The sequence below is a fragment of the Rhinoderma darwinii genome, chromosome 3 (genome assembly GCF_050947455.1).
Source record: "Rhinoderma darwinii isolate aRhiDar2 chromosome 3, aRhiDar2.hap1, whole genome shotgun sequence".
NCBI lineage: Eukaryota > Metazoa > Chordata > Amphibia > Anura > Rhinodermatidae > Rhinoderma > Rhinoderma darwinii.
Genome location: NC_134689.1, coordinates 380,902,694 through 380,974,782, shown reverse-complemented (window position 1 = coordinate 380,974,782; position 72,089 = coordinate 380,902,694). Strand labels below are relative to the sequence as shown.

The following is a 72,089-nucleotide window of genomic DNA, read 5'->3' as shown; positions in this document are numbered from 1 at the left end:
TACTCTGCTGTGTGGCAATTTTTCTGTACCTTCCCGGAGGACGAAAACATGGCACAGTGCCGTATCTGCAAGCAGAAAGTAAGGCATGGACAGGGCAGCAATGTAGGAACTACCGCTCTACGTAAACACATGGAGCGGCATCACAAGGCCATGTGGGACAATCGACATGCCCCACCATCATGTTGTACATCTAATGAAGACCCCTCTGCCGCTGCTGCTGCTGCTGCTCCGAGTCCCTGTCATCTAAGTTGTAGCCAGGACTTATCCACCATGTCGTTGTCATCATAATCATCACTGTCATCTAGTGCTCCTCCTACGTCCCGTCAGTTATCCATTACGGAATCGTTGTCCAATAAGCAACAATATATACCCAGTCATCCACTTGTCGTGCGGCTTAATTCACACCTGGCTAAGTTGTTGGTGGTGCAGTCGCTGCCGTACCACCTGGTCGACTCCGCAATTGATGGTGTGCGCTCAGCCTAGGTGGCGAATACCTAGCCGCCATTACTTCTCCAAAACAGCTTTCCCTGCCTTGCACAAGCACGTGGAGGAAAAGGTGGGCCAGTCCTTGCAATTATCCGTGTGCAGCAGGGTACATGCCACCGTTGACACGTGGAGCAGCAACTATGGGCAAGGACAGTACATGTCTTTCACGGCCCAATGGGTCAATATTTTGCAGTCCGATGCACCACCGCAGCAATGCCAGGCATTACCACCTCCACGCTTGTATCTTTCTGGTTCAACTCCGGACACCAGGCGCCTACCATCCTCCTCCTACTCCTCCTCCTCTTCCTCCTTGCCCTCCTCAATGGAGGTCTTCCCGTCCCCGACAGGACACAGCGTATCTTCCACTCCTCCTCCCTCCTCTTTTCATAGGTGCAAGGTGAAGCGCCACTATGCTGTCTTACACCTGCTGAGCCTGGGCGAGAAATGCCACACAGGGCAGGAGCTGTTGCTGTGCATCAAGGAGGAAATCGCACGCTGGCTGTCTCCTCTGAAACTCACACTGGGCAATAACACCGAAAAAGGCCATACTTACAAATGGACACAGCCAGGTCAGAAACGCTGATGAAGGAGTGAGCAGGTGCTTTAAATAATAATAGCCACTCCCACTAGTCTTGAGGGGAGTGGTGTGTGTGGTGCATGGGATGTGTAGTAAGAAATAATAAATGAATAGTGTGTGTGCAAGTGTAATACTATAAGTGAAATATAGGGGGCAGTAATGAGTGAAGTTCCTCAATAGAAATAAGTGGATAATGGAGTGCAAGTGTGTCAAACATGGAGGGATAGTGTGTACGTCATGAGGCACAACGTGTATAGCCAGGTAGAAGCCTATTTGTGACGCCTTGATAGTTCATAGAGCGGGCTACCCTGCTTGCTATGCCAAACAACAACACACCATGTTCTCCCAGCATCAAAGACCCGGCTGTGTCCAAGAGAAGCGAATATACGTAATAATGAAAAATACCTGGGGTATTAGTGATCATTTTGGCCAAAAGGACGCAAGCTCGCAATCCACAACAAGGATCCCCAGACTTGCGAGTCCCTAACTCCTTAACTGGAACAGAATGTTCCTGATGCACAGACAGAACCGATAAAAACAAGGGGACATATACAAAAACACCGAAAAAGGCCATACTTACAAATGGACACAGCCAGGTCAGAAACGCTGATGAAGGAGTGAGCAGGTGCTTTAAATAATAATAGCCACTCCCACTAGTCTTGAGGGGAGTGGTGTGTGATTTAATCTGAAACCAATGGGAGCCAGTCACGGAAAAAAGAAAAAGCAGCACGTCCTTTCTTGCCGCTGTTCCGCCTCTGACCTCCTATCGAAATCAATGGGAGGCAGAAAATGCATTTTTTCGCTGCGTTTTTTGCCTGCTGTCCTCAATCGCCGCGGGCAAAAAACGCAGCAAAAAACACGGCAAGATAGTGTGGGCAGGTCAAAATCTGCCTCAAAATTTGGTGCGCGGTTCCAGGCGGTCGCGGGTGCGTGGGCGGTTGCAGGTGCGTGCGTGCGGTCGCGGGTGCGCCCTCGCGAGTGTGCGGGAGTTTGCGGGTGCGCGCGATCGGTCGCACGGGCGGCGGTGTTTGACGGCCCCCATGACGACCCCCATGCTACCCAGGCCCGCCATCAAGGGGGGTATTAGGGGTACTGATGTGAGAGGCCCGGCCAAACCTAATTGAAAGGGGGGCCCGCAGCTCACGACATTCTTTTGGTGTGAAAAACGGGCCCCATTGCAGGGGACTGTATTTTTCTACCAAAGGCAAGTCGCGGCAGTTGCCGGGCCCCCCTTTCAATTAGGTTTGGCCGGGCCTCTCACATCAGTACCCCTAATACCCCCCCTGATGGCGGCCCTGGGTAGCATGATATAGTGCTGGACGGAGTACCGTTAACAGGTGGTGCCACGGTAGGGGGCCCAGAAAATTTAGCTGTATGGGGCCCTGAAATTCCTGATGTATGGATAAACCCCTGCAGGCATCTGCCACCATAAAGGGTACATTTTTTGAGGGCTTGTCAAAAGCCATTGCTTCTTCTTTTACCACCTTATATGTATGAACCCTGGCAGGCATCTGCCGCCAAAAATGGTTAATTTTTGTACCTTTTTTAACAATGCATTAAGCATACAACATGCACAAGTGCAGTGCTTTCTGTTAGTTATCACTGTGTCCCATCCGTTTTCCTATAGCCATACATGTTGGCGTAACTTTGACACTAACTTTGCCTTAAAGACAGCTCAAAAGTACTTGGATACACTCATGGGTGACCTAAGAGTGTTTATACAGGGCTTCTAGGGCTTTTAAACAGTGTTATATACGATTTTTAGGGGCTTTCTTGTATTACAGGTTCGGTCAGAACTAGTTCGGTCCGAATCAAACTTTTTCTTGAAATTCGGCGAACCAGCCGAACCGAACGTTTCATAAGTACGCTCATCTCTAATTATTTGCTTAAAAACCTCAATTTATATATCGTAAGAGTAAGGGTATGTGCACACGTAGTGACCAAAAACGTCTGAAAATACAGAGCTGTTTTCAAGGGAAAACAGCCCCTGATTTTCAGACGTTTTTTGAGCAACTCGCATTTTTCGCGGCGTTTTTCACGCCATTTTCGCAGCGTTTTTTACGTCCGTTTTTGGAGCTGTTTTCATTGAAGTCTATGAGAAAACAGCTCCAAAAACGTCCAAAGAAGTGTCCTGCACTTCTTTTGACGAGGCTGTATTTTTACGCGTCGTCGTTTGACAGCTGTCAAACGACGACGCGTAAATGACAGGTCGTCTGCACAGTACGTCGGCAAACCGATTCAAATGAATGGTCAGATGTTTGCCGACGTATTGTAGCCCTATTTTCAGACGTAAAACGAGGCATAATACGCCTCGTTTACATCTGAAAATAGGTTGTGTGAACCCAGCCTTAATCTATTTTAAACCAACTTATAAGAGCAGATATTAAAGAGAAAGCTCTATCCAAACAAACATTTCTTAATACACCAAAAAATTTCCATGCCTTTCCTGCCAAAACTGTAAAGGCGACCCCATTTGCCATCCAACCAAAGGCCATCCAATTAAGATTAAAATGTAATTTATATTCTAAAAGGTCCCTCCGGTAAAGTATACATAGGTCAGACCTTGCGACTTATAAAAATACTCATAAACGAACATCATTTCGAAAAACTTTGGGGAAAAAAAATAAAGATCAAAGTATCTCCACTACAAGAGTAAAAAGAAAACATGGAGAAACCACAGTTGCAAAACATTACACTTTATTACACTTACCTTAGTCGATCACCATTTAAATGACCACTGAACGTACGACAGGTATGCTTGAGAAAGGGTGCGGTCCCCCGAAACATCGTACAGGTGTTATTAGATGCCGACCCTCCACACGTATTGTCTCTGCTATCGGCAAAAGCCCTGGATTTAACTGGGCAGACTTAGATGGAATTCTAACCAGGACACTTTCAGGACTCTAACCTTCTAAGTGGGTGAAAAAATCTTTTGTACACATTTGGCAATTGTTATGCCTTTGTTTTCTGTCAATTGACATACAAACATATTTAACCCCTTTAGGACACAGCCTGTTTTGGCCTTGTGGACACAGCCTATTTTTTCAAATCTGACATGTGTCACTTTATGTGGTAATAACTCCGGAATGCTTTTACCTATCCAAGCGATTCTGAGATTGTTTTCTCGTGACATATTGTACTTTATGTTAGTGAAAAAATTTGGTCGATAAATTCAATATTTATTTGTGAAAAACTTCAAATTTTAGCAAAAATTTGCAAAAATTAGCATTTTTCTAAATTTAAATGTATTTGCTTGTGAAACAGATAGTAATACCACACAAAATAGTTACTAGTTAACATCCCCTATATGTCTACTTTATGTTTGCATCATTTTTTTTCACGTACTTTTATTTTTCTAGGACTTTACGAGGCTTAGAACTTTAGCAGCAATTTCTCATATTTTCAATAAAATTTCAAAAGGCTATTTTTTCAGGGACCAGTTCAGTTCTGAAGTGGCTTTGAGGGCCTTATATATTAGAAAGTCCCCATAAATCACCCCATTTTGAAAACTGCACCCCTCAAGGTATTCAAAACCACATTCAGAAAATATTTTAACCCTTTAGGCGTTTCACAGGAATTAAGGCAAAGTAGAGGTGAAATTTACAAATTTCATTTTTTTTGCCGAAATTCATTTGTAATAAAAAAAAATCTGTAACACAGAAGGTTTTACCAGGGAAACGCAACTCAATATTTATTGCCCAGATTCTGCAGATTTTAGAAATATCCAACATGTGGCCCTAGTGTCCTAATGGACTGAAACACAGGCCTCAGAAGCAAAGGAGCAGCTAGTGGATTTCGGGGCCTCCTTTTTTTAGGAATATATTTTAGGCACCATGTCAGGTTTGAGGCGGTCTTGTGGTACCTAAACAGCCGAAACCCCTCCAAAGTGACCCGATTTTGGAAACTACACCCCTCAAGGCATTTTTCTAGGGGTATAGATAGCATATTGACCCCACAGTTTTTTTGCAGAATTTAGTGGAATTAGTCTGTGAAGATGAAAATCACCTATTTTTCTGTGGAAACATAGAATTTTTTCATTTTTACAAGGAATAAAGGAGAAAAAGCACCTAAAAATTTGTAAAGCAATTTCTCCCGATTACGGCAATACCCCATATGTGGTCGTAAACTGATGTTTGGACCCACAGCAGGGCTCAGAAGGAAGGGAGCGCCTTTTGGATTTTGGAGTGCAGATTTTGCTGGATTGGTTTTCAGTGCCATGTCGGGTGCCATGTCGGGTTTGCAACGCCCCGGAGGGACCAAAACAGTGGAAACCCGCCAAAAGTGACCCCATTTTGGAATCTACACCCCTCAAGGAATTTTTCTAGTGGTATAGTGAGCATTTTGGCCCCTCAGGATCTTTTTTAGAGCTAGGGTGACCAAAAAACAGCGATTTTGGCGCTTTAAATTCTTTATTTATTACAGCGTTCACCGTGCGCAATAAATTACGTTTTAATTTATTCTGCCGGTCGGTACGATTACGCCGATACCATATGTGTATAGTTTTTTTTAAGTTTTGCAGCGTTTGCACAATAAAATTAAGTATCTATAAAATAATTTATTTTCTGGGACACGCTATTCTGAGCCGTAACTTTTTTATTTTTTCGTCAAAAAAGCTGTCGGCGACAGCTGACCTCCTAGTTCCCGGTGCACACTGTCGCCGACAGTGTGCACCGGGATTAACTCAGTAACTGTACGTCCTCGTGCGGGAAGTAACTTCCCGCAACGACGGACAGTTACGTCCTGGTGCGGGTAGGGGTTAATATAGTTTTCTACATTTTTACACTTATGTCTGAATTAGTGCTTATTTTCTATACCTTACTATATGTTTTACAAGCAGATATGTTTAAATTTAGAAAAATGCAAATTTTTGCGCATTTTCTCTAAATTATGGTGTTTTTCAGAAATAAATACTGAATTCATCGACCAAATTTTTTCACTAACATAAAGTTCAATGTGTCATGAGAAAAAAATCTCAGAATCGCTTGGATAGGTAAAAGCATTCCAAAGTTATTACCACATAAAGCGACACGTCAGATTTGAAACAAACGGCTGTGTCCTGAAGGGGTTAAGGTTTAAAATACCTTTGGTATTAGGGGTTAAAAGAAAAGAGGTTCCCCATTGGTAAACTGCACAATCACCCACCAATAGGGATTCACCTCACAACCCCAAGTGAGGAGTTAAGTATTAACCACAAGTAGCGCAGTACAAACAACATGGACAAACTCCATTGGTCCAATTTAGAATACTACAGGGGTATTGGTTCCTACCTGTCGGTGTAGGTGCTAATGTCACAGTGTCGTTTGACTATGCCATTAGTACGTACCCATTGTAAAACCTTGGAGTATAGGACGTGCTCACAGAGCCATCCCAAAACAAAAGTTAATGGCTGCCCTTTAGCAGATTTGCACAGGCGCACAGTGTGCGTTCCACATTCAATGCTGTGCGTTTCGCATTCTAGGCCATACCTCTATTACAAGTCTGGATCAAGGATATTACTAGGCAACAATTCAAGCACAGATGGGAACACGTACCTGTCCTGATTGTTTGTATGGTGACTCAAAGCTTTCCATGTCTCAATGTAGTAAACCCCCTATCCCGGGAAGTTTAAAATGAAAACATGACATTCTGAGTCAAGTTCCTAGGAAATGGTTCAACCTTCAGTCAGAATCATGCACAAGGTGGTCAATATGCAACAGCATATCTGTATCCATATAGTTGTGGTCAATGATTCTTACTCTGAATGGTCCCCGGTTATAAGTGGTGTACCCCAGGGTTCAGTGCTGGGACCACTATTATTCAACTTATTTATTAATGATATAGAGGATGGGATTAATAGCACTATTTCTATTTTTGAAGATGGCACCAAGCTATGTAATATATTTCAGTCTATGGAAGATATTCATAAATTACAAGACATTGCACCCCTTGTGATTTGCACAAAAGATAAACAGCGTGCAGTGATTTGTTTTTTGTGGTCTGAGGGTGTGTCTGGTGCTGATATTTATCGAAGACTTTGTGGACACTATGAAGAAAATGTTTTGTCGTGAAGAAGTGTGCTTGAATGGATAGAAAAGTTTAGGGAGGGTCGCAAAAGTGTCAGCCATGACAAGGAGCCGAACGCCCGACAACATGGAGCGTGCTCATGAACTGATTGTATTGGATAGACGAGTATCAGTGAACTATCACCTGTTTGGTCCCCTGAAAAAGCCCTACGAGGACGAAGATTCATGTCTGATGAAGAGGTGAAGACAGCGGTGCATTCGTGCCTCGCAGCTCAGCCTAAAACATTTTTTAATATGGAAATACAAAAGCTTGTTGACTGATGGGCAAAGTGTATTGAATATCAGGGAGATTATGTAGAAAAATTTACGTATTTGTCTTTTCTGAGAGTTGATTCAAATAAATTTTACAGCCAGAGTGCAGATTATTTTTGACTCCACAATCTTCATCACATCATTCACAAATCTACTTCAATAATATTAATCCTGGTGCTGATAGCGTGCTGTTAATGCTGATACAGACATCATGGATGTGGCACCACTCATTGTTTTGCAAATATACAATAGTACCACAAAAAATTGTTGTATTGTTTTGCATCTGTTTATACAGAGCCGTTATACTTCAGTACTTCAGTCTGTATCCAAGTACAATTTTTATAAAAATAAATAGATTTCAACTTAAATGTAATTCCTGGTACTCATAGTGTGCCACTGCAAGTTGACACAGACGTCACAGACGTGATAGCACTCATTGTTTTGCATTTACAGATGTAACCGTCTTTGTCTTGACATTTAACGCATTAAATACACAGTGGCAAGAAACTTTAACTCGTAATTTTCTATGGCTTTTCAATGTTTTTTGTTGTGTGATATCACATTGCAACCGGTTATCAGAGTAAAGATAAACTTGGCTACTTCTGTATCTAAAAGTGCCATCACAACTTAGCAGGCAATAACAGCAGCACTAAGCAACAATAGAGTGCACTTTTAGTACATAGACTGTGTGACTTCTGAAGTTTTACCTTCATAACTATAGGCCTTGTGGTCAGAATAACCAGTCCAGGTGCCTTATTTAAAAATAAAACGCCTCGAAATACGCCTGAAAAAACGGTAGCTAAACGGCTACAAACATCTGCCAAATGAGTTCAATGGGAAAAATAGCGTTCAGTTCAGATGGTTTGTTTAAAAAAACGCTACCTAAAAAGAAGGAGCATGTCACATCTTGAGCCAATTTTGAAACAGTTTTTCATTGTGCCAAAAAAAGTCTAGAAAAAAACTCCTCAAAAAACGTTTTCAGCTTCAAAAACGGCGGAAATAGCTCCGTAATTTTCAGTCATTTTTACTTGTGCATATGAACATACCCCTAGACATATGGCCCCAGCAGATAGACTTAGATACGATACAGGGTCCCAGGAGTAAGTATCCTTGTGCTAGTATATGTCCACCCCCCAAAGAAAATAATGGTGCATATATATATACACTACCGTTCAAAAGTTTGGGGTCACCCAGACAATTTTGTGTTTTTCATGAAAACTCACACTTATATTTATCAAATGAGTTGCAAAAGGACTAGAAAATATAGTCAAGACATTGACAAGGGTAGAAATAATGATTTTTATTTGAAATAATAATTTTCTCCTTCAAACTTTGCTTTCGTCAAAGAATGCTCCATTTGCAGCAATTACAGCATTGCCGACCTTTGGCATTCTAGCTGTTAATTTGCTGAGGTAATCGGGAGAAATTTCACCCCATGCTTCCAGAAGCCCCTCCCACAAGTTGGATTGGCTTGATGGGCACTTCTTGCGTACCATACGGTCAAGCTGCTCCCACAACAGCTCTATGGGGTTGAGATCTGGTGACTGCGCTGGCCACTCCATTACAGATAGAATACCAGCTGCCTGATTTTTCCCTAAATAGTTCTTGCATAATTTGGAGGTGTGCTTTGGGTCATTGTCCTGTTGTAGGATGAAATTGGCTCCAATCAAGCGCTGTCCACAGGGTATGGCATGGCGTTGCAAAATGGAGTGATAGCCTTCCTTATTCAAAATACCTTTTACCTTGTACAAATCTCCCACTTTACCAGCACCAAAGCAACCCCAGACCATCACATTACCTCCACCATGCTTGACAGATGGCGTCAGGCACTCTTCCAGCATCTTTTCAGTTGTTCTGCGTCTCACAAATGTTCTTCTGTGTGATCCAAACACCTCAAACTTCGATTCGTCTGTCCATAACACTTTTTTCCAACCTTCCTCTATCCAATGTCTGTGTGCTTTTGCCCATATTAAACTTTTCCTTTTATTAGCCAGTCTCAGATATGGCTTTTTCTTTGCCACTCTGCCCTGAAGGCCAGCATCCCGGAGTCGCCTCTTCACTGTAGACGTTGACACTGGCGTTTTGCGGGTACTATTTAATGAAGCTGCCAGTTTAGAACCTGTGAGGCGTCTATTTCTCAAACTAGAGACTCTAATGTACTTGTCTTGTTGCTCAGTTGTGCAGTGGGGCCTCCCACTTCTCTTTCTACTCTGGTTAGAGCCTGTTTGTGCTGTCCTCTGAAGGGAGTAGTACACACCGTTGTAGGAAATCTTCAGTTTCTTGGCAATTTCCCGCATGGAATAGCCTTCATTTCTAAAAACAAGAATAGACTGTCAAGTTTCACATGAAAGCTCTCCTTTTCTAGCCATTTTGAGAGTTTAATAGAACCCACAAATGTAATGCTCCAGATTCTCAACTAGCTCAATGGAAGGCCAGTTTTATAGCTCCTCTAAACAGCAAAACTCTTTACAGCGGTGCTAACATAATTGTACAAGGGTTTTCAAGTGTTTTCTAATCATCCATTAGCCTTCTAACACAATTAGCAAACACAATGTACCATTAGAACACTGGAGTGATGGTTGCTGGAAATGGGCCTCTATACACCTATGTAGATATTGCATTAACCGCTTCCCGACCGCCCACAGTAAATTCACGTCGGCACTTGCTGGGCTCTGTGCAGTGCCGACGTGAATTCACGGTGGATGTTAAAAGCGAGATCTGGGTGTCTCAGAATAGCGCTGACACCCGGATCTCGCTGCTGTCACCTGCCTCTGGTCCCAGAGACATGATCGGGACCTGATTTATTCAGGTCCCGAACATGTGATGGTCATGATAATCAATCATGACCATCGCAGGGAAAGTTTGTTGTATCAACAAACTTTCCGTCGTAACCTACACTGTCTCCCCTCTGCTGTTCTATCAGAGAGCAAACAGAGGAGAGACAGTGCCTCTAGTCCCAGAGACATGATCGGGACCTGATTGGTTCAGGTCCCGTTCATGTGATGGTCATGATAACCAATCATGGCCATCGCAGGGAAAGTTTGTTGTAGCAACAAACTTTCCCACGTAACTTACACTGTCTCCCCTCTGCTGTTCTATCAGAGAGCAAACAGAGGAGAGACAGTGCCTCTGCTCCTGTAAACATGATCGGGACCTGATAGGTTCAGGTCCTGGTCATGGTAACAAATCATGGCCATCGCAGGGAAAGTTTGTTGTAGCAACAAACTTTCCCTGTAACCTACACTGTCTCCCCTCTGCTGTTCCGTCAGAGAGCATACAGAGGAGAGACAGTGCTTCTGCTCCTGGAGACATGATCGGGACCTGATTGGTTCAGGTCCTGGTCATGGTAACAAATCATGGCCATCGCAGGGAAAGTTTGTTGCAGCAACAAACTTTCCCTGGGACCAAGTATATATAAACACTGTCTCTCCCCTGCTGCTCTGTCAGAGAGCAAACAGAGGAGAGACAGTGTCAGATCTGTGAATATCACAGTATAAGACACAGTGAAAAAACACACCACATAACAATTTCCCCCAATCCCATTAATCTGCCTTGTTAGGTAGGATATAGGGTTAGGGTATAGTGCTAGGTTTTAGTATTAGGGTAGTTAGTAATAATAATTATTACGGTATAGTTAGTAATAATTTAGGGTGACGGTTAGGGTAGTATAAGTTATATTCGTAATCAATTTGATAGGAAGTGCTGTGCCAGTCAATTAATTTGTTCTAATTAAATTAACGAACTTCATACCATTTACGTTTATATACCTTTACGTATAAAAATATAAACGTAACAAAATGGCCCGTCAATTTTATTCTGCAGAGGAGGCGTATGCCCTTTTATGCTCTGACAGTGAAGATGGTGCCTTGTCAGATGGCGAAGACTATTTTGAGGGTTTTGCTGTTAGCGAAAGTGACAGCTCTGAGTCTAGCAGTCATTCAGGTTCATCGCCAAAAAATACAAGGACCAGTACAGGACAGATAGAGAGGGCTGTTGGAGAAACATCTCCAAATCAGGGCACGATGCCCAGTACAAGTGACATGCCTCATTTTAGCGAAGAAGCGCATGCCAACCTACAAGAGAGTTTGCCACTAGATGTAGCATTTACTAGATGGGAGGCTTCAAATTCTGGTGCGCCATTCATCCCTGACTTTAATGCCACCCCAGGTACAAATGTGGAGGTGGAAGGTTTTGGTCTAATTAATTTTTTTTTACTTATTTCTAACAAATGATTTGCTGGAACATATTGTTTTCCAAACTAATTTATATGCTTCCCAATTCATCTCTCATATTATGCCAGGCAAAATTCATGGAGGCCAACAGATATTGATGAAATGAAGAAATTTATAGGCCTCACATTTGCGATGGGGCTTGTTAAAAAACCGAGCATTCGATCTTACTGGTCCACCCGTCCCATTCTAACCACCCCTGCCTTTTCTGCCATTCTTCCTAGAGCCCGTTATGAAACGCTCATGAGATTTTGGCATTTCAACGATAACTGTCAGTGCCTCCCTAGAAGTGCCCCAGATTATGACCGACTCTACAAAATCAGGCCCATCATCAAAGCGTTGTGAGACACATTTTTATTAATTTACACCCCCACGCAAAACATTTCCATTGATGAGTCCCTAGTAAAATTCAAAGGGAGACTGCACTTCAAACAATTCATTCCATCTAAAAGAGCAAGATTTGTAATAAAGCTCTATAAAATGTGCGAGAGTTCAACAGGGTATACATCAGCTTTTCGCATTTATGAGGGAAAAGATAGCCAACTAAACCCACCAGGATGCCCCCCCTATCTAGGGACAAGTGGAAAAATTGTTTGGGAGCTTATTACCCCATTTCTAGAAAAGGGCCATAACCTGTATGTGGACAACTACTACACAAGCATACCCCTTTTTAAAAGTTTGGTCGAACAGAACACAGGGGCTTGTGGGACCATTCGTAAAAACCGCCAGGGGTTTCCACAATCATTGGGAATGAAAAGTACAAAAAGGGGCAGTCAGGCGGTGTTCGCAGCGGAGAGCTGCTTGCCCTAAAATACAAAGACAAAAAGGATATTTTTATCCTCAGCTCGATCCACACTGATGCAACAATGGATGTTGTAGAACGAGGTTCTACTACCCAAAAGCAAAAGCCTGTGTCAATCATTGATTACAACAAATACATGGGGGGAGTAGACCTTGCTGATCAGGTTCTACAGCCATACCAGGTATCAAGAAAATCCTATACCTGGTACAAAAAATTAGTTATTTACCTATTTCAGGCTGCCACATACAACTCGTTTGTGTTATACAAAAAGGCAGGAAATTCAAATACTTTTCTAGATTACCAGGAAATGGTCATTGAAGATCTTGTTTTAGCAAATGTTGGCCCCTCTCATCCATTAGAAACTGAATCCGTCAAAAGACTCACTGAGCGACATTTTATTGCTGTAATTCCCTCAACTGAATCAAGAAAGTACCCCCAAAGAAGATGTCGTGTATGTACCAAGAAAGGAATGAGGTGTGATACCCGTTATTATTGCCCAGATTGCCCATCACTCCCAGCCTTGTGTCTCATTGACTGCTTTAAAATTTTCCACACAGAGCCACGTTTTTAAACTCTTTATTAATTTGTCCCATTTTAGACATTCAAGAATATAATTTAGTTTATCTTTAGTGTGCCCAAATTTTCTTGGATATTTTTGTTCCTGCCATTCTTGTCAAAAACCCATCTTCATAAATGAACCACCAGCCAAAGTATACCCAAAAATAAAAATGTACCTAAAGGGGTTGTCCGATGAAAAGAAAAACTATTTAGCATTTTGCTTTTGTGAAATAAATAAACTTTCTAATATACTCTATTTTTAAAACCTGCACGGGTTGCAGGTTTTAGTCCCCATTGTGTGGACCCAGAAGTGTGGAGCTGCGATTCTTGCTGGGATGCGTCAACACAATCTCCGGGAGAAGGAGCATCCCCCTCCTCTCTGTGTGTTGATAATGCGGATGAAGGGGCTGGCTGCCTGGCTCAATTTATCAGCTATCCAGCCCCTTCCCTGATGAATTGAGCCAGGCAGCCAGCCCTTTTATACGTGTCATCGACAAACAGAGAGGAGAGGAACTCCTATAGTCTGTGCCGAAGCGTGGCAGCAAGAACGGCCGGGTCTATGCAATGGGGAATGAAAACCTGCAATCCATGCAGGTTTTAAAAATTAAGTATATTAGAAAGTTTCTTTATTTCAAAAAAGCAAAGTAATATATTGTTAAAATGCAAGCTGAAAGACAAAATGCACACAGTCCACTCGAGGCCCTGAAAAATGTCCAAGCAGTCGGTAATTTAAACATATAAGGTAACTACACATTCCTTGAGGGTAAACTTTCCAAAATATGGTTGCTTTCGGGGAGTTTCCACTGGGGCTAAGGGGCTTTGCAAATGCGACATGGCCTATGCACACCATTCCAGATAAATTGGAGCTTCAAAAGCCAGATGATGCTCCTTCCCTTTTGGGCCCTGCCGTGTGTCCAAACAGCAGTAAATGACTGCATATGGGGTTTAACTATACTCAGAAGATATTTCTTTACAAATATTGGAGTGCTTTTTCTCCTTTAGTCCCTATGGAAATTTAAAAAAATGTTCAAAACCTATATTTTATCGAAAAAAAATTCGATTTTCATTTTCACTAATTCCAATAATTTATGCAAAAAAATTCTAGGGTCTAAATGCTCACTATACCCCTAGATAAATTTCTTGAGAGGTGTAGTTTCCCAAATAGGGTCATTTTTTAGCGTTTTCCACTGTTTTGGCCCCTCAATGGTTTTGCAAATGCGACATGGCCTCAGCAAACAATTCCAGCTAAATTTGAGCTCCAAAAGCCAAATGGTGCTCCTTCTAAGCCCTGGTGTGGGTTCAAAGAGCTGTTTCTGACCACATATGGGGTATTTCTGTGTTCAGCAGAGTTTGCTTTACAAATGTTTGGGTGCTTTTTCTCCTTTATCTATTGTGAATATGGAATAATCTGAGGTAAAACTTAATTTTACTTGAAAAAAAACTTAGATTTTCATTTCCATGACCTAATTACACTAAATTCAGCAAAAATCTGTACCGACCGGCAGAATAAATTAAAACGTAATTTATTGCGCACGGTGAACGCTGTAATAAATAAAGAATTTAAAGCGCCAAAATCGCTGTTTTTTGGTCACCCTAGCTCTAAAAAAGATCCTGAGGGGCCAAAATGCTCACTATACCACTCAATATATTCCTTGAGGGGTGCAGTTTCCAAAATGGGGTCACGTTTGGGGGGTTTCCACTGTTTTGGTCCCTCCAGTCCGTTACAAACGCGACATGGCACTGAAAACCATTCCAGCAAAATCTGCGCTCCAAAATCCAAATGGTGCTCCTACCCTTCTGAGACCTGCCGTGGGTCTATACAGCAGTTTATTACCTCATATGGGGTATTGCCGTAATCAGGGGAAATTGCTTTATAAATATTGGGGTGTTTTTCTCCTTTATTCCTTGTAAAAATTAGAAAATTCTATGTTTTTTCAGGAAAAAAAATAATTTTAATTTTTACAGACTAATTCAAATAAATTTAGCAAAAAAACTGTGGGGTCAAAATGCTAACTATAGCCCTAGATACATTCCTTGAGGGGTGTAGTTTCCAAAATGGGGTCACTTTTGGGGGGTTTCAACTGTTTTGGTCCCTCCAGTCCGTTACAAACGCGACATGGCACTGAAAACCATTCCAGCAAAATCTGTGCTCCAAAATCCAAATGGTGCTCCTACCCTTCTGAGACCTGCCGTGGGTCTATACAGCAGTTTATTACCACATATGGGGTATTGCCGTAATCAGGGGAAATTGCTTTATAAATGTTGTGGTGCTTTTTCTCATTTCTTCCTTGTAAAAAATTGAAAATTCTATGGCTTTTCAGGAAAAAAAAAATTTTCATTTTTACAGGCTAATTCAAATAAATTTAGCAAAAAAACTGTGGGGTCAAAATGCTAACTATAGCTCTAGATACATTCCTTGAGGTATGTAGTTTCCAAAATGGGGTCACTTTTGGGGGATTTCCACTGTTTTGGCACCACAAGACCTCTTTACACCTGATATGGTACCTAAAATATATTCTAATAAAAAGGAGGCCCCAAAATCCTCTAGCTGCTCCTTTGCTTCTGAGGTTTGTGTTTCAGTCCATTACCACACTAGGACCACATGTGGGATATTTCTAAAAACTGCAGAACCTGGGCAATAAATATTGAGTTGCGTTTCTCTGGTAAAACTTTCTGTGTTACAGAAAAAAATGTATTTCAAATGAATTTCATCAAAAAAAATAAAATTTGTAAATTTCACCTTTACATTGCTTTAATTCCTGTGAAACGCCTGAAAGGTTAAAACACTTTCTGAATGCTGTTTTAAATACTTCGAGGGGTGCAGTTTTTAAAACAAAGTGTTTTTTAAGGTTTTCAAATATATGGGCCCCTCAAAACCACTTCAGAATTGAACTGGTCCCTGAAAAAAAAGCCTTTTGACATTTTATTGAAAATGTGAGAAATTGCTGCTAAAATTCTAAGCCTTGTAACGTCCTCGAAAAAAAAAAGGACGTTCAAAAAACAATGCAAACATAAAGTAGACATATGGCAAATGTTAAATAGTAACTATTTTGGGTGGTATTACTATCTGTTTTACAAGCAGATACATTTACATTTAGAAAAATCATATTTTTTGCAAATTTTCGCCAAATTTTGGCATTTTTCACAAATAAATATTAAATTTATCGACCAATTTTTTTCACTAACATAAAGTACAACATGTCACGAGAAAACAATCTCGGAATCGCTTGGATAGGTATAAGCATTCCAGAGTTATTACCACATAAAGTGACACATGTCAGATTTGATAAAATAGGGCTGGTCCTGAAGGCCAAAATGAGCTTGGTCCTGAAAGGGTTAAAAACCAGACGTTTGCAGCTAGAATAGTCATTTAGCACATTAACAATGTATAGAGTGTATTTCTGATTCATTTAATGTTATCTTCATTGAAAAAAAAACTGCTTTTATTTAAAAAATAAGGACATTTCTAAGTGACCCTAAATTTTTGAACGGTAGTGTATATATATAAAGAAGAAAGCAGCAGCACTCACAATGAACCAGTGTGCGGGTCCCAAACAAGTAGTCCCGATCCTTAACTAAATCATGTATACAGAAAAAGATCTTGCAGCACTCCAGTAGAAGGTAGAGATACTGTGATTTATTCAGTCAACATCAGTGCAACGTTTCCGTCTTACAATAGGAGCTTTCTCAAGCATGGTGATGCACAGGTTCATAGTGCTTTAAATAATCAATGTCTAATTAACATAAATCAATCTCATTTAAATATACATAAAAGTGCAAAATGCAATAAATAGTGATCAAAACCAGATATAAGGTATCAAAAAATATAAACTTGATACAAAAAGTGAATGTGACTACCTAGTACATAATGAATAAAAATACATACTGTATATAAAACTATTGTATAAAGTGCATGATTAAAAATTCTGGGGTTGGAGCTGCAGGCCACTCACCAGTCAAGAATACAAGTCTTCCTACAGATTTAAATTCAGTTTGATTTAAATTTTTGGGAGCGATCGTCACACGCTCCATTTGGCGTTCACCCATCTCTATTGCGCATGCGTAAGACATCGAGACCGGAAGTATCATGCTGCTAAGCAACAGGAAGACCCGGAAGCATGATGTCATCACACCAATCCCAGATGCCCATGTCTGAAGAGTCTCTAGTGTTGTCAAGCAACCGGTCCAAATAACAAACACATCATCCCATGTTTTGATGTCTTGCGTGGTTCAAATGGGACGTAAAGACAGGAATAATAACTCCATTGTATAAATGTTCAAAAAGAGGCCAGTGGCGGAGACATATATAGATATTCAATACGTTTGTCAATTGTTATAATAGATTATGTTTATACATTGATGCACCAGTAGGCTAACATTATGGTCTACACGTGGGCATAAAGAACCATGTACACCCTGACGTGGTCAAATATATATGAGACAGCATATATCTGTTGCACTCTGACCCTATGGCTATGGATAGGATTAGATACAGTGGCTCAGCAGACAGTATCACACATTATAGGATTAGATACAGTGGTTCAGCAGACAGTATCACACATGATAGGATTAGATATAGGGCCCAGCTCGTTGACATTGCGGCTCCAGCGCTGGACCCAGGAAAGGTAAGTATAAGAATTGCTTTGCTTTTTTATGTGTTACAAATTTTTTGGGTGTGTTTGTGTTTTTCTACAGGTTCGAATGTTGGAACAGATTCGAGGACTATTTTGATGACAGCTTTTTTTTATTCTCAATAAAATGGTTAACGAGGATTGTGGGGGGGGGGGTTATTTCAATAAAATATTTTTTCTATTTCCTTGTATTTTTTGAAACGTTATTACTACCGCTTTAGTAATGGCCGGTGGCTGATTGACAGCGTCCATTACTAAGGCATGGCTTAATGTTAGCCGGTAAAACCCTAACACTAACCCCCAATATTACCCCCGGTACCCATTACCACTAGGGTTGCCTGGAAGAGCCGGGTACGATCCAGTACCGGACTATCTGTAGTGATGGTCGGGCACTGGGGCGGCTGCAGGCTGGTATTATTAGGCTCGGAAAGCCAAAAAACCGTGGCCCTTCCCACCCTGGTAATGCTAGCCTGCTGCTGCTATGTTGTATCTAGCTCATTATGAAAAATGGGGGGGGGGGGGGGACACACCGCGTAGTTTTCTCCAATTGTTATTATTATTTTTCTTAAAACAAAGTGGGCAATACATAAGGGACAAGAGAGACATGTATACACGTTTTGTTTCACTTTCCTGAAATGTACTGATCAAATTCTCTTGTCTCTTATGTGTTATATATGTTGGGTTAGTGACTGCCTCCATTTTTTGTTCTTGCACTTCTCCCATTCTACCCTGGGGGATTTTAATTAGTTTAATGCTGGTTCCTACCATCCCCAAGTATATGTAGGCTTAGTCCCAGTTCTGGGTGTATGTGCAGCGTAGGGACCCACGTTATAGAGGATGCCTTGCAGTGGCAGGTGGGCTCACACAATTTGATCAAAATGTGCGCTAAGTACCTCACTATTGTAAGTAGATTCAGCACTAATGCATATTTATTGCCCTTGATGATTTAAGACCTTAGAAACTCCCCTGGGTGCTAGTGCTGCATCGGTGGGTCACTTAGGAGACCCAGCGAACCAGCTGAAATCTGAGGGCTGTTGGCCATGAAGAGAAGATAGGTGGGCCCAAGAAGGACTTTTTCCCTGGGGCATATGAGCCTTTAGCTATGCCCTTGTATGAGTCCCTATACACTCTGATGTTGTCAGCACTGATTGGACAGTATCAGTGTATAGGGACACATCCCATTGACAAGAGAAATGGTAATACCCAATTGTCAATTTATTCATACATTTCCAGGAGGAATAACAGAGGAACATGACAACTCAGAGTTCTAAGAAAAGATGTTCCAGAATTATTTTTGGGTGAATACAAGCATTTACTAAAACAGACATGTCAAGAGAGGTGACAGGTCTAGCAATTTGAAAAATGGTGCATAAAAATGTGGCTAGGGCCCAGGTATTGAATCCAGTTAGGACTTTGTATAATATTACTGTGAGAAGCCAAAATATAAAATTCTCCAGCATTTTGTTACATTTCACAAATTTTGTCTGCCTTATGGACAATTGCAAAGTGGAAGTTTTTGTCCATTTGTAATGTAAATTTGAATCAAATTTCGATATAAAATAATTCTTTACAAAATATTTCAGTCAGCTAATGAATTTCATTTGCTTTATTCATTAAAATTACATAAATGAAAAGTTAATACAGCAGTTATAAAGTATAAGGGAAAAGTATGAAATTTGCCAGCAATGCGTTTCCTTTACAATGTTTTAATCATACATTTATATTTGTTCATTTACAATACAGACATGCAGGGTTGAACTGGCCCACCAGAGGATTATCTGTTGGGCCCAGGTTCTGACACAATAATGAGCAACTACAGAGAGCGTCTCTTACTCTGATGTACTTGTACTGTACTGGATTACACACACAACCCATTGATTTGAATTGGAAATATGTATTGCTTAATTTCTCCAGTGGTGGCGCTGCAGGAAAATTGAGTTCTTGCTGCCAGGTTTCCCCACAGATTACAGCTGAACCTTGGGGGTCCCAGCAGGGGGACACTTTGTAATCAGCTTATTGTCAAGGTACCCTTCTAACAAATAGTGATTGTCCAAAGTGGAGCATCCCTTTAAGAATGTTTTTGAATCAGATCTAAAAGAAATAATTTTTTCATAGCACTTTTAACTTCTGTGCTTTTAAAACTGTATATAAGAGGGTTTAATAATGGGGGAGTCACAGTGTAAAATATTGAGAAGACCTTGCCAATATTATCTGCATTCAAACCCATGCTCGGTCTAAAATAATTTCCGAGGGCAGTGGTGTAGAAAGTAATCACAATGGTAAGGTGGGAACCACAGGTTGAAAAGGCTTTGGACCTGCCGCCTTTTGAGTGAATTCCTAGGATGGTATGTAATATATATATATAAGACAGCAATATTACGAGAAAACACACAGTCCCTATTGCACGGGTCATTGCAATGACAACATATTTTCTGATTTGAGAGTGGCCACATGTAAGTTTCAGAAGTGGGGGGATATCACAATAAAAATGATTGATGATTGTATTAGAACCACAAAGAGGGAATACAAGTAGAGTGATAGTAATAGATGCAATAAAACTACAAACATAGGCTCCTAATGCCAAGGCCCAACACAGAGTCCTGTTCATAACACTGTGATAGACCAGAGGTCGACATATTGCAACGTAACGGTCGTACGCCATTGCTGACACCAAAAGACTCTCTGAGGCCGCGAAGAGGGAAAAACAAAACCTTTGAGTACCACAAGCTATGGAAGGAATAGACTTTGTCTTTGATGTAAAATCTGCCAGCATCCTGGGTGTAATACTTGAAGAAAAACATAAGTCTACAAAAGATAAATGACTAAGGAAAAAATACATGGGTAAATGAAGATGGTGTGCCATCCTTATAATAAACATCATACAAAGGTTGCAGACAAAGGAACACACATAAATAATCAAAAATAGTACAAACAGTAATAATTGAATAAAGTGGTCAGAATTTAACCCCGTCATGTAAAATTTTACAATTGTGGTCTGATTCATGATTTCAACCTCCATATTGGCTCTGAAAAAGAATGGTAAAAATAAACAATTAGTGTATTCTTTGGTTTACTGGTAAAATGGGCATTCACATAAACATCTCTGATATCTCATCATGAAGGAGAAAAATAAAAAACCTATTGGACATGCAATTCATAGCCTATATATAAAAAGCGTTGTCTTACCAACAGTGTTCTGTAGTCAAGAGTGGTGCAAAATAGGATGCACTGCAGGGGCGTTCCTATGGTGTCAAAAGATCTGGGGAACAAGCCCAAAGATGCATATCCTCCCCCAAAAAAAAAATGATGGCTGTAAAACAACTTTTTGACACAGTGACAGGCTTACGTACACCATCTCAGCAGTACACTATCTCTGGATATGGCTTTATAATGTGAATCAGCACTGATGGCCCTGGAGACTGTATCGATAGAGGCATCAGCCCGGCCCACAAAATATTTGTTATATTTGTTACATGATATACAGTATAACTACCATATAGACCAATAATATCAGCACACAGTGGTCAAATAGTGGTGAGATACCAGTTCTGCACAAGCGACCTACAGTATAATCACGCTGTATAGAACAGTTAAATCCAGTGACTCACAGGCGATGTCTTTTCTTTCCAATTTCTCTCCCCTCGACTTAAACCGCCATGATGATCACAACACGTCTTTTCACCATTCTGCCACATCCTCAACCTCTCTACAAATTTCACTTCAAACCGCCCCGTGTAACATTGCCCACTTGGTGCTGCAAAAATAGTGCCACACAGCTATAACCATAAATAACAGTGGCAAAAAGATAGTAGCCTAGATTAAAATAATACCTCACTTAGTGCTCTCCTAAATCCCCTTCAGAATATTAATGCCGCCCACACAGTAATAGTGCCTCTTTAGTGCCCCCACACTTGAATAGTGTCTCCACACTGTAATATTTTCCCCCTACACTGTAATAGTGACCCCTTTCCCCAACACAGTAATAGTGCCCCTACACTGTACTATTGCTTCTCGCACTGTAATAGTGCCCCACACTGTAACAATGCCCCCCCCCACACTTTAATATTGCACCACGCTGTAATAGTGCCTCCTTAGCCCCACACACAGAGAAATAGTGTCTCTTTTGTGACATACACAGTAATAATGCCCTTTTAAGCCCCCAACTGCCTCCGTAGTAAACACACATAGCAATGAAATCTCTAGTTCCTGCTATACAATAATGATCACCTCTTAGTGTCCCTGACAGTATTGGTGCCCCCTCACAGTATAGCTGTCTTCTAAGTCCCCCGACTTTGGCCCCATTATTATTTTTGAATCTGGAGAAGATCCACTGGTCCTTTGAAGCTCCAGACCAACCCTGAATATATAATATTCAACCCAAAAAATAATAAATTATTTTTTTTATTCATCTAGATATTTTTGTTAACATTTCGCTGATGCAATATTAGCACCCCTACAATTAGTGCATTGATACAAAGCTTACGTAATCGTCTTGGTTGGTTTCTCTCTTTAATAGACATTCATACTGAATAACACTTTAAGGAGAGATGAAGAGGATTTGTCATTAAGGAATTTTTTATCTTTTTGTGAGCAAAAAAATGTCTCTAAGAAAAAAACTAAAAAAAATATGCTGTGTTCGGAAGATAATAAAAAACATTGGAAAACTGTATGTTCAACTGCTATGCAAAAATTAAAGCTTGCACTATCATTGGTTGCTATGGGCAACAAGATCAGTTTTTCCTGTTAGGTTAGATAAATGAGGCCCATTATATATGTTTTTTATCCTAAGAAACATAATGTTTTAAATTTTTTATTTTCTGTGCAAACATAACAAAAAGTAGAACAAACACACGATCTAACAAAATTCTAAAAATTATATTTACAATATATTTTATTTTCAAACCCTAAACTTACTAGACATTCAATTTAAAGCAAAGGTTTTTTAAATTAATCAGAAAAAAATGTACTTGCCATTTATCCTCTAGCTTTTTGCTTTGCTTGTTCTTTTTTTCTACAATATATACATATCTTCGTATCACATTTTTACTCACTATATAACCAATATGAAAATACCCTTGAGAAGTCTGTGTTCTGGAGATTAATTATTATTATACAAATTTTAAAAAGCCATGTCTCTTAAGATTAGGATGAATAAATAAATAAATTAATTAAATAAAGCAAATTTATTAAAACATGTATCTATTTTTAAAAAGCTGTGAGGTTCACCAAATAGTAGAACATCAATTCATAGCAATAGACATTGTACAATCTAGGTTAGGGGTCTCAAGCACGAGGCCCGCGGGCCGCATGCGGCCCCTGGGGCTGTCATCTGCGGCCCGCGGGACACAGAGCCGCTAGTATCGGCTCTGCTCCGAGACTCTGGAATTCCTTGACATCGCTGTCCACATATGAACAGCGTTGTCTGGGGCTTCACCAGAGCCGGAGTCCTGTGCAGAGCGCTAGTATCGGCTCTGCTCCGGGACTCTGTGGAATTCCCTGACATCGCTGTCCATATATGGACAGTGTGTCAGGGTCTTCCCCAGAGCAGAGTCCCGAGCAGAGCGCTAGTACAGGCTCTGCTCCGGGACTCTGTCGAATTCCCTGACATCGGTGTCCATGTTTGGACACGCGATGTCTGGGGCTTCCCCAGAGCCGGAGTCCAGTGCAGAGCTCTAGTACAGGCTCTGCTCCGGGAGTCTGTGGAAATCCCTGACATCGCTGTCCATATATGGACAGTGTGCAGGGTCTTCCCCAGAGCGGAGTCCCGGGCAGAGCGCTAGTATAGGCTCTGCTCCGGGACTCTGTGGAATACCCTGACATCACTGTCCATACATCGACAATGATGTCAGGGGATTCCCCAGAGCAGGAGTCCCAGTGATGTCAGGACCACAGCTGGAGTCCCAGGAAGAGCCTACTAGCGCTCTGCCAGGGACTCCTACTCTGGGGTTGCCCCTGACATCTCTGTCCATATATGGACAGAGATGTCAGGAGCAGAGCTGGAATCCCAGGCAGAGTGCTAGAAGCGGCTCTTCTCTGGGACTCCAGCTCTGGGCAAGCCTCTGACATCACTGTGGCAGCATCTGCGGAGGGCACTGTGGCAGCATCTACGGAGGGCACTGTGGCAGCATCTACGGAGGGCACTGTGGCAGCATCTACGGAGGGCACTGTGGCAGCATCTACAGAGGGCACTGCGGCAGCATCTACGGAGGGCACTGCGGCAGCATCTACAGAGGGCACTGCGGCAGCATCTACAGAGGGAACTGCGTCAGCATCTACAGAGGGAACTGCGGCAGCAACTACAGAGGGCTCTGCGGCAGCATCTACAGAGGGCTCTGCGACAGCATCCACAGAGGGCACTGCGGCAGCATCCACAGAGGGCACTGCGGCAGCATCCACAGAGGGCACTGCGGCAGCATCCACAGAGGGCACTGCGGCGGCATTCACAGAGGGCACTGCGGCGGCATCCACAGAGTGCACTGTGGTGGCATCCACAGAGGGCACTGCGGCGGCATCCACAGAGGGCACTGTGGCGGCATCTACAGAGGGCACTGCGGCAGAATCTACAGAGAGCACTGCGGCAGCATCTACAGACACTTAAACTGGAAAACTGAATTGTTGAAATAAGCACATGGAGAAATATCTCACATTTTAAACCTAGCGGTATTATTATAGTAATGTGGTATTAATTTTATAGTAATGTAGTATTATTATTATAGTAATATAGTGTTATAGTAGTTCAGATAAAGTAATTTATTAACAATAATTTTGTATTGTATCAAATTTGAAAGTAATGCGGCCCGTCAACTTCCCATTTTTTCTATATGCGGCCCACTTACCATGCCGAGTTTGAGACCCTTGATCTAGGTCATAAATAGATAATTGTCACTGTGTACGATAATGTGAGGTTAAAGCTCAATATTATTAATATCATAAATATTGTTACGACCAGCAGGTTTGTGGATCTACTAAGCTACTCCACTGGTTTGGCTTAGGGCCACCTCTAAGGGCGTTATCTAAGTAGCCTTCCGGGTCTTCACCCTTTAACCCCTATACAGGGATCTTGTCTTTGCTGCAGGGAGGCTACCAGGTCGCTACCCCTTGAGGTGATCCTGGCGGAGTAGGTGCTTACCAAACAGACAGGCACTGGCAGATGGTACTTTGAAGGATGGAAGCAGACAGCAGATCACTTGTCACAGGTGGATAGCTGGACACTGCTAGGTAGGTGGTAGCTGGACACAGGCAAGTAGCAGGTAGGTGATCACAAGCTCGTAGCGGGTAGCTTGTCACAAAAAGGTAGTAGGTAGCTGGAGACGGGCAGGTAGCTGGAGACAGGCAGGTAGCAGGTAGCTGGACACAGGCAGGTATCTGGACACAGGCAGATAACAGATAGCAACTGCTGAAAGGATACAGGCTGGTGCAGCCTGACCACAGAAAATGACAGCAGACTAGACGCAGGCTGGCAACAGACAACTGTATACAGCAGGGGTGGGGAAACTTTTTTCTGCCAAGGACCATTTGGATATTTATAACATCAATCGCGGGGCAAACAAAATTATCAACTTAAAAATGAGCCGGCTATATATGGTCAAACATTTAATTAACTCACCCCTGATGTGATGGCTGTACCTGCTTCTCTGTGGTGAGGCGCGTGATGTTAGCGGGTATTAATGATGTTGCTCCTGTGTCGGTCAGTCTGGAGCAGTCGATTTTTTGGTAAGATTTGAAAAGAATATCCAGTGGATAAATGTCCATGATTTAAAAAACAACCCTTTAAGTCACCTGGACCTCTCTTCAAGTAAGAAGGTTGGGTGGACAGAGCCAAGGAGGGAATGACACGGTGGCAGTGGCGATCAGAGTGAGGTCGGGGCGTGCTGTTGCGGGAGTGGACCAGTCCAGTCACCTGACCTTAATAGGGAAATCCCTAGGGGTTAATAGAGAAATCCCTTGCAGTCTAGGGGAGAGAAAGGATTCATAGAAACATCCAGAAATACCTGGTGTCCAGGTGTTACTCACCTCTCCAGGCTCCAGCACTGTCTTGTGCAGCTTTATGATGGTTGGGCAGAGCAGTCTAACAGGTGACTACTACTGCTGAGAAAAAAAATGTCTGTTCCATTATCTGGTTGCTGCTGGTCGTTCTGTGCTCAGGAGCCCCCTAGGAAACAGGGGGCCCAAGCAACTGCTCACTTTGCCTCTCCACCCCTGACGTGAGGTCAGGTGAGTGGAATGTGCCAGCACGGGAATGGACCAGTGCGGTCACCTGACCTCACATCACTGATTCAGGTCAGGTGACCGGACTGGTCCACTCTTGGGCCGGCACGCACCAGCCTCACTAAGACCGCTGCCGCCATACTTGGCTACGTCACTGATGTGATGTCAGATGACTTTACTGTGCCGGTCTTCCAGTGGACCAGTTCGGTCACCTTACCTCATGGTAGGTGACCGGACTGGTCCACACTTGGGCCGGCACAGTCCAGTCACCTGACCTCACATCACTGACCCAGGTCAGGTAACCAGACGTATCCACTCTTGGGCCGACACGCACCGACCTCACTCAAACCGCCGCTGCAAATGCAATGCTTAGCTCCCCCCCAGCAATTCTCCTGCTCCTAAATGTGAGTGAGTAGGGCAGAGGGAGCCAAGTAGCGAATGACGTGGTGGCAGAGCGGTCTGTGTGAGGCTGGACCAGACCAAATGATCCCGCGCGCCTTATACGGCCCACAGGCCGGATGTTCCCCACTCCTGGTAAACCGATAACAACAGCAGACTGGATACAGGCTGATAACTGGTAGCAATATCAGACTGAATACAGGATAGTAATGGACAGCTGGATACAGGCTGATAACTGTAGCAATAGAAGACTGGATACAGGCTGGTAAATGACAACTGGATACAGGCTGATCACTTATAGCAATGAACTAGAATAGAATAAAACAGACACGGCGCCACATAGTGCAGATAAAAACGATATAGAACAAGGGAGCAATTGATCGACAAGAAAATTGCTCACCTTAGATTGTGGACACCATTAGGTGGAAAAAAAGGGACCAGCGGTGCTGCTATAGTAACGATGTCACAGTTGCATAAACATGAAATGAAAGTATTTATTTGCAGATATCAGGGCTTCGCGTTTCAACGCCGGACCGGCGTCTTCATCAGGCCAATACAGACAGTGCGATACACGCACGTTTAAATACATACAGGAAGTGAAAGTCAATTAGCTTGCAACACAAAAGAACCGCCAACATGGGCGGGTCAAAGGTCAACAGAAGCATATAATGTAAACGTTTCTTTGATTAAATGCCACAACATGATTAATACGATGATTAATACAATACAAAATATATTACTACTTCTTTAGCTAAAAAAACACAGCAATAAATGTTAAATTACAATTTTAAGATGATAAAAAAAAATGTTTTTTTAAAAATATATCTTAGTGCAAAAACAATTTTGTTTATAAATATAAAACAAAAAATTATATATACAACATGAAAAACGATTTGCATAAAAACCATAATAGGGAGAATAAATAAATACTCACATTTTGCATGATGACAGAGAGAGATGAACAATTCCCCCATGATAGAAGATTCATTGCAAAAAATTTTAAGCAACGTCAATGAAGTAACAAGAAAGCGTCCCTAAGTAACTAGGTAACGCAGAGTGGACGGTGACCGGTTTGAGGCAAAATAGGACAATGAGCCGCATAGTGGAACGCAAGCTTGCAAAACTACATCGCTTGGATCATGAGCCGCAAGATGGAACGCAAAGCTTACAGGATAACAGGAGCAACATCACCCAAGGGGGGTGGCGCTATGGAAAGGAAGTACAACAAACCGTAAGTAAGAAAAAATGTATAAATAATTGCATACTATTTACGGGAATAGAGTAAAGTATAAATATGGTCACATTTATACAAAATATTATGATGTTCGTTGTAGAATATTTATACAAACTCAGAAACGTTTTTGCGAGTAACATTGCCAAGAGTATTAGGCTATGTTCACACGGAGTATTTTGGGGGAGGAATATCAGCCTCAAAATTCCGTTTGGAACTTTGAGGCAGATTTTCCTCTCCCTGCACGCTGTTTTTTGCGGCGATTTTCGCGCCGTTTTTCGCCCGCGGGCATAAAACAGCGCGAAATACGCTTTCTCTGCCTCCCATTGAAGTCAATGGGAGGTCAGAGGCGGAAGCGCCCGAAGATAGGGCATGTCGCTTTTTTTTCCCACGAGGCAGTTTTACTGCTCGCGGGAAAAAGACGCCGACGCCTCCCATTGAAATCAATGGGAGGCGTTCTCGGGCCGTTTTTGCCGAGTTTTGTGACGCGGTTTCCGCGTCCAAAAACTCGGTAAAATACTCAGTGTGAACATAGCCTTAATATGAAGGATAGTAACTATAGATAGTAGTTTTATTATTTATATATTATACATTAAAATTACTCGTCCAAAGAAATATGCTTGTAACTCATATTATTCTAATGACGTTTCCGTGAGGTCATTCAGGCCGTTGGGATGTAAGGTCTCAAGTTTAAAAATCCAAAAATTCTCTCTTTGTTTAAGCCTGATAAACCTATTAGGTATATCCAATGGGATCTGTTCAATCGGGGTCACAACTATATTCTCAAACTTACACTCGTGTTTTAGTGCACAGTGACGTGACACACTCTGCTTTAGGAAACCCTGCCTGACATTAGATCTATGTTTGTTAACACGGTTCCGTAAGGTTTGGGTTGACATTATGCTCTCTATGTTTGGCTTTTCTATTGTTAACCGGAATTATTGTTTGGATGCATTCAGTTTGAGTCATGCCCCTGGCTCTCAGTTCCGCACCCTTAATTAAACTCCTAGGGAAACCTTTTTCCACAAACCTCTTATTAAGAATCGCACATTCTTTATTAAGGATAAGATTATCGGAACAATTTTTCCTTATCCTACGGTAATTGACCAAAAGGGACATTTTTCAACCATGGGGAATAATGCGCACTTTTAAAATCCAAATAACTGTTTACATCAACACTTTTAAAATGAGTGCTAGTGGAGAACTGACTTCCATTTTTCTTTATTGTTAAATCTAAAAAATCAATTGTAGTGACTGAAAATGTGTGCGTAAATGTGATGCCAAAGGTATTATTATTTAAGAATTCTATAAAAGCATTGGCAATAGATAAATCCCCCCTCCAAATAAAAAGCAAATCGTCAATGTAGCGTTTATAAAAGACAATATTGTTTGTAAAATTGTGTTCATTTAAAATATAGGATTCCTCAAATAACCCCATATAAAGGTTTGCATAGGAGGGTGCAAACCTCGACCCCATTGCACATCCCTTAATCTGTCTATAGAAGTTACCCTCAAACGTAAAAGCATTATGTGTTAAAATGAAGCCAATACAATCAATAAGAAAAAGTTTCTAATGCCGGACCACGATGGTGGAGAGGGTAAAAACAAGACTTAGGCTGAACATTAGTCCTCACAGGCATAGGGGTATCCAATAAAGACAGGACCGGCGGGGCCACTGGGGGGAGATGGCAAAATGGCGCAGTAAGGTCAACTTGCGCAAGAATTTGTTGAGATCCATGAATAGTTCAAACCCGTCAGGAGACGAGGTGGGACAAAAGGATAGCCTTTTAGAGAGCAAGCTTAAGTCATTGGCATTAAGGATATATTTTGACAAATTAAATTTTTTTAGTGTGTCAGCCTGTATTTTTTCTTTGGTGATAGGGGTAGGGTCCTTGTGATGACTTCTACCCCCTCTACAACCTCTAAATCTATTTCTAGTTTTCTTTTTGACGATAACTTCTGTATTTTTGGGAAGTAAGTAGTGATGGTCTGTGATTTTGAGCTTTTTAGAGTTGGTAAAATGACATCCCGAGAATGGGTGGTTTGGGTGCTGGGGGGCCCTGTGAGTTGGGCGGAAAGGCCTAAAAAAGGACTAGTAGGAATAGTATGATCGGGAATAGGAACCAAATCTTCAAAATTGGGAGCAGTTTGGGAAAGGGCATGTACAGTAGAATCAGTAAAATGGGGAGTTAATTCAAATGAACTGGACGGTATTATGGAGCAAACCGTAAGATCTATAGAATCGTTAAAAATAGAGGAATCAGATAAAAGGCCAGGGGGTGTATCAGGGATAAGTTTAAAAAGTCTAAGATGTGCATCTAGGTCTATAGATTTGAACGCATATTGAGGGATTTTGCCTAAAGGCATTAGACGAGATGTACAATTGGCATGGGTGGCAGGGGCAATGGAGCTTGGAGTCAATACAGTATTTTTGGAAAGAACACTATTATTTAGAATTTACCCTCCTTCCTTAAGGACTCTACACAGCTCATTAGGGAATTATTTGAGTTGCAATCTACATGTAATATATCTGATTTTAGTTTTCTTACTGCCGATGTGTCCTCTTTATATACGAATATTCCGCATGTACAGGGTTTGGAGGCTATCTCTTCTTTTCTTTCACTAGACTCGGTTTTCAAATAAGCAGCTCAATTTTATTATTGATTGTATTGACTTCATTTGAACACATAATGCTTTTACGTTTGAGGGTAACTTCTATAGACAGATTAAGGGATGTGCAATGGGGTCACGGTTTGCACCCTCCTATGCAAACCTTTATATGGGGTTATTTGAGGAATCCTATATTTTAAATTAACACAATTTTACAAACAATATTGTCTTTTATAAACGCTACATTGACGATTTGTTTTTTATTTGGAGGGGGGATTTATCTATTGCCAATGCTTTTATAGAATTCTTGAATAATAATACCTTTGGCCTCACATTTACGCACACATTTTCGGTCACTACAATTGATTTTTTAGATTTAACAATAAAGAAAAATGGCAGTCAGTTCTCCACTAGCACTCATTTTAAAAGTGTTGATGTAAACAGTTATTTGGATTTTAAAAGTGCGCATTATTCCCCATGGTTGAAAAATGTCCCTTTTGGTCAATACCGTAGGATAAGGAAAAATTGTTCCGATAATCTTAGATTTAATAAAGAATGTGCGATTCTTAATAAGAGGTTTGTGGAAAAAGGTTTCCCTAGGAGTTTAATTAAGGGTGCTGAACTGAGAGCCAGGGGCATGACTCAAACTGAATGCATCCAAACAATAATACCAGTTAACAATAACAATAGAAAAGCCAAACATAGAGAGCATAATGTAAATTTTATTACCTCTTTTAATAAAGGTAGTAAACATATTACGTCCATCCTTAAGAAACACTGGCATATCCTAACAAGTGACCCGTTTTTAAAACTAATACTCCCTGTAAGGCTATGTTCACACGGAGTATTTTGGGGGAGGAATATCTGCCTCAAAATTCCGTTTGGAACTTTGAGGCAGATATTCCTCTCCCTGCACGCCGATTTTCGCGGCGATTATCGCGCCGTTTTTCGCCCGCGGCCATTGAGCGCCGCGGGCATAAAACAGCGAGAAATACCCTTTCTCCTGCCTCCCATTGAAGTCAATGGGAGGTCAGAGGCGGAAGCGTCCGAAGATAGGGCATGTCGCTTCTTTTTCCCGCGAGGCAGTTTTACTGCTCGCGGGAAAAAGACGCCGACGCCTCCCATTGAAATCAATGGGAGGCGTTCTCGGGCCGTTTTTGCCGAGTTTTGCGACGCGGTTTCCGCGTCAAAAAACTCGGCAAAATACCCCGTGTGAACATAGCCTAAAACCGCTAATCACTTTCAGAAGAGCTAAAACACTGAGGAACTTAATAGCTCCCAGTAAATTACATACTAATAAAAAGAAGGTTCCGGATTTACTGACAGATAAAAATGGTTCATTCACTTGTGGTCATAATAGGTGCCTATGCTGTGACAATATTTCTAATAATTGTATGGAATTCTCCTCAATAAAAACTAGTGAAAAATTTCCTATAAAAAGTCATCTTAATTGTGGCAGTACCTATGTGGTTTATTTACTACATTGTACATGTAACCTACAATATGTGGGCCGTACCACCCAAACCTTACGGAACCGTGTTAACAAACATAGATCTAATGTCAGGCAGGGTTTCCTAAAGCAGAGTGTGTCACGTCACTGTGCACTAAAACATGAGTGTAAGTTTGAGAATATAGTTGTGACCCCGATTGAACAGATCCCATTGGATATACCTAATAGGTTTATCAGGCTTAAACAAAGAGAGAATTTTTGGATTTTTAAACTTGAGACCTTACATCCCAACGGCCTGAATGACCTCACGGAAACGTCATTAGAATAATATGAGTTACAAGCATATTTCTTTGGACGAGTAATTTTAATGTATAATATATAAATAATAAAACTACTATCTATAGTTACTATCCTTCATATTAATACTCTTGGCAATGTTACTCGCAAAAACGTTTCTGAGTTTGTATAAATATTCTACAACGAACATCATAATATTTTGTATAAATGTGACCATATTTATACTTTACTCTATTCCCGTAAATAGTATGCAATTATTTATACATTTTTTCTTACTTACGGTTTGTTGTACTTCCTTTCCATAGCGCCACCCCCCTTGGGTGATGTTGCTCCTGTTATCTTGTAAGCTTTGCGTTCCATCTTGCGGCTCATGATCCAAGCGATGTCGTTTTGCAAGCTTGCGTTCCACTATGCGGCTCATTGTCCTATTTTGCCTCAAATCGGTCACCGTCCACTCTGCGTTACCTAGTTACTTAGGGACGCTTTCTTGTTACTCCATTGACGTTGCTTAAAATTTTTTGCAATGGATCTTCTATCATGGGGAAATTGTTCATCTCTCTCTGTCATCATGCAATATGTGAGTATTTATTTATTCTCCCTATTATGGTTTTTATGCAAATCGTTTTTCATGTTGTATATATAATTTTTTGTTTTATATTTATAAACAAAATTCTTTTTGCACTAAGATATATTTTTAAATATTTTTTTTTTTATCATCTTAAAATTGTAATTTAACATTTATTGCTGTGTTTTTTTAGCTAAAGAAGTAGTAATATATTTTGTATTGTATTAATCATCGTATTAATCATGTTGTGGCATTTAATCAAAGAAACGTTTACATTATATGCTTCTGTTGACCTTTGACCCGCCCATGTTGGCGGTTCTTTTGTGTTGCAAGCTAATTGACTTTCACTTCCTGTATATATTTAAACGTGCGTTTATCGCACTGTCTGTATTGGCCTGATGAAGACGCCGGTCCGGCGTTGAAACGCATAGCCCTGATATCTGCAAATAAATACTTTCATTTCATGTTTATGCAACTGTGACATCGTTACGATAGCAGCGCCGCTGGTCCCTTTTTTTCCACTTTTCTTTAGCTCTTTAACTTATAGCAATAGCAGACTGGATACACGTGCATACAGGAACCTTCACTGGATAACACTAGGTTGTTCCAATATTGCTCAGGCACCTGATGTATAGTGAAGGTGCCTTAAATAGTCCTGGGGGCCAACAGAGATTGGTGGAGCCGGACAAGGTTTAAGACCCGGCGGCAGGAACCACCGGGAGGAGCGGGACCCGCCACCGGCTTAACAAAAATTAAGACACTTAAAGAGGTATTTTTATCTTAGATAATAGGATGTGTCATGAATGACTGATTGATGCAAGTCCCAACTCCGAGAGCTGCACTTACTAAATATCAGTGGTCCCTCAACATCGTCTCCACCTGGTGAGATGGTCGCTGGCCGTCGCAACGAGACGGGGAATTGGTGCAGAGGTGGTTGTGGTTTCTAAGACAGCCGAGCTTGCTGAGCTACACCTATTCTGTAACATTCATAAAAGTGAATAGGAGGTATGAAAACAGCATAGAACAGTGAGCTACGTTGTTTCCGTCACTTGGGAAGGGGCACAAGATAGGTGCAGGTTTCTGTCTTGGAAGCTACATATATTATTCTGACATGGGAATACCCCTTTAAAGTGATGGCATAGAAATCCCTCATCTCTTAACTCAACATATCCTAACATGTGTGGGGCAAGATGTTAAACAAACATGTAAAAAACATATACCTCCAACCGATGCCTCCAGTGGGTGGATACATCTGTATTGCTAACATATGCCATCACTTTATAAACAGTGGGGGACCGACCTCTGGGACCTCCACAGCAGCTTTCCTGGCCACAGGTTGTCCAGGGAGCTGCAGCATGGCCCTATTCACATGACTGGGACTATTTTGCACCTTCACAGTGGGTGGTCGGGAATTAATTTTTTTTAAGGAGATGCAGTCACCAGGATTGGTGTAGTCGACTGGTGTGACCATAACAAGGGGACGCCACGACTCTCCTCTGCTTGTGCTGTGTGGCACCAGCCGCAGGATCAGGACCCGGCGCAGTGCATGACGTCACCGTCATGGAACATAAAGTTGAATTGCTCCATTGTTTCAGTGCTTGGTGTGACGTTTCTTCCTGTTGTTCCCTGTAATTTTGCCCCGGCTTTTCTTCTTGAATCCACTTGATGTGACTTTTAGGTGTACCAACCTTCGGCCTCAACCTGACCTTGCCTCCTAATTCTGATTACTGGACCGGATTTTACCCGCCTGTCACTGATCCAGATCCAGGATTAAATATTTAGGATGCAAAACCATAGTGGTGGCACGTATGCTAGCCACTGCAAATTTAGCATTCTTTGCTTTCTTTCCCTGCTACTCCCTTAAATATGTAAACCCCACCATCAACACAAATAGGAAAAGTGGGGCATTGCAACACCTGATCATATGTTCAAGGACAAACCTACACTCGCTTTTTCAGTCAGGGACAAATTTACCCTATACATTACCACTATACAAACACCAATAAAACCGCCATACATTAACCATATAATGGTCAGATACCTGTTTGATACAGGGACTCTGAAGAGTATTATAAAACTGCAGGCTATACAATAGAATACAGTACTGATCAGAAATGGTCACTAGCAGAATACATAACAAGTAAAGAGAACCTATCACCACTCTTAACATAGTAAACTGCACTATAGGCTATACAGTGCCAGAGTAGAAGAGGAAGGACAGGCTCTGGAGCAGGGAGGGGCTGAAGCATGGCAGACAGGGTAGGTACACCACTGACGGAGACCGCTGGCATGCACAGAAGGCAAGGCCTGGTGCCATAGCATATGGTCCAAATTTTCCAAACATTTTGGAATTGCGGCGCATGAATCGCAGCAAAATGGTGGCTAACAAAACGTACTGGCCACCATTTTAGAGATTAGATAAAGGATTACATGACCTCAGATGGGCTTCCCCATAATGTCTTGCGGGAAACCTTCCCAAATGCACCGCGATTATCTCTCTCTCTCTCAGACCCAATCATGAGGGGTATAGGTGGATGACTTATATCCACAGTAAAAAGACCAACCAGGATATGGTGCTTATTGGATATAGTCCTGGAAGACATCAGAGAAGTAGATACAAGTTTTCAGGGCAATCAAAGCACTTGACATTTCCAGCTAATTTATTCGTACCAAGTCAAATTGGTCACTTCGATTGAATTGGAGTCAAAATTAATTTTGGGAAATTCACTTATCTCTAGTACTGACAATGGAAGGCATCAGGACCCAGAGCTGTAGACGAGCCCAGGAGCATGAAAGGTAAGTATAATTGGAATTTTACGCTATCTATTGCATAAATCATATAGATGGTGGACCATTAAAAAAAGAGCTCAGCGGTCTGGATGTGAGCTGCTCAATGCTCAGGCTCATAGAGAGGGCTCTGGGCGTGAATACTACCCCCTTTAAGAAACCTCTTTGTTATAAGCACAACTCAGTGGCATCAGTATCTCTCATGATCTGTGGGTATGTGGACCCACTAGGCCGCACCCTCGTAGTGGAGTAGCAGCTGGCCAAACAACAGTCTATACAAAGTCGTAGTACAAGAGTACCTGTAATAGTCCAGACAGTAGCAGAGGCTAATGCACAGGTAAAACTTGAATATAGATGATGCCACACGTGGCAGATGATATCAGGCGTGGCACATGACACCAGACGTGGTTATGACAGCAGGTGTGACAGGTGGCACAACATGATTCCAACACTCGATAAGGCTCAGGAACAAACACAGCACGATACAGTATACAGGTAGTAGGGCACGGGAACACTGAGAACAGGATAACACTAAGGGACCATTTGCAAAGACTAACATGGAAATACACAACAAAGCTTGGGCAAACAGTGAAGGGCAGGGCACTTTTTATAGTCCAGGGTGATCTGGGCATAATTAATTAATTCCATATGTGCGTGCCAGCCCTTTAAGTCTGGGAAAGAGCGCACACGCGCCCTTGAGCCCAACACAGAGCAGGACGGATGTGAGCGTTGGCGTCTCCTGGGAGGTTGGCGCCGGCCCGTACATGAAAGTCTGCAGTCGCGGCCGTCGGGGGGTGAGTAAGAGTGACAGTCCGCGGCCGCGGATGTTACAGTGTCTTTGCCACATAATAACTCCTAGAAAAGCTGGAGGGTAACTTCCATATGCATTTAGGATTGAAAAACATTTTTTGGGTGAGCTAGTGTAAATAGTAAATGTCTAATTGAATTCTTGGAAACATCCTAATAGGGTCAAGAAAGATTACATACTTGACAACAGCAGTTTTGAGTTATTTGTTGGGAACACAATAATCTCCACATCCAATTCTGCCCCGACCTACATTTGTTCTCCAATTTACAGATACAAACCTGCACAACCTTAACTCTGCCAATGACAACCTCCTCCCCATCCCTCTTAGCGCCTCCGTACACTCTCACTTACAAGACTTCTCTCATGCTTCCTCAAAATTCTCTAACTTCTTCCCTGAATTCCATCTGTTACTCTACAAACTTCCAAACGCTCAGTTACCCCAAACATACCCCAAGATTATGACCCGGCCTAAAAGTGTCCCACAACTGGCATTTCTTGGAAGGAACTGATTCTCCTGGCAGAGATCCAGCTGGTAGGAAGTCTGAAAGGGAACCTGTCAGCAGTTTTTTGCGCCATTGAACAGTTGCCATGCTGCTGCAGTGATTGCAAATGCCTTTGTAGATGTGCCGCTGTCAAAATGTTAGCTTCAGGATTATGTATAAAAATATGTTAGAAATCGGCGCATGGACTGCTGGTTAGGTCGTGTGTGGGTATGTTTCTGTCATCCAGTATAGACAGGTATATATCTGCACCTGCCTATTTTGCTTTACGCACGAGTCTTTTGGTTGTTTTTATTGCTTTCTGCTTTGCGATGGGATTGCACAACATAATGACATAACCAACTAATTCTCATACAGAAATAAATACCAAAAACACAAATTTAGCTGGAAAAATGATCTTTGGCCATGAAATTTATTAAAGGTAAATATAAACCATATATAATTGACATAAATTATTATCTAATATTTCAACCTTAATTTATAGGCTTAGTCAAATAGCAGAATACATAAAGTATTTCGGGGGTTTTTGTTTTAAAATTTTTCCCAACATTCACCGTTAATGTAAGCAGATGTTTATTATACTTTTTCGCATTGCAACGGAATTTATTATAATTGTTATTTATATTTCGTAAATTTTTAACATTTTATTTAGGGAACTTTTACATTTAACCCCTTAGTGACTGTGAATACGCCTTTTCACGGCAGTCACTAAATATTCCGATGCATGTAACTTTTCAAGAAAAATAAATGAATAATGGGATGCAAGTGTGTGAAACATGGAGGAATAGTGTGTAAGTCTCATGCGCCTCATGACTTACACACTATTCCTCCATGTTTCACACACTTGCATCCCATTATTCATTTATTTTTTAGGCACTTCACTCATTACTGCCCCCTATATTTCACTCACATTATTACACTTGCACATACACTATTCATTTATTATTTCTTACTACACATCCCATGCACCACATACCACTCCCCTCAAGACTAGTGGGAGTGGCTATTATTATTTAAAGCACCTGCTCACTCGCCTTCATCAGCGTTTCAGACCTGGCTGTGTCCATTTGTAAGTATGGCCTTTTTCGGTGTTTTTGAATAAATGTCCTTGTTTTTATCTGTTTTGTCTGTACATCAGGAGCTTTTCGCTCCAGTTAGGGACTCGCAAGTCTGGGGATCCTTGTCGTGGATTGCGAGCTTGCGTCCTTTTGGCCAAAATGATCACTAATACCCCAGGTATTTTTCATTATTACTTATATTCGCTTCTTTTGGACACAGCCAGGTCTTTGATGCTGGGAGAGCATGGTGTGTTGTTGTTTGGCCTAGCAAGCAGGGTAGCCCGCTCTATGAATTATCAAGGCGTCACAAATAGGCTTCTACCTGGCTAGTCACGTTGCGCCTCATGACTTACACACTATTCCTCCATGTTTCACACACTTGCATCCCATTATTCATTTATTTTTTAGGCACTTCACTCATTACTGCCCCCTATATTTCACTCACATTATTACACTTGCACATACACTATTCATTTATTATTTCTTACTACACATCCCATGCACCACATACCACTCCCCTCAAGACTAGTGGGAGTGGCTATTATTATTTAAAGCACCTGCTCACTCGCCTTCATCAGCGTTTCAGACCTGGCTGTGTCCATTTGTAAGTATGGCCTTTTTCGGTGTTTTTGAATAAATGTCCTTGTTTTTATCTGTTTTGTCTGTACATCAGGAGCTTTTCGCTCCAGTTAGGGACTCGCAAGTCTGGGGATCCTTGTCGTGGATTGCGAGCTTGCGTCCTTTTGGCCAAAATGATCACTAATACCCCAGGTATTTTTCATTATTACTTATATTCGCTTCTTTTGGACACAGCCAGGTCTTTGATGCTGGGAGAGCATGGTGTGTTGTTGTTTGGCCTAGCAAGCAGGGTAGCCCGCTCTATGAATTATCAAGGCGTCACAAATAGGCTTCTACCTGGCTAGTCACGTTGCGCCTCATGACTTACACACTATTCCTCCATGTTTCACACACTTGCATCCCATTATTCATTTATTTTTTAGGCACTTCACTCATTACTGCCCCCTATATTTCACTCACATTATTACACTTGCACATACACTATTCATTTATTATTTCTTACTACACATCCCATGCACCACATACCACTCCCCTCAAGACTAGTGGGAGTGGCTATTATTATTTAAAGCACCTGCTCACTCGCCTTCATCAGCGTTTCAGACCTGGCTGTGTCCATTTGTAAGTATGGCCTTTTTCGGTGTTTTTGAATAAATGTCCTTGTTTTTATCTGTTTTGTCTGTACATCAGGAGCTTTTCGCTCCAGTTAGGGACTCGCAAGTCTGGGGATCCTTGTCGTGGATTGCGAGCTTGCGTCCTTTTGGCCAAAATGATCACTAATACCCCAGGTATTTTTCATTATTACTTATCTTCGCTTCTTTTGGACACAGCCAGGTCTTTGATGCTGGGAGAGCATGGTGTGTTGTTGTTTGGCCTAGCAAGCAGGGTAGCCCGCTCTATGAATTATCAAGGCGTCACAAATAGGCTTCTACCTGGCTAGTCACGTTGCGCCTCATGACTTACACACTATTCCTCCATGTTTCACACACTTGCATCCCATTATTCATTTATTTTTTAGGCACTTCACTCATTACTGCCCCCTATATTTCACTCACATTATTACACTTGCACATACACTATTCATTTATTATTTCTTACTACACATCCCATGCACCACATACCACTCCCCTCAAGACTAGTGGGAGTGGCTATTATTATTTAAAGCACCTGCTCACTCGCCTTCATCAGCGTTTCAGACCTGGCTGTGTCCATTTGTAAGTATGGCCTTTTTCGGTGTTTTTGAATAAATGTCCTTGTTTTTATCTGTTTTGTCTGTACATCAGGAGCTTTTCGCTCCAGTTAGGGACTCGCAAGTCTGGGGATCCTTGTCGTGGATTGCGAGCTTGCGTCCTTTTGGCCAAAATGATCACTAATACCCCAGGTATTTTTCATTATTACTTATATTCGCTTCTTTTGGACACAGCCAGGTCTTTGATGCTGGGAGAGCATGGTGTGTTGTTGTTTGGCCTAGCAAGCAGGGTAGCCCGCTCTATGAATTATCAAGGCGTCACAAATAGGCTTCTACCTGGCTAGTCACGTTGCGCCTCATGACTTACACACTATTCCTCCATGTTTCACACACTTGCATCCCATTATTCATTTATTTTTTAGGCACTTCACTCATTACTGCCCCCTATATTTCACTCACATTATTACACTTGCACATACACTATTCATTTATTATTTCTTACTACACATCCCATGCACCACATACCACTCCCCTCAAGACTAGTGGGAGTGGCTATTATTATTTAAAGCACCTGCTCACTCGCCTTCATCAGCGTTTCAGACCTGGCTGTGTCCATTTGTAAGTATGGCCTTTTTCGGTGTTTTTGAATAAATGTCCTTGTTTTTATCTGTTTTGTCTGTACATCAGGAGCTTTTCGCTCCAGTTAGGGACTCGCAAGTCTGGGGATCCTTGTCGTGGATTGCGAGCTTGCGTCCTTTTGGCCAAAATGATCACTAATACCCCAGGTATTTTTCATTATTACTTATCTTCGCTTCTTTTGGACACAGCCAGGTCTTTGATGCTGGGAGAGCATGGTGTGTTGTTGTTTGGCCTAGCAAGCAGGGTAGCCCGCTCTATGAATTATCAAGGCGTCACAAATAGGCTTCTACCTGGCTAGTCACGTTGCGCCTCATGACTTACACACTATTCCTCCATGTTTCACACACTTGCATCCCATTATTCATTTATTTTTTAGGCACTTCACTCATTACTGCCCCCTATATTTCACTCACATTATTACACTTGCACATACACTATTCATTTATTATTTCTTACTACACATCCCATGCACCACATACCACTCCCCTCAAGACTAGTGGGAGTGGCTATTATTATTTAAAGCACCTGCTCACTCGCCTTCATCAGCGTTTCAGACCTGGCTGTGTCCATTTGTAAGTATGGCCTTTTTCGGTGTTTTTGAATAAATGTCCTTGTTTTTATCTGTTTTGTCTGTACATCAGGAGCTTTTCGCTCCAGTTAGGGACTCGCAAGTCTGGGGATCCTTGTCGTGGATTGCGAGCTTGCGTCCTTTTGGCCAAAATGATCACTAATACCCCAGGTATTTTTCATTATTACTTATATTCGCTTCTTTTGGACACAGCCAGGTCTTTGATGCTGGGAGAGCATGGTGTGTTGTTGTTTGGCCTAGCAAGCAGGGTAGCCCGCTCTATGAATTATCAAGGCGTCACAAATAGGCTTCTACCTGGCTAGTCACGTTGCGCCTCATGACTTACACACTATTCCTCCATGTTTCACACACTTGCATCCCATTATTCATTTATTTTTTAGGCACTTCACTCATTACTGCCCCCTATATTTCACTCACATTATTACACTTGCACATACACTATTCATTTATTATTTCTTACTACACATCCCATGCACCACATACCACTCCCCTCAAGACTAGTGGGAGTGGCTATTATTATTTAAAGCACCTGCTCACTCGCCTTCATCAGCGTTTCAGACCTGGCTGTGTCCATTTGTAAGTATGGCCTTTTTCGGTGTTTTTGAATAAATGTCCTTGTTTTTATCTGTTTTGTCTGTACATCAGGAGCTTTTCGCTCCAGTTAAGGACTCGCAAGTCTGGGGATCCTTGTCGTGGATTGCGAGCTTGCGTCCTTTTGGCCAAAATGATCACTAATACCCCAGGTATTTTTCATTATTACTTATATTCGCTTCTTTTGGACACAGCCAGGTCTTTGATGCTGGGAGAGCATGGTGTGTTGTTGTTTGGCCTAGCAAGCAGGGTAGCCCGCTCTATGAATTATCAAGGCGTCACAAATAGGCTTCTACCTGGCTAGTCACGTTGCGCCTCATGACTTACACACTATTCCTCCATGTTTCACACACTTGCATCCCATTATTCATTTATTTTTTAGGCACTTCACTCATTACTGCCCCCTATATTTCACTCACATTATTACACTTGCACATACACTATTCATTTATTATTTCTTACTACACATCCCATGCACCACATACCACTCCCCTCAAGACTAGTGGGAGTGGCTATTATTATTTAAAGCACCTGCTCACTCGCCTTCATCAGCGTTTCAGACCTGGCTGTGTCCATTTGTAAGTATGGCCTTTTTCGGTGTTTTTGAATAAATGTCCTTGTTTTTATCTGTTTTGTCTGTACATCAGGAGCTTTTCGCTCCAGTTAGGGACTCGCAAGTCTGGGGATCCTTGTCGTGGATTGCGAGCTTGCGTCCTTTTGGCCAAAATGATCACTAATACCCCAGGTATTTTTCATTATTACTTATATTCGCTTCTTTTGGACACAGCCAGGTCTTTGATGCTGGGAGAGCATGGTGTGTTGTTGTTTGGCCTAGCAAGCAGGGTAGCCCGCTCTATGAATTATCAAGGCGTCACAAATAGGCTTCTACCTGGCTAGTCACGTTGCGCCTCATGACTTACACACTATTCCTCCATGTTTCACACACTTGCATCCCATTATTCATTTATTTTTTAGGCACTTCACTCATTACTGCCCCCTATATTTCACTCACATTATTACACTTGCACATACACTATTCATTTATTATTTCTTACTACACATCCCATGCACCACATACCACTCCCCTCAAGACTAGTGGGAGTGGCTATTATTATTTAAAGCACCTGCTCACTCGCCTTCATCAGCGTTTCAGACCTGGCTGTGTCCATTTGTAAGTATGGCCTTTTTCGGTGTTTTTGAATAAATGTCCTTGTTTTTATCTGTTTTGTCTGTACATCAGGAGCTTTTCGCTCCAGTTAGGGACTCGCAAGTCTGGGGATCCTTGTCGTGGATTGCGAGCTTGCGTCCTTTTGGCCAAAATGATCACTAATACCCCAGGTATTTTTCATTATTACTTATATTCGCTTCTTTTGGACACAGCCAGGTCTTTGATGCTGGGAGAGCATGGTGTGTTGTTGTTTGGCCTAGCAAGCAGGGTAGCCCGCTCTATGAATTATCAAGGCGTCACAAATAGGCTTCTACCTGGCTAGTCACGTTGCGCCTCATGACTTACACACTATTCCTCCATGTTTCACACACTTGCATCCCATTATTCATTTATTTTTTAGGCACTTCACTCATTACTGCCCCCTATATTTCACTCACATTATTACACTTGCACATACACTATTCATTTATTATTTCTTACTACACATCCCATGCACCACATACCACTCCCCTCAAGACTAGTGGGAGTGGCTATTATTATTTAAAGCACCTGCTCACTCGCCTTCATCAGCGTTTCAGACCTGGCTGTGTCCATTTGTAAGTATGGCCTTTTTCGGTGTTTTTGAATAAATGTCCTTGTTTTTATCTGTTTTGTCTGTACATCAGGAGCTTTTCGCTCCAGTTAGGGACTCGCAAGTCTGGGGATCCTTGTCGTGGATTGCGAGCTTGCGTCCTTTTGGCCAAAATGATCACTAATACCCCAGGTATTTTTCATTATTACTTATCTTCGCTTCTTTTGGACACAGCCAGGTCTTTGATGCTGGGAGAGCATGGTGTGTTGTTGTTTGGCCTAGCAAGCAGGGTAGCCCGCTCTATGAATTATCAAGGCGTCACAAATAGGCTTCTACCTGGCTAGTCACGTTGCGCCTCATGACTTACACACTATTCCTCCATGTTTCACACACTTGCATCCCATTATTCATTTATTTTTTAGGCACTTCACTCATTACTGCCCCCTATATTTCACTCACATTATTACACTTGCACATACACTATTCATTTATTATTTCTTACTACACATCCCATGCACCACATACCACTCCCCTCAAGACTAGTGGGAGTGGCTATTATTATTTAAAGCACCTGCTCACTCGCCTTCATCAGCGTTTCAGACCTGGCTGTGTCCATTTGTAAGTATGGCCTTTTTCGGTGTTTTTGAATAAATGTCCTTGTTTTTATCTGTTTTGTCTGTACATCAGGAGCTTTTCGCTCCAGTTAGGGACTCGCAAGTCTGGGGATCCTTGTCGTGGATTGCGAGCTTGCGTCCTTTTGGCCAAAATGATCACTAATACCCCAGGTATTTTTCATTATTACTTATATTCGCTTCTTTTGGACACAGCCAGGTCTTTGATGCTGGGAGAGCATGGTGTGTTGTTGTTTGGCCTAGCAAGCAGGGTAGCCCGCTCTATGAATTATCAAGGCGTCACAAATAGGCTTCTACCTGGCTAGTCACGTTGCGCCTCATGACTTACACACTATTCCTCCATGTTTCACACACTTGCATCCCATTATTCATTTATTTTTTAGGCACTTCACTCATTACTGCCCCCTATATTTCACTCACATTATTACACTTGCACATACACTATTCATTTATTATTTCTTACTACACATCCCATGCACCACATACCACTCCCCTCAAGACTAGTGGGAGTGGCTATTATTATTTAAAGCACCTGCTCACTCGCCTTCATCAGCGTTTCAGACCTGGCTGTGTCCATTTGTAAGTATGGCCTTTTTCGGTGTTTTTGAATAAATGTCCTTGTTTTTATCTGTTTTGTCTGTACATCAGGAGCTTTTCGCTCCAGTTAAGGACTCGCAAGTCTGGGGATCCTTGTCGTGGATTGCGAGCTTGCGTCCTTTTGGCCAAAATGATCACTAATACCCCAGGTATTTTTCATTATTACTTATATTCGCTTCTTTTGGACACAGCCAGGTCTTTGATGCTGGGAGAGCATGGTGTGTTGTTGTTTGGCCTAGCAAGCAGGGTAGCCCGCTCTATGAATTATCAAGGCGTCACAAATAGGCTTCTACCTGGCTAGTCACGTTGCGCCTCATGACTTACACACTATTCCTCCATGTTTCACACACTTGCATCCCATTATTCATTTATTTTTTAGGCACTTCACTCATTACTGCCCCCTATATTTCACTCACATTATTACACTTGCACATACACTATTCATTTATTATTTCTTACTACACATCCCATGCACCACATACCACTCCCCTCAAGACTAGTGGGAGTGGCTATTATTATTTAAAGCACCTGCTCACTCGCCTTCATCAGCGTTTCAGACCTGGCTGTGTCCATTTGTAAGTATGGCCTTTTTCGGTGTTTTTGAATAAATGTCCTTGTTTTTATCTGTTTTGTCTGTACATCAGGAGCTTTTCGCTCCAGTTAGGGACTCGCAAGTCTGGGGATCCTTGTCGTGGATTGCGAGCTTGCGTCCTTTTGGCCAAAATGATCACTAATACCCCAGGTATTTTTCATTATTACTTATATTCGCTTCTTTTGGACACAGCCAGGTCTTTGATGCTGGGAGAGCATGGTGTGTTGTTGTTTGGCCTAGCAAGCAGGGTAGCCCGCTCTATGAATTATCAAGGCGTCACAAATAGGCTTCTACCTGGCTAGTCACGTTGCGCCTCATGACTTACACACTATTCCTCCATGTTTCACACACTTGCATCCCATTATTCATTTATTTTTTAGGCACTTCACTCATTACTGCCCCCTATATTTCACTCACATTATTACACTTGCACATACACTATTCATTTATTATTTCTTACTACACATCCCATGCACCACATACCACTCCCCTCAAGACTAGTGGGAGTGGCTATTATTATTTAAAGCACCTGCTCACTCGCCTTCATCAGCGTTTCAGACCTGGCTGTGTCCATTTGTAAGTATGGCCTTTTTCGGTGTTTTTGAATAAATGTCCTTGTTTTTATCTGTTTTGTCTGTACATCAGGAGCTTTTCGCTCCAGTTAGGGACTCGCAAGTCTGGGGATCCTTGTCGTGGATTGCGAGCTTGCGTCCTTTTGGCCAAAATGATCACTAATACCCCAGGTATTTTTCATTATTACTTACATTCGCTTCTTTTGGACACAGCCAGGTCTTTGATGCTGGGAGAGCATGGTGTGTTGTTGTTTGGCCTAGCAAGCAGGGTAGCCCGCTCTATGAATTATCAAGGCGTCACAAATAGGCTTCTACCTGGCTAGTCACGTTGCGCCTCATGACTTACACACTATTCCTCCATGTTTCACACACTTGCATCCCATTATTCATTTATTTTTTAGGCACTTCACTCATTACTGCCCCCTATATTTCACTCACATTATTACACTTGCACATACACTATTCATTTATTATTTCTTACTACACATCCCATGCACCACATACCACTCCCCTCAAGACTAGTGGGAGTGGCTATTATTATTTAAAGCACCTGCTCACTCGCCTTCATCAGCGTTTCAGACCTGGCTGTGTCCATTTGTAAGTATGGCCTTTTTCGGTGTTTTTGAATAAATGTCCTTGTTTTTATCTGTTTTGTCTGTACATCAGGAGCTTTTCGCTCCAGTTAGGGACTCGCAAGTCTGGGGATCCTTGTCGTGGATTGCGAGCTTGCGTCCTTTTGGCCAAAATGATCACTAATACCCCAGGTATTTTTCATTATTACTTATATTCGCTTCTTTTGGACACAGCCAGGTCTTTGATGCTGGGAGAGCATGGTGTGTTGTTGTTTGGCCTAGCAAGCAGGGTAGCCCGCTCTATGAATTATCAAGGCGTCACAAATAGGCTTCTACCTGGCTAGTCACGTTGCGCCTCATGACTTACACACTATTCCTCCATGTTTCACACACTTGCATCCCATTATTCATTTATTTTTTAGGCACTTCACTCATTACTGCCCCCTATATTTCACTCACATTATTACACTTGCACATACACTATTCATTTATTATTTCTTACTACACATCCCATGCACCACATACCACTCCCCTCAAGACTAGTGGGAGTGGCTATTATTATTTAAAGCACCTGCTCACTCGCCTTCATCAGCGTTTCAGACCTGGCTGTGTCCATTTGTAAGTATGGCCTTTTTTGGTGTTTTTGAATAAATGTCCTTGTTTTTATCTGTTTTGTATGTAACTTTTCAAGGTGCATCGGAAAATAGTCCTGTGCCGGGAGGAGAGGGTGCTCAACTCTCTGATAACGCTCTTGAAAAACACAACTCCTGAAAAAAAATACCCCTATGCAGCTATGTTGACGAAAAATAAAAAAGTTATGGCTCTTTGAATCCCATGATGAAAGAACGGAAAAAAAATATTGGTCATTAAGGGCCAAAATAGGCCAATCATTAAAGGGTTAAACATTATTTTGGATTGTGATATGTTTTTATGACAGTACATTATTGTCTGTATATTTAAAATGCATGCCTAAAGTATGTCTTAACAGTCAAGAATATTGGACAGGCCTGATGGCAATTATTTGCCCCAGAGCTATTAGTATTTACCTGCCAGCCCTGGTGATGTCGTGGCTAACAGCACAGGTCAAAGGAAGCCCCTTTGTCTGCATCAATATGATCATACTGCATTTGGAGTTATACGGCCAGGAACAGAACTTTTTCCAATCTTTGCCATTACTGTGGGAGTGTGGTTTTAAATCACAACCACACTACCCCTGTTGATCACATGGCACTGCTGTCGTGCCCGCACAATAACTATGACATTCATGTACCGTGTACATGTGGGAATTATCTCCCGCAGATGATCTCCATGTATGTCATTTTCAAGTAAGTGGCTAATTATCTGATATGTTCACACATCTGATGATGGGGGGGGGGGGTGGGGGAAACGCTGCACTTAGGGATGTATAGTTTTCAATTAATCTGTTCAGAATTTTTAGTTTAAATGCTGCCAAGACTCTTAGAGAAATCCTGTGAGTACTACTTCCCCAGTAACACATGGCGAAATCCTGTGAGTCCTACTTTCCCGCCCTCACATAGAGAAATCCTGTGAGTACTACTTCACCACCCGCACATAGAGAAATCCTGTGAGTACTACTTCCCCGCCTGCACATGGAGAAATCCTGTGAGTCCTACTTCCCCGCCCGCACATAGAGAAATCCTGTGAGTACTACTTCCCCGCCCGCACATGGAGAAATCCTGTGAGTACTACTTCCCCGCCCACACATAGAGAAATCCTGTGAATCCTACTTCCCCGCCCACACATAGAGAAATCCTGTGAAACCTACTTCCCCGCCCACACATAGAGAAATCCTGTGAATCCTACTTCCCCGCCCACACATAGAGAAATCCTGTGAATCCTACTTCCCCGCCCGCACATGGCAAAATCCTGTGAGTACTACTTCCCCGCCTGCACATGGAGAAATCCTGTGAGTACTACTTCCCCGGCCACACATGACAAAATCCTCTGAGTACTACTTCCCCGCCCACACCTGGCGAAATCCTATAAATCCTACTTCTCCACCTACACATGGAGTAATCCTGTGAGACCTACTTCTCTGCCCACATATGGAGAAATCCTGTGAGTCCTACTTCCCCACCCACATATGGAGTAATCCTGTGAGTCCTACTTCCCCGCCCACACATGGAGTAATCCTGTGAGTCCTACTTCCCCGCCCACACATGGAGTAATCCTGTGAGTCCTATTTCCTCGGCCACACATGGAGAAATCCTGTGAGTCCTACTTCCCCACCCACATATGGAGTAATCCTGTGAGTCCTATTTCCCCGCCCACACATGAAGTAATCCTGTGAGTCCTATTTACTCGGCCACACATGGAGAAATCCTGTAAGTACTGCATTTTCGACCACACACTGCTGACCACTATGTGTGGATGACTATGCAGGACTTACCGAGTTCTGGCAGCATTTAAACTGCTTTTCACGTAATAAAAAACAAATAAATTCCTAGAAAACTATATATTTCCAAGCTCAGCATCTCCCCCCTCTATCATATGCTGCCCTGAAATAGGGTAACATGGAAGACCTAACAGATCCATCTTAAGATCTTACATTTGTTTTATATCTTTTATTTACTGAAATTCTGTGCACCGAGTTAGGTTCTGTTTATTACTATAGTCTTTTGCATACATGTAACAAAAAATGGACTGAACATGACTAGAAGATGCCTAAGTGTGTGCTAAAACTTTGTTTCTACCTAAAATATTAATCACCGCTCTTTTTACTTCTGCGTTTTTAAAACTGTAGATAATAGGATTCAATAATGGGGAGGCCACAGTATAAATAATGGAGAAAACTTTGTCCTTATTGTCTGAATTCAACCCCAAGCTTGGACGGAAGTAAATGCCAAATACAGTGCTATAGAAAGAGATGACAACAGTAAGGTGGGAAGCACAGGTGGAAAATGCTTTGCGTCGTCCGTCTGTTGAATGGATTCTTAAGATGTTGTATATTATTAACACATAGGACATCAGGATGACAAAGAAGGAAACAACCCCCATTACAAGGGCCATTAAAAAGACCACAAGTTTTCGGATGTAAGCGTGAACACACGTGAGTTTCAGAAGTGGGGGAATATCGCAGTAGAAGTGATTGATTTTATTGGAACCACATAGAGGAAATTTAAAAACAGTGATAGTATGAGTGACAGATGCCAGGAAGCTGCTAAAATAGGTTCCAGATACCAAGCCCCAACACATAGACTTGTTCATAATGCTATGGTAGACAAGTGGCTGGCAAATCGCAACGTAACGATCATATGCCATGGCAGTAACCAAGAAACTCTCAGACGTAGCAAACATGGCAAATGAAAACATTTGGGTGGCACAAGCTATGAATGAAATGGACTTTGACTCAGAGGTAAAATCGGCCAGCATCTTTGGCGTAATAGTTGAGGAGTAACATAGGTCTACAAAGGACAAATGACTAAGGAAAAAATACATGGGGGAATGAAGATGATGATTTACCATTATCAATACTATCAAACAAAAGTTGCTCAAGAAGGAACATGCATATATGATTAAAAATAGCACAAAAAGTAGTAATTGAAGGCTGTGGTCCTTGGTTAGTCCTAACAAAATAAAGTGAGCCATAGATGTGTGATTCACAATGTTCATTATGAATCTGAAAGAGAATTAAAGAGAATTATAGTTGTACATATACACCCAGGATCCACCTGTTTTACTATGGATCTGAATACGTACTACAAAGATGAATACACCGGAGTCCAGGGCAAGCCCTTTTGTTGGTGCCCCTTGCCCATATGGTGTTTTGTTGTACAGTATACCAATAACCATACCAAACAGTGCCTAATTATAAGTACATTTATTTCTATGACTATTTATAACCAATCAAAATAGAAAAATACACATAATCCAGTACAATCGCTTTAACACACTGAGTTTTTACCAAATGTAAACAGCACAGATAAAAAAAATAAAAAAATAATTTTCTTTTTATAATTATGTATACAGTATATAGCCAAGCAAGGCTCCTTTACTAGCCCCCATGGAGAATATACTGTACTTAAAGAGTAACTCGACTATCAAAAAACTTTTGACATCTGATAGTGACATGTCAGACATTTTGATCGGTGGTGGTCCGAGCACGGAGACCCGCACCGATTGCTTAAACGAAGCCGCAGTAGTGCTCGGGTAAGTGATGTGCTGTTTCATCTCTGATCGACTTTTCTCGGAAAGCCGAGCAAGCTGTGTACGGGCTCAATAGAAAGTCTATAAGCCCATACACCGCTCACCCGAGCGCTTCTGCAGCACCATTTTTAGCAATCGGTGGGGGTCTCAGTGTTCTGACCCCCACCAAACTTCTGACATGTCACTATGACATGTCAAGAGTTTTTTGAAAGTTTTGTTACCTTTTAACAAAAAAATTAACCCCATTAGAGATAAGTAGAATCTTTCTCACCTTCCAGCAGCATGAAGTTCCCTTTTTTGTTGGTGCAGACTCTGTAAAAGTTCAGAAGTTGTCTCACTAAAAAGTATGTCTTCAGTGAGAAGGTAACTGAATTCAAAGAATGGGGAGGAGGGAGATGAAGCTGCCTATGTATAAATGTTATGGTGTGAGGAGGGAGGGGGGTCATCTGACTGGTTAGAGTAGACAGAACAGCTCTGAGTTCAGTCTGGGAAGAGCCAATTCATTCAGCAAACATGGAGGGAGGCAGCGAGAGAGTAAAAGACCCAAATTATGCAGCCTAGACACAACATTTGTTATATTGCTCTACATCTAATACACATCTACAGCTGCCAGAGCAGGGATTGTGAGCTGTGATTGTGAGCAGGGATTTTGAGATGGGATTGTGAGCAGGGATTGTGAGCAGGGATTGTGAGCAGGGATTGTGAGCAGGGATTGTGAGCAGGGATTGTGAGATGCGATTGTGAGATGCGATTGTGAGATGGGATTGTGAGCTGGGATTGTGAGCTGGGATTGTGAAATTATTTTAAACATTAGGTTCTCGTTAAGCCTGATACACACAATCTAGACCAGTGCTTCTCATTTTAAGGCACCCCCCCCCCCCCCAGATTTTTGTGAGGCACAACTGGGTAGATAGATTTGACAGAAGTGATTATAAACTGGACAGTCCTTTTTCTGGTTGCACCAATCTCTGGTGTAGTGACAAAACTGATTCCTTTTGTGCATATTCTATTGTTGAATTGGGTTCAGGAGACACATTTTAAACTAAATTGAGGTAGGTGACTACGACCAATGGGGTGGGCCAAGCTTCACTATGTTCCGGCTAGTGAGGCCCCAGAAGAAAAAGATTGAGAAGCCATTAGCTAGACTATATTTTGTGTTCGGCTAACCACTTTATAATACAACTCAAAACCATTAAAATATCTTGACATTTTCTTGACTGATTAGTCTAAGTCCCCATGCACATGACCGTAGATTATGTCTGTAATTACGGACCCATTAATTTCTTTGTCAGCATTGTGAGAAACTAGACATGGACCGCACAATCCACAATATATACGTTGATCTGAACCGCTAGGCATAATTTAGAAACATGAACATGAGGTTCTTTGTAAACATTTTGATCAAACTGTATAAGCCCACTTGCCACTTCACGGCGACCTCTTTTAAGTGGGTCCCTACTCTATCGGCTGCAGCACCGCACGGCGGCCCCTTCACCGCAGCACCGCTCCTGCAGAGGGAGCAACCCAGTGGTCCAAAAGCACCCATGCTAACAGACCGTGCCAAGCCGCCTTGGCTCTGGGCCACATCCCCCCACAAGTGCAGCACTACAGCAACAGACACCACCATACAGCACCACAACATGTGAACAGATGGAATGAGCTCACCTTGCCATGCGCCCCCAGTGGCCAACTGAGAGCACAAGCAAGAGCAGGAACACTTATGAGGTCATTCCTGAATTAAAATCAGCTGGGTATTTTTTCAAATTCGTGGAGTGCTGTTACCAAGTAAAACAAAGGAAATGAGGAGGATAGACTATACAATATCAGCATTAATTTCTTTGGCCGACGGACACCTTTCCGTATATATTTACGGGAAGGTGTCCGCACCATAGAAAGACTCCGCAAAAGAAAGGACATGTCCTATTTTTTTCTTTTTACGGACTGTGCTCCCATACTTTATATCTGTGATCACAGGCATGGTCGTGTGCTTGGGGCCTTACTCTCCATAAAATTTAAAGGGTTTAGCCTGGTCCAATATCAGCTATATGCTGGAGAATATAGTGCAGTATATGTACATTCATTAGGATGTACAGTACAATCATGGTGAAGTTTTGAAGTTTGGTGAAGTTTTGGTCATGTATTAGATTCTGAGGACCTACCTATTTATCGACAAAGAGCATGTGATCTTTTTACTTGAATAGTAATTTAGTTGTTATGGTTGCACACACAAGACTTATCATTAATAAGATCTAAAAGGTATTTTGTGTATCATCCTATAAGAAATAGACACTAGTGACAAGTGATGGGCTTCAAAGTCACCTCCAAATGAGGCTGTCTATTGTTGGACATTTGGGGCCATTATTCTGTCAAAACCTGGGCCCACTGGATGATCCTCTGGTACCTTGGTGGGCTATTCTAACCCGGGGCAGTACATAGTGGTTCAGATGTCATACTGAAATAATAAGACTGGCAGACTCCACTGGCTGAAAGCTGGTAAAAAATGGCAGTGGTTCATAATAACTCTTAATGGTCATTCTGTTAGTGGGTCAAAATAACTCTAAAAGGGGTAATCCCATCTTGACAAAGAAACGCAAAATCCCCAAAAAATAATAGTTATTCACTTTTGCAACTACCTTCATGTCTTGAAATGATATATTTCTCTAGATAATGATCCTCCATCTGACTGTCTGCTCCTCATTGTATTTTGCTTGTTGCCTAAGGATCCGGCCACCTCTGAGTTCCTTTAGTGGTGGTCGCACTTGCACACTGATTTGCTCTCCTTCCCTTGGAGAGGATGGCCATGGTATCGTGTATGCGCCTAATGGCGCATGCGCGTTTGGGCCAGGCCGCCTTTCTCCAGCTATATGCAGATTAGCGGTCAGTTCTTGGGCATGCACACTAGCCCTGGAGCTTGTTATCACAATACAGGGTGCTTGGAAGGATGTGTGCATGGGTGCTCTCTGTGACAATGGGTTACTAACACTGGGGGGGGAGAAATAAACATTGCGGAGAAGACGAGGGTGGATCGTCTCAACCATGCTTACCATGCCTGGTTGAGACGATCGTTCAGCTGATCTCCACGCCGGCTTCTTTTTGAAAAGGGTTTTCCTTCATGCGAGGTGTAAATCTTTCTATGAGAGCTGTCAGTATTTTAACAATATAAACATGTCGCTGTACATAAGCAGATTGAAGAATTACGTTTTTTACCTACCTACTGTGTTTTTCTTCGACTATGTGTCCTTTCCGTTGGTTCTTTTTCTGCTGCTATGCTGTGCTTGAGATAAAAAATATTATTTATCCAATCTGAAATATTCACTTGGGAAATATTTTGTGTTCTAGGGATTAATTATTTTGCTGAGCATCATGAGGAAAAAAATAAATAATACAACATATATCTTTCAATTATACATCTGGTTTGGAGGTACTTGTATGTCTAGGATTAACAAAGGGTTTGCTTGTCCATGGGCTGTGTCTGGTATGACAGTTCAGGTCCCATTGACATGAGAATGTGTTGCAATGCCAGACACAGCCAATAGACAAGAGTGGCACAGTGTCTGAAAAAAAAGCAGACTCCTGGACATTACCTTTAAATAATTTGTGCAATTCCTTTATATACTTTTATGTGTTGAGTTATTCCTATTATAGGTATGCACAACTGAATTAAGACCAGGGAAGCTCCCTGGAAAATCTGAGTACCTAAGACATATCTGCATCCTATCATCAAGCTATAGACTACTTTAGGGGGTCTATGGCATACTACACTTTGACTCACTATAGACAACTGTAAATGGTGGTTTACTTTGTCGACAGTCTCGAATGGTGACCAATATGTCAGCCAGTAAGGGAAAATTAGCAAGTTGAGTTCCAACTTGTATTGCCTAATTTGGCATAAAAAATTGGCCAATGTGTGCATATAAAATGTAGATCCCAAATACAAAAAAAACCACGTTTAGTTATGTCTTCATAAAGCATCAGTAACAAAAAATATATCCATGATCTGGACCACCGGGTAGTTAGATAATATTTTATGAACAGAGACGTAATTTGAAGCACATGTATACACCCTCCCCCCAACCATCACATGCCACTTGTACTACTGGTTCCCAAAAATGTGGCAAAGGGGCCTGTACCCCTTATTGTTACGACCCGGGTTATGAAACTTACACAAATGGCATTTTATGAAAAGTTTAAATTTTTGTTCTGAAAATAAGGCATGCTTAGAAAAGCTATCAATTTAATTTTTTTCCTATGGCTATGAAGGGGATCAGAGTTCTCCTAGACCACTTGGGAGACTAGCAATGTACTTAATGTAACACAGAGTTCCTAAAATATGGAACCATGAAAAAGATATTTAGATATTAGGAAAGAATAAAAAATCCACTATGATTCCAATCCACCAAATTAAGCCGTCTAAGTTGTACTGTATCTAGGTTTTCCTTCACCCAGGACAAAGATCCCGCTCGCTAACTTAGTGTAACGGCTGCCGCGCCGTTCCCCGCCTTCCCCACGGCCTCTGCTCCGGTTCCTGCGCCCTACATTCCCTCATGCTCATCCCGAGATCCATTTACCAGATCCGGACGCTCTGCTGGCACTGGGTCAGCGTCAGGTAAGTGCATCCCTTACCTCCCTCCGTGGCCATCATCCTCGATGTGCGGCTGAAGCCACTAGAGGGCTCGTCCTTTCTTTAAGGGCCAGCGCGCGCCTTAATTCAAAGACTTCCTATTTAAGGATCCACCTTCCTCTAATCTTTGCTTGTTCAACCAAGTTTCCCGTGAGCTTCCCTGTACCCTGGTTCTCTATTTCTGTCCCTTCTGCCTTGTCTGGATTTCCCGTTGTGACCACTGCCTGAACATGACTATCCTTGCCTGCTGCCTGCTTTCACCTATTGCTATCCATACCCATTACGATGCCTGCCACCTGCCTTGACCTATTGCTATCCATACCTGTTACGACGTCTGCTGCCTGTCCTGGCTTCTGGCTTCACCATCTGATGGCCTCTAAATCCGCTGTGCCAAGCGTTGCCCTGGGTTCCAAGCACCATCTCCCAGACGACACAGAGGATCCACAAACAAACCGGTGAGAATCGTTATACTTAGCCCTGTATCTACAATAATTTCCCAGGCCGAATCAGAGTGGCTTGTTGGCATTCCCTTGGGCAACCTGCACTGGGAAGCAAATACCCTGCTAGCCCCCTCCGCAGCTATGCCCCTGTTCCTATTTGGCAAATTGATATTTAAAATATTGGATTTCACATTGCACAAGCCTCCCATGTTAGGCCTCATGCACACAACCATGTCTTTGCGGCCACAATTCACACGCAAATCTGCGGGTGAATTGCGGACCCATTCATTTATATGGGCTCTTGCACACGACCGTGGTTTCCACGGTCCGTGCATTGGCCGCAAACCCGGACTATTGAAATCAATGTGATACTTTGCGGCCGTCTGTGCCGCAATCAAGGGCCATGGAGACGGCTACGGTCATGTGCATGAGGCCTTAGTCCTATTACATTGGTAAAGGGAGATAATATGGCGCTTATTAAAATAATTTGCAGCATCCATTTGCCAATGTGGCCAATATTATTGACTCCTGGCCAAATCCCTGGAAGGAAAGTCTGACAGACGGAATTCTCTTTGGAGGAGTACCACTGAACCCAGCCAGACCACCACAGAGCAACTGTTGACTTGTGCTTTACCTACTCTTTGGCATAAAAGAGTCTCCTGAAAGGCGTGCATGCGTGCTAGAGATACTGCTACTACAGCTGCTTAGCAGAGACACCGTAGCTACACCACATACAGTGAAGGAAATAAGTATTTGATCCCTTGCTGATTTTGTAAGTTTGCCCACTGTCAAAGACATGAACAGTCTAGAATTTTTAGGCTAGGTTAATTTTACCAGTGAGAGATAGATTATATAAAAAAAAAAAAAGAAAATCACATTGTCAAAATTATATATATTTATTTGCATTGTGCACAGAGAAATAAGTATTTGATCCCTTTGGCAAACAAGACTTAATACTTGGTGGCAAAACCCTTGTTGGCAAGCACAGCAGTCAGACGTTTTGTGTAGTTGATGATGAGGTTTGCACACATGTTAGATGGAATTTTGGCCCACTCCTCTTTGCAGATCATCTGTAAATCATTAAGATTTCGAGGCTGTCGCTTGGCAACTCGGATCTTCAGCTCCCTCCATAAGTTTTCGATGGAATTAAGGTCTGGAGACTGGCTAGGCCACTCCATTACCTTAATGTGCTTCTTTTTGAGCCACTCCTTTGTTGCCTTGGCTGTATGTTTCGGGTCATTGTCGTGCTGGAAGACCCAGCCATGAGCCATTTTTAATGTCCTGGTGGAGGGAAGGAGGTTGTCACTCAGGATTTGACGGTACATGGCTTCACCCATTCTCCCATTGATGCGGTGAAGTAGTCCTGTGCCCTTAGCAGAGAAACACCCCCAAAACATAATGTTTCCACCTCCATGCTTGACATTGGGGATGGTGTTCTTTGGGTCATAGGCAGCATTTCTCTTCCTCCAAACACGGCGAGTAGAGTTAATGCCAAAGAGCTCAATTTTAGTCTCATCTGACCACAGCACCTTCTCCCAATCACTCTCAGAATCATCCAGATGTTCATTTGCAAACTTCAGACGGGCCTGTACATGTGCCTTCTTGAGCAGGGAGACCTTGCGGGCACTGCAGGATTTTAATCCATTACGGCGTAATGTGTTACCAATGGTTTTCTTGGTGACTGTGGTCCCAGCTGCCTTGAGATCATTAACAAGTTCCCCCTGTGTAGTTTTCGGCTGAGCTCTCACCTTCCTCAGGATCAAGGATACCCCACGAGGTGAGATTTTGCATGGAGCCCCAGATCGATGTCGATTGACAGTCATTTTGTATGTCTTCCATTTTCTTACTATTGCACCAACAGTTGTCTCCTTGTCACCCAGCATCTTACTTATGGTTTTGTAGCCCATTCCAGCCTTGTGTGGGTCTATGATCTTGTCCCTGACATCCTTAGAAAGCTCTTTGGTCTTGCCCATGGTGTAGAGGTTAGAGTCAGGCTGATTAATGGAGTCTGTGGACAGGAGTCTTTTATACAGGTGACCATATAAGACAGCGGTCTTTAATGCAGGCACCAAGTTGATTTGGAGCGTGTAACTGGTCTGGAGGAGGCTGAACTCTTAATGGTTGGTAGGGGATCAAATACTTATTTCTCTGTGCACCATGCAAATAAATATATATAATTTTGACTAAGTGATTTTCTTTTTTTTTTTTTTATATAATCTATCTCTCACTAGCAAAATTAACCTAGCCTAAAAATTCTAGACTGTTCATGGCTTTGACAGTGGGCAAACTTACAAAATCAGCAAGGGATCAAATACTTATTTCCTTCACTGTAGAGGGAGATAGGCTGCTACAAGAGACTATGTTACTTCACACAGTTTCACTACTTCTTCACATACACTATGGGAATAAAACAAGCCAGTGGAGGCAGAGTGATGCTCTGGTCAATCTTCTGCTGGGAAACCTTGGGTCCTGGCATTCATGTTAACATGACACGTACCACATACCTAAACATTGTTGCAGGCCATACACACCTTCATGGCGACGGTATTCCCTAATGCAATGGCCTCTTTCAGCAGGGTAATCCGCCCTGCCAGACTGAAAAAAAATTCTTCAGGAATGATTTGAGGAACATGACAGAGTTCAAGGTGTTGACTTTGCCTCCAAGTTCTCCAGATCTCAATCTGATCAAGCATTTGTGAGGTGTACTGAAACAATATCTGATCTATGGGGGCCCTACCTGCAGCATACAGGACTTACAGGATCTGCTACTAAAGTCGTGTGTCAGATACTACAGGCCTTGTGGAGTCCATGGCTCAACGGGCAGGGACGTAACTAGGAAAGACTGGGCCCCATAACAAACTTTTGACTGCTCCCCTCCCCTGGGTGCTACACACAGTCCCCCCTTTGGAGATATTTGCCCTCTGTAGATAGTGCCCCCTGTAGCTTGTGCCATAGAGCCCCCCTGTAGATAGTGCCCCCTCCCTCTTGTAGAAAGTGTCACACAGCCTCCTTGTAGATAGTGCCCCCCACCTCCCCCTTGTAGATAGTGCCTAACAGCCCCCTGGAGAAAGTGCCCCCACCTCCCCCTTGTAGATAATGCCAGCCACCCTATAGTGCCCCCCACCTCCCCCTTGTAGATAGCACCATACAGCCCACCTCCCTCATTTAGATAGTACCCCCAGCTCCCCCTTGTAAATAGTGTCATACAGCCCCCCTGTAGATAGTGCCCCCACCTCCCCCTTGTAGATAGTGCCATACAGCCCCCTCTGTAGCTAGCACCCCCCACCTCCCCCTTGTAAATAGGGCCATACAGCCAGGGCCGGCCTTTGGGGTGTACGACCTGTGCCATCGCACAGGGCCCATCAGTCTAGCAGGTGGAAGGGGCGCTGAGCTGGCTGATACCTCCCTGCTCTGCCATAGTGTTCAATAGTATCTGCATCCCAAGGATGCAGGTAATATTGAATGTGGTGTCGCTAACGCTCTAGCGGACATAGCAGCCACCGGGCATGGAAGGTCCTGCGTTGGCAGGCAGCACGGCCCCATCATGCCACGGGCTCCATAGCAGCTGCTATGGCTGCTACAGTGGTAGCGACGCCACATTCAATAAATACGACACTGTCGACAAGTCAGAGCTGTTGGTGGCACGCTCTATTTCATGTAAAACTTTGGACCGTGTTCACTGTTTCGTTTGTGCACCTTACTGCGAGCCAAAATGCTCATGCACATGAGGCCTTAGGCCACTTTCACACAGACGTATTTTGCATCAGTATTTGTAAGCCAAACATGGAACCGATACAGAGAAAATGTATAATGGAAAGATTTGTACAGTGTAAAGGATCTGCCAGACACAGCTTCTGTGTCGACGCCCGTGGGTAATCAGTCTGCACCTGCTCCTAAGTCTGAGAGAGTGACACGATCTTCTACCAGTCAGGCTGGGAGGCTGAGGAGTGGGAGAGCCTATCACAGCATGGCCAGACGGAGCTAGCTCCCGCCCTCTGTCTATTTATACCTGCATTTCCTGCTCCTCCATTGCCTGTGATTCTTTTCTGTTTCCTGGCTCTGCTGCTCCTGCTATGATTATTGAGCTTGCTTCATTTTTGATCCTGGCTTTACTGACTACGCTCCTGCTCTGCGATTTGTACCTCGTACACTCCTGGTTTGACTCGGCTCGTTCACTACTCTTGTTGCTCACTGTGTTGCCGTGGGCAACTGCCCCATTTCCCTTAGCTTCTGTGTACCCTTGTCTGTTTGTCTGTCGTGCACTTATTAAGCATAGGGACCGTCGCCCAGTTGTACCCTGTCGCCTAGGACGGGCCGTTGCAAGTAGGCAGGGTAGATTAGGGCTCACCTGTCTGTCTCCCTACCCAGTCATTACATAATCACAGGCCCATATACCTTTTCTACCCTGGTCCCTGACACAACTATGGACCCCCTTGAGACCCTGGCTCAGCAAATGCAGGGCCTCTCCCTACAGGTCCAAGACCTGGCTCAGAAGGGCAACCAGCATGATGCTACCCTGGTAGCGCCCCCCACCTCACCTCTTGAACCCCACCTCAAGTTGCCTGACCGGTTCTCAGGGGACCGGAAGACTTTTTTCTCCTTTCGGGAGAGTTGTAGGCTCTATTTCCGTTTAAAGCCCCACTCCTCAGGTTCTGAGAGCCAGCGAGTGGGTATAATTAGGTCCCGGCTCCAGGACGGGCCCCAAGAATGGGCCTTCTCCTTTCTCCTGACGCCCCTGAACTTTCCTCTGTTGATCTTTTCTTTTCCGCTCTCGGGCTCATATATGACAAGACTGACAAGACTGCCTTTGCCGAGAGTCAGCTGGTGACCTTACGTCAGGGTAAGAGACCTGTTGAGGAGTATTGTTCTGACTTTAGGAAGTGGTGTGTAGCTTCTCGGTGGAATGACCCTGCCTTGAGGTGCCAGTTTAGATTGGGTCTGTCGAACGCCCTGAAAGATCTGTTAGTTAGCTATCCCTCTTCTGACTCCCTAGATCAGGTTATGGCTTTAGCGGTACGTCTTGACCGACGTCTCAGGGAAAGACGACTGGAACGTTTTTGTGCCTTCCCCTCTGACCCCCCCATGATGGCTCCCGAGGTTCCGTTGCTTCATTCTTCCACGGAAAACTCAGAGGAACCTATGCAACTCGGGGCCTCCGTCTCTCCCCAACAACGTAGAGAGTTCCGCAGGAAGAATGCTCTCTGCTTCTACTGTGGGGATGACAAGCATCAAGTGAACAACTGTCCTAGGCGTAAGAATAAGCAGCCGGAAGAACTTCCGCGCCTAAGTGACCATCGGGGAGGTCATTTGGGTGCACAGGTATTTCCCGTATATATGAAACCTAATAAGATCTTGCTTCCATTTCAGGTCTCTTTTGTGGGTAGGTCTGCCAACGGCAGTGTCTTCGTGGATTCAGGGTCTTCTGCTAATATTATGTCTGTGGAATTTGCTATGTCTCTAGCTATGCCATTGATGCCTAAACCTGTCCCGGTAGTGGGTATTGACTCCACTCCTCTTGCTAATGGTTATTTTACACAGCATACCCCTGTTTTTAAACTCCTTGTTGGCTCCATGCATTTGGAGCAGTGCTCTGTACTGGTGATGCAGGGATTATCATCCGATTTGGTTTTAGGCCTTCCCCGGTTGCAGATGCATAATCCCACGTTTAACTGGAATACTGGGGATCTTACCAAATGGGGTAATGAATGCATGACGTCATGTTTTTCTGTTAATTTTATCTCTCTCCCTGAGGAGGTGAACACTCTACCTGAGTTTATTCAGGACTTCGCTGATGTTTTTTCTAAAAAGGCCTCCGAAGTGTTACCTCCTAATAGAGAATTCGTTTGCGCAATCGATTTGGTACCAGGAGCTAAGCTCCCTAAGGGTAGGATATTTAATCTCTCTTGTCCCAAACGTGAAGCCATGAGAGAGTATATCCAGGAATGCCTGGCCAAGGGTTACATTCGCCCCTCTACTTCTCCGGTAGGTGCTGGCTTCTTCTTCGTAGGGAAGAAGGATGGTGGTCTTAGGCCGTGCATTGACTACCGAAACTTGAATAAGGTCACTTTAAGGAACCAGTATCCCCTTCCTTTGATACCTGATCTCTTCAATCAGGTTCAGGGGGCCCAATGGTTGTCTAAGTTTGATCTACGGGGGGCTTATAACCTTATCCGCATCAAAGAGGGGGATGAGTGGAAGACTGCGTTTAACACGCCCGAAGGTCATTTCGAATACCTCGTCATGCCCTTTGGGTTGTGTAATGCTCCCGCGGTCTTCCAGAATTTCATAAATTCGATTTTAAGAGACTACCTGGGGGTATTTCTTGTAGTGTACCTTGATGACAAACTTGTGTTTTCCAAGGACTGGTCCTCCCACATCAGTCAGGCTGGGAGGCTGAGGAGTGGGAGAGCCTATCACAGCCTGGCCAGACGGAGCTAGCTCCCGCCCTCTGTCTATTTATACCTGCTTTTCCTGCTCCTCTTTTGCCTGTGATTCTTTTCTGTTTCCTGGCTCTGCTGCTCCTGCTATGATGATTGACCTTGCTTCATTTTTGACCTTGGCTTTACTGACTATGCTCCTGCTCTGCGATTTGTACCTTGTGCACTCCTGGTTTGACTCGGCTCGTTCACTACTCTTGTTGCTCACGGTGTTGCCGTGGGCAACTGCCCTATTTCCCTTAGCTTCTGTGTACCCTTGTCTGTTTGTCTGTCGTGCACTTATTGAGCGTAGGGACCGTCGCCCAGTTGTACGCCGTCGCCTAGGACGGGCCGTTGCAAGTAGGCAGGGACTGAGTGGCGGGTAGATTAGGGCTCACCTGTCTGTCTCCCTACCCCGTCATTACATACAGTTTCCATGTTTTGTACGAACTCTTCGTTTTGGCTTACTGATGCAAAAAAGGAGCCCAAAAAGTGTCTTTAAGGCCGCTTTCACTGAAGCATATGTTTCACAGTATTAGGCATCATTTACACGAGCGTAATACACGCTCGTGCGACGCGCGTGCTTTTCACGAGTGTCGTACGCACCTATATTACTCTATGTGGCAGTGCAGACAGTCCGTGAGTTTTGTGCAGCGTGAGTGCGCTGCGTAAAACTCACGACATGTTCTATATTTCAGCGTTTTTCACGCATCACGCACCCATTGAAGTCAATGGGTGCGTGAAAAGCACGCAGGTCGCACGGAAGCACTTCCGTACGGACTGCGTAATTCGCGCATCAGCTGTCAAACTGAATGTAAACAGAAAAGCACCACGTGCTTTTCTGTTTACAAACATCCAAACGGAGTGTCATAATGATGGCGGCTGCGCGAAAATCAGGCAGCCGCGTATCATACACTGATGACACACGCAGCTGTTAAGTACATTTTGCACATGCAAAACGCTGCGTTTTTTGCGTGCGCAAAACGCACACGATCGTGTAAATCAGGCCTTAGGCTCTGTCCACCTGATGTTTCTCCTCTATATTTGACATATGCACCGTCAAAGCTCCCAGGACATAAGCCCGTTGTATTAATAGGACCCCATTTACCTGAAGGATGCCAATAGACTGTTCTTTTGGCATCTACCGGGCTCCTATACATTGGCACACCTTTTTTTTTTTAACTGTACAGGAAAGCGTAGTCTGTTTACAAAGAAAAACATGTACCATGCAATATAGATATCTTTTTTATAATGGGTGCCTATGGGCAATGTATGCCACTGTATGCCTAGACAGTGGCATATGTTGTAGTCTTTCATTGGAGGTATAATTTGGGAAATACTCCCTATGTATACCTCCGACAGGAGCCTGAAGCCTGATGTGAACAGAACCTTATTTATACGGAGGGCAGACACCAGAAATACTGTATAAATGGTCCATCGTAGGTTACAAATTTTGCATTGGGGCCCAGAAGCTTCAAGTTACGCCTTTCTACATAAAGATATCCTTCTACTAAACATTTCAAGACCATGGAAGAGTTAAGTGATTTTGTAAGCCAAGTTCATCTGACATAATAATTGCAGGTTATTGTTCTCTGCTATTCTGGTCACATAAGAGAATACGGCAATATGTTTTCCCCAAGGCTCTTGTTATAACAAGTCTCCCTGAGTCCTGTAATCATGTTTACTGTTACAAATCCTTAAATGAAAATTAAGTATTATTACTGTATGTCTATGGGGAAAATCCTTGTAAGAGCTGATGTTTGTTTTCATCGAAATGAATCATGTTAACTAATCTCTTCTGTCCTCTTGTAACCTTCATGAACTTACAGTAGATGTACAGAATATATGTAATGAACAGTTCAACTCTGTCAATAAGAATTCTTCATGATGAGAATAAGCACAAGGTTATATGTCCTGTTCATTAAAACTATATATAGCAAAAGTAATGTTACAACCCAAATCTCACAATATTATAAATGATATATACCATGCACACTGGGAAAATCTCCCGACCTGTATGGTGAACATGTCCATAGGCTATAATGCGGCTTACTCATGCCAAAACAGTGTGCTGTTGGCATGCATTCGACTGTTTTAGGTTGGTATACCGTTTTATTTTTCAAATCGACTATGTTTTTTAAATTTCAATTCAACGTGTACCATGCAATATACATTTCTTTTTACAAGGGGAGTCAATGCGAAACGTATGCAACTGTATGTCATAAAGTTGCAAACGTCGGGGCTATATGTTCGGAGTATACATTGGGAAAATTTCCCAACATATATGCCAAACATTCACCATAATCCTCTCCAGTTTTCTTAACTGATATCTCGTATTCAGATATTCGAAATGACTTTCGGGTGTATTAAACGCAGTCTTCCACTCATCCCCCTCTCTGATCCGGATAAGGTTATAAGCCCCCCGAAGATCGAACTTGGAGAACCATTGGGCCCCATGAACCTGATTGAAGAGATCAGGAATCAAAGGAAGGGGATATTGGTTCCTTACAGTGATCTTATTTAAATTTCGGTAATCAATGCACTGCCTAAGACCACCATCCTTCTTCCCCACGAAGAAGAAGCCAGCACCTACCGGAGAAGTAGAGGGGCGAATGTAACCCTTGGCCATGCTTTCCTGGATATATTCTCTCATGGCTTCACGTTCAGGACAAGAGAGATTAAATATCCTACCATTAGGGAGCTTAGCTCGTGGTACCAAATCGATTGCGCAATCGTACTCTCTATGAGGAGGTAACTCTTCGGAGGCCCTTTTAGAAAAGACATCAGCGAAGTCATGAATAAATTCAGGTAGAGTGTTCACCTCCTCAAAGAGAGAAACCAAATTAATAGAAAAACATGATGTGATGCATTCATTACCCCATTTAGTAATATCACCAGTTAAACGTGGGATTATGCGTCTGCAACCAAGGAAGGCCTAAAATCAAATCGGACGATAACCCCTGCATCACTAACACAGAACACTGCTCCAAATGAATGGAGCCAACAATGAGTTAAAAAACAGGGGTATGCTGCATAAAATAACCATTAGCAAGCGGAGTGGAATCAATACCCACTACCGGGACAGGTTTAGGCAAATCAATTAATGGCATAGCTAGAGACATAGCAAATTCCACAGACATAATATTAGTAGCATACCCTGAATCCACAAAGGCACTGCCGGTGGCGGACTTTCCATCAAAAGAGACCTAAAAGGGAAGCAAGATTTTATTAGGCTTCATGTTTGCGGGAAATACCTGTGCGCCCAAGCGACCTCCCCGATGGTCACTTAGGCGCGGAAGTTTTCCGGCTGCTTATTTATGCGCCTGGGACAGGAGTTCAATAGATGCTTGTCATCCCCACAGTAGAAGCAGAGACCATTCTTCCTGCGGAAATCTCTACGTTGTTAGGGAGACACGAAGGCCCCGAGTTGCATCTGTTCATCCGAGTTCTCCATGGAAGAACGAAGCAACGGAACCTCTGGAGCCATCATAGGGGAGCCAGAGGTGAAGGCACCAGAATGTTCAAGTCGTCGTTCCCTGAGACGTCGGTCAAGACGTACCGCTAAAGCCATAGCCTGATCTAGAGAGTCTGAAGTGGGATAGCTAACTAACAGGTCTTTCAGGGCATTCGACAGACCCAATCTAAACTAGCACCTCAAGGCAGGGTCATTCCACCGAGAAGCTACACATCACTTCCTAAAGTCAGAACAGTACTCCTCAACCGGCGGGTCTCTTACCCTGACGTAAGTTCACCAGCTGACTCTCGTCAAAGGCAGTCTTGTCAGTCTCATCATAGATGAGCCCGAGAGCAGAAAACAAAAGGTCAACAGAAGAAAGTTCAGGGGTGTCAGGAGCCAAGGAAAAGGCCCATTCCTGGGGGCCGTCCTGGAGCCTGGACCTAATTATACCCACTCGCTGGCTCTCAGAACCTGAGGTGTGGGGCCTTCATTGGAAATAGAGTCTACAACTCTCCCGAAAAGAGAAAAAAGTCCTCCGGTCCCCTGAGAACCGGTCAGGCAACTTGAGGTGGGATTCAAGAGGTGAGGTGAAGGGCACTACCTGGGTAGCATCATGCTGGTTGAACCTCTGAGCCAGATCTTGGACCTGTAGGGAGAGACCCTGCATTTGCTGAGCCAGGGCCTCAAGGGGGTCCATAGTAGAGTCAGGGACCAGGGTAAAAAAAGGTATAGGGCCTGTGATTATGTATGGAAACGGGGTAGGGAGACGGACAGGTGAGCCCTAATCTACCCGCAACTCAGTCCCTGCCTACTTGCACGGCCCGTCCTAAGTGACGGCGTACAACTGGGCGACGGTCCCTACGCTCAATAAGTGCAAGACAGACAACACAAGACAAGGGCACACAGAAGAAAAAGGGGGAGGTAGGGGCAGTTGCCCACGGAAACACCGTGAGCAACAGACAGTGGTGAACGAGCCGAGACAAACCAGGAGAGTACGAAGTAGCAAATCAGAGCAGGAGAATAGTCAGTCAAGCCAGGGTTAATAAGTAACAGCGGTCAATAAGGTAAATAGCAAGAATCGCAGAGCGAGGAAACCAGACAATCACAGGCAAAGAACATGCTGCAAGTGAGGGTAAAAATAGACCAGGGGCGGGAGCTAGAATCGTCAGGCCAGGCTGTGATAGGTTCTCCCTCTCCTCAGCCTGCCAGCCTGAGTGGTAACAGATCGCGTCACTCTAGCAGACCTTGGAGCTGATGAAGGCTGATTAACCCCGGGCGTCGACACAGAACCTGTGTCTGGCAAACCCTTTACACATAGTCCTAGGGTTTATACGCAAAGTAAAAAATGGCTGAAAATTACAGAGCTGTTTTCAGAGAACACAGCCTTTGATTTACAGCCGTTTTTGAAGTTGAAGACGTTTTTTGAGGTGTTTAGTTCTAGATGTTTTTGGAGCTGATTTTTCATTGACACAATGAAAAACATCTCCAAAAACGGCTCAAGAAGTGACATGTTCCTTCTTTTTACGTGCCTTTTTAAAATTCAATAGGCAGTGTTTGTAGGCATTGGGCTACCAATGTTTCAGGCATATTTGGAAGCGTTTACGCCCTGAAATACGCCTGAAAACTCAGCGTGTGAATATACCCTTAAAAATACATTGTCTCAGATATATATATCTTTTTTTTTTTTAGGGGGGTGGGCAAAACATTTGTTGTGGCACAAGACAGTCTGATTAGTGGGGGAGATACGGGGTCTGGCTTATGCCTTTTGTTACACACTCAATGTAAAATTGTACACTAGCTCGGAGCTGGCGTTGATTTCTGCTTTAAATTACGCCTGTTACTGGCGTAAATGATAGTAAAATTGTCGCCCCTTTCCGCAAAGCACCACACACTTTTCATAAAAGGGCCAAAGGCAGCGTAAACTGACCAAAAACTTTCCCGCAAATTGCGACTTTTGGGACATTTTTCTATGCCAGATAAGCGGCTTAGCAAGGTTAAAAAATTCTCCTCTAAGGCTACAGACAGTAATACAATATTTTAATGCAAGGATGTGTACACTCAGTGTCTGACTGAGGTACCTTGGACCCACCAAAGGAAATAATTCTTGGGGGTCTACACTTCAACTATATAGAAATAATGTGAACACTCTTAATTGTGTACTAAAAACTTGTGTAGTAAAACAAAGACCAATATTCCCACCATATAGTGACAGATATCAGTCCTACACAGGCATTTTGCAGACCATATACAGTAAGTAAATACAGTGCAGTGAAATTCAGTGACTCACAGGTGACATCTTCTCAGATTGGAGTCGTTCATGTTCTCTTTTCTTCTTCATCCGGCCCAGAACGCCATGTTAACTTCCAGTCTTCTTCATCTCCAATGCCCAAGCGCGAACCACAAGATACGTCATGAAAGTATTGATGTAACCTGTATACCACGTTCACGTGACCCAATGTGCCACATCACAGCGTATTTAAATCATGGAAGCGTTCAGTCTACATGACTACCGCCCGTCACGGTGCGCATACCTTAGATCAAAATTTCGACATATAACTAACTCTAAACCTCATAAGCTAATTTTCTTTAGCTATTATACTAGGATGTACAATTCTATATTAAAATGTTATCATATTAGTCATGTGTCCTAGTATACCCACATCCAGCGATGGGTGGGATGGGTGAAACATAAAATAGTTTTCCATGAGTTTTGAACTGCGATGTGCTGCTGAGCTCTCCTTTTTGGGGGTAATATACAGGGAATATGGGGGTTATATAAGGGACTCCCATCATCCCTGTATATACCAGCCATCATCCCCATATATTACCACCATTATCCGTGTATGTACCAGCCCACCATTATCTCGGTATAAAATCTCCATCCCCCTGTATATAACATTAGGGCGGGCACTGTCAGCTTGCTGTGGCGTGCGGGCATTGTGGCTAAACAATAAGTAAATAGGGTGGGCATTGAGGACACCGTGGACCAATAGGATGCCTGAAACGCCGGTATATGGGAGAAGTCCAGCAGAATCTGAAAATATGCCTCTTGATTGCTTAAAGGCTATGTACACCTTTGCACTGTTTTTTTTTTTTTAAATTGCCTTGTATGTATTTTGCTAAATAAATCACATTTCTAATTGGTCTACCATTTGTCTTCTGTACCTGCAGTGTATTTCAGTTTATGGCCAGCTGCTGTATTAAGTTATCTCTCTAAGGCCCTGTTCACATCTGAGTTGGTGTGTTTCGTTGTTCTGCTCCATCAGTGGTGCAGAACAAAGGAATAACGGAAGCAACGGTTCCGTCGCACAACGGACACCGCCACCTGCCGACAGAACCCATTGACTTTAGTGGGTTCCATTGGCTTTCCGTCAGGCGGGGGGCCGTTATTTTACCAGAGACAATAGTGCAGATGTGAACGGGGCCTTATCCGTCAGTCATCACCCTAATGGCAAACTGAGCAGCTCCTCCTTTGCAGGCTCATGAACAAGCATTTACTGTGGAATCTGCACATGTGCATGGTCCTATTTACTGCATACCTCCTAACCGTCCCGGATACAGCGGGACAGTCCAGGATTCCGGGCGGTGTTACGCTGTCCCAAGCGTCCGGTGGTATATCTTGGTGTCAACTGTATCTGCGTCCTCAGGATGCAGATACAGTTGAATCCAATGCTAATGTAAGGGATCGTCAGCTCCCTGCTTCTGTATTAGTACCACTGTATTAGTACCACTCGCCGAGGAATTCTCGGGCACAGCGCTACTTTAAGTGCGCAGCCCCTTGTCTCACTATCCATATATGAACATTGACGTCGGGGACTACTCCTGGAGCGGAATCCACTGCCTTTGCGTTGCCGATGGTCTGGCCGGGGATTCCGCTCCTAGGCGGAACCCCTGATGTCACTGTCTATATATGTACAATTACATCAAGGGCTCCTACTGGAGTGCAATCCCTGGCCACAGCGTGGCCGACGCTCTGGACAGGGATTCTGCTCCGATAGGGAATGCCTTACGTCACTGTCCATATATGGACAGTGACGGCAGGGTCTCCTCCTGGAGTGGAATCCCTTGGGGGGGGGTGGCACCATCTACATGGGCACTGTGTGTGACACTATCTATATGGGCACTGGCGCTTTATATGTGTGCGTGCACTGGTACTAGGGGTAGCTAAGGGGGCATTAAACTGTATGGGGACAGCTATTTGTCATTATACTGTGTGGGGGGTCCTATGGGAAAATAATACTGAGTAGGCTGAACCGGGTATGTGTGGGCGGAGATTACTTAATTAGATACTTGAAAGTTGGTATGTATGTTTACTGGTGTGTGCTGGGGCAGAGCGAGTGTGTCTACTCCAAATTTGCAGCATAAGGCAATGAGGTTGCTTTACCACATGCCAATGCTGCAATTTTGGGAATTGCTCACTTTAGTGACCAGCACATGGAAATGTTATAAATTAGAATCAAATTTATAATATTTCCTGACTTGTGAAAAAATTAAAACAATTAAAACAATGTGTAATCACTTATATACTAACTGTTTAACTAAAAAAAATAAAATAAAATTTCTAGCGACACATTCCCTTTAATACTGGCATTTCATACACCAGTCCTATTAAACAGTTTGCTGGAGTAAGATGCAACACATTTATTAACAGGCGAACGACTCTTAATAAATGTGTCGCATCTTTTAGCTGCAACGCGGCCTGTCATCAGTACTTTCTACGTGCTGCGGCCTGCTGTAAGAGTCTGAGGGAATCTGGGAGGGAGAATCGGAGTGGTGAGGTAAGTACATTTTTAAAATGTATTTTATTGTCTGATTGGGGGGGCAAACAGTCTGATTGGGGAGGAGGTATGGGTCTGGCATGGACCTTTGCCTTGTTACGCCCCCCAAAAATAAATCTGGGCCGCACTATACATATAGATTTCTGCTATAATTGACATCAGTTACTGGCGTAAATTATAGTAAAATTGTTGGCCATTTCTGCTAAGCCCCGCCGATTTTTTGCCCCCAAAAATGTCAACATTCGTGCATTCTGTGAATTTTCTACGCTAGTAAACTGTTGTAGAAAGGTTAATATATTCCCCCCAAAGGCTACAGACCGTAATACAATATCTTAACCCCTTCCCTCTTTAGCCACTTTTGACCTTCCTGACAGAGCCTCATTTTTCAAATCTGACATGTGTCACTTTATGTGGTAATAACGTCGGAATACTTTTAGCTATCCAAGCGATTTTGAGACTGTTTTCTCGTGACACATTGGACTTGATGTTACTGGCAAAATTTGCTCGATATGTTCAGTATTTAATTGTGAAAAACACCAAAATTTAGCGAAAAATTGCAAACATTTGCATTTTTCTCAACTTAAATGTATCTGCTTGTAAGACAGGCAGTTATAACACACAAAATAGTTGCTAACTAACATCCCCCATATGTCTACTTTAGATTGGCATCGTTTTTTTGTACATCCTTTTATTTTTCTAGGACGTTACAAGGCTTTGAGCTTTAGCAGCAATTTCTCACATTTTCAAGAAAATTTCAAAAGGCTGTTTTTACAGGGGCAGTTCAGATGTGAAGTGACTTTGAGGGCCTTATATATTGGAAGCCCCCAAAAAGTCACCCCATTTTGAAAACTTCACCCCTCAAAGTATTTAAAACAGCATTTGGAAAATATCTTAACCCTTTACACATGTCACAGGAATTAAAGCAAAGTAGGGGTGAAATGTACAAATTTCATATTTTTTTGCAGAAATTTATTTTTAATCCGATTTTCTTTATAACACAGAAAGTTTTACCATAGAAATGCAACTCAGTATTTATTGCCCAGGTTCTGCAGTTTTAGGAAATATCCCACATGTGGCCGTAGCGTGCTACTGGACTGAAGCACCGGCCTCAGAAGCAAAGGAGCACCTAGTGGATTTTGGGGCCTTATTTTTATTAGAATATATTTTAGGCACCATGTCAGGTTTGAAGGGCTCTTGCAGTGCCAAAACAGTGGAAATCCCCCAAAAGTGATCCCATTTTGGAAACTACACACCTCAAGGAAATTATCTAGGGGTATAGTGAGCATTTTGACTGCACAGGTTTTTTACAGAAATTATTAGAAGTAGGCCGTGAAAATGAAAATCTACATTTTTTCAAAGAAAATGTAGATTTAGCAAATTTTTTCTCATTTCCACAAGGACTAAAGGAGAAAAGCACCACAAAATTTGTAAAGCAATTTCTCCCGAGTAAAACGGTACCCGGCATGTGGTAATAAACGGCTGTTTGGACACACGGCAGAGCTTAGAAGGGAAAGAGTGCCATTTGGCTTTTGGAGTTCACATTTAGCAGGAATGGTTTGCGGAGGCCATGTCACATTTACAAAGCCCCTGAGGGGAAAAAACAGTGGAAACCCCCCACAAGTGACCCCATTTTGGAAACAACACCCATTGAGGAAATTATATTGGAGTATACTGAGCGTTTTGACCCCACAGGTTTTTTGCAGAAATTATTGGAATTAGGCCCTGAAAATAAAAATCTACATTTTTTCAAAGAAAATGTAGTTTTAGCTAATTTTTTCTCATTTCCACAAAGACTGAAGGAGAAAAAGCACTGCAAAATTTGCAAAGCAATTTCTCCCCAGTAAAACAGTACCCCACTTGTGGTAATAAAGGGCTGTTTGGACAAACGGCAGGGGTTAGAATGGAAAGAGCGCTATTTGGCTTTTGGAGATCACATTTAGCAGGAATGGTTTGCGGAGGCAATGTCGCATTTGCAAAGCCCCTGAGGGGACAAAACAATGAAAACGCCCAAAAAGTGACTCCATTTAGGAAACTACACCCCTTGAGGAATCCATCTAGGAGTATTGTGAGCATTTTGACCCCATAGATGTTTCATAGAATTTATTAGAATTGGGCAGTGAAAATAAAAACAATCCTTTTTCTTCAATAAGACGTAGCTTTACCGCAAAATTTTTTGTTTTCTCAACAAATAAAGGAAAAAAAAAGCCCAACATTTGGACCATGGAATTTGCTTGGTAATAGTTTTGTTTGGAGTCTTACTGGTGTTTCCGTTTATAATGTGGGGCATATGTGAGCTGGGCAGAGTACATCAGGGGCATAGTCAGGGGGTATAATAATGGGGTAAAAAAAACAATTAAATAATCCATAGATGTGTGTTACGCTGTGAAGCAATCCTTTCTGCACAGGCCAGTG

At 42.8% G+C, this 72,089-nt stretch overlaps 2 protein-coding genes across 2 annotated transcripts; both read right to left on the bottom strand.

Moving 5' to 3' along the window:
- Nucleotides 1–19,665: 19,665 nt before the first annotated feature.
- On the bottom strand, nt 19,666–32,164 carry LOC142750530 (olfactory receptor 5G26-like). The gene is made up of 3 exons (XM_075859533.1): nt 32,073–32,164; nt 30,254–30,305; nt 19,666–20,610 (listed from the first exon to the last, which is right to left on the bottom strand). Exons 1-3 carry the CDS (start codon nt 32,162–32,164, stop codon nt 19,666–19,668), a joined length of 1,089 nt encoding a protein of 362 aa, XP_075715648.1.
- Nucleotides 32,165–48,483: 16,319 nt separating this feature from the next.
- LOC142750529 (olfactory receptor 5G9-like) lies at nt 48,484–49,431 on the bottom strand. The gene has a single exon (XM_075859531.1). The coding sequence runs from the start codon at nt 49,429–49,431 to the stop codon at nt 48,484–48,486; it is 948 nt and encodes a 315-aa protein (XP_075715646.1).
- Between the last annotated feature and the right edge of the window lie 22,658 nt (nt 49,432–72,089).

Excerpts from the sequence above, each read along its gene's own strand:
- LOC142750530 (XM_075859533.1), bottom strand. The coding sequence starts at position 32,164 with ATGAGCCGCAAGATGGAACGCAAAGCTTACAAGATAACAGGAGCAACA. Across the intron at positions 30,306-32,072 it reads GAAAGGAAGTACAACAAACC|AAAACAAATCGTCAATGTAG; the intron begins GTAAGTAAGAAA and ends CCCTCCAAATAA. Across the intron at positions 20,611-30,253 it reads ACAATATTGTTTGTAAAATT|GTTGAAATCATGAATCAGAC; the intron begins GTGTTAATTTAA and ends GCCAATATGGAG.
- LOC142750529 (XM_075859531.1), bottom strand. The coding sequence starts at position 49,431 with ATGAACATTGTGAATCACACATCTATGGCTCACTTTATTTTGTTAGGA.